The sequence below is a fragment of the Cyprinus carpio genome, unplaced genomic scaffold (genome assembly GCF_018340385.1).
Source record: "Cyprinus carpio isolate SPL01 unplaced genomic scaffold, ASM1834038v1 S000006615, whole genome shotgun sequence".
NCBI lineage: Eukaryota > Metazoa > Chordata > Actinopteri > Cypriniformes > Cyprinidae > Cyprinus > Cyprinus carpio.
In genome coordinates this window covers 239,963-312,051 of record NW_024879254.1, presented here as the reverse complement: position 1 = coordinate 312,051, position 72,089 = coordinate 239,963, and the positions used below count along the sequence as shown (strand labels likewise).

The window sequence follows — 72,089 nt, the reverse complement described above, 5'->3', positions numbered from 1 at the left end:
AGGCCCTTAGGAGATTTTGGCCATCAGTAAGTTACGTACTTCACTGTATATTGGGCAGGTAGCCCCTGCAGCTCTGAAATCATCAGCAGATATGGCCGTGAGGATTGAATTAAGTGCAACCACTTCCATGTCATCCTCCAGCACAGGGTCACTGCTCTGTAATGGCAAGCGAGACAAGCAATCAGCTGTAACATTTTCACGTCCAGGCTTGTACTGGATGTCGTAGTCAAAAGTCATCCACCTAGCTGACCACCGAGCAATCCAAAGTCCTGCTCGCCCTTGTCCCTTCGAAGTGAGCAGTGTTGTGAGTGTGCTGTGGTCTGTACGTAATGTAAAACGTCATCCCCACAGATAAGTTCTCCATTTCTCCGTTGCCCACACACAGCCTAATGCTTCCTTCTCAATTGTGGAGTACTTGCGTTCAGCCTGTGTGAGGGTGCGTGATGCAAAAGCAACAGTCTTTTCAGACCCATCTGGGTGTATTTGGGTGAGAATTCCACCCAGACCGTAATTAGAAGCATCAGTTGTAATGATAGTGTGTAGCTCAGGGTTGAAAAGTGTTAGTGCAGGGCTATTAATTATAAGGTCTTTCACCCGCTCAAAACTTTTCTGTGCCTCAGGCGTCCAGGTGAATGAAGCAGATCCACGAGTCAACGCTCTAAGGGGCTTAACCACTGCGGAATAATCGGGTATGAATTTTGAATACCACAATGTGAGCCAAAGGAAAGAGCATAAGCTGGCAGTATCAATGGGTGGTGGAGCTTGTGAGACTGCATGGACATGAGAAGCATCCGGTTGAAGTCCTTCAGCTGAGATTGTGTGTCCTAAGAACGACAGCTCCATCTGTCTGATGTGGCATTTGTCAAAGTTCAATTTAAGTCCAGCTGTTTCTAGACACTGAAGTGCTGCATTCAAGTTCTTGTCATGTTCCTCAACGGTCTTTCCTGAGACAATGACATCGTCCAAGTAACATTGAACATGTGCAAGTCCTTTAAGTATGGTCGACATCAGTCTCTGAAAACAACTCAGCCCTGACGCCAGTCCATAAAGTACTCGCTTATAGCGAAATAAGCCTTCATGCATGATGAATGAAGTGAGGCTGCGGCTATCCTCATGCAGTAGGACTTGGTGATAGGCGCTTTGAAGATCTAGTGTTGAAAAGACAGTTGATCCCCTAAGCTCTGCAAACATTTCTTCCATGTGAGGAAGTGGAAAACTTTGGTTCTCGCAAATCCACGCAAAGTCGTATGTTTCCATCTTTTTTTAGTGACCACAACAAGTGAGACCCATTCTGATGATTCAATCGGTTCGATCACATCCTGCTGAAGGAGTCGCTGTAATTTCTGTGACACAGCGTCACAGACTGCAAATGGAAGGTGGCGCAGTTTCTGCTGTACTGGTTTCACGTCGGCACGAACTTTGACTAAGTGTGTAAATCCTTGTGCGCAGCCCAGTTTCTCAGGATCTGTACTAACGTCAGCTGAATTTATGGTGCGGCATGACGATGTAATAATAAAGCCATCTAACAGCTGCAGTTCCAAGGCCGTAAACAAGTCTCGTCCCAACACCGCAGTGCCAGTGTTCACAACGAACAGTTCAGCTGTAACGCGCCGCTCGCCATACATGATCTCATCTTCTATGCATCCCATTACAGATATGGTGTGTCCACCATAGTTCACTAAGTTTCACTTTCGCTTTCACAGGGGTAGCATTAGGAAAATACTAAGTACACACTGACATTGGAATAATTGATACTGCTGAGCCCGTATCCAGCATTAACTCCACGTTCTGTGTTGTTTCATATACGGTAATTTGAAAAGTACACATTATCTTGCTTGAGTCGCGATAAGGGCTTTCTACCGTAAGCACAGTCACTTCAGGAAATGAAATCTCACTTACGTTTCTGTGTCCACGGCACAGTTTGGCGAAATGTCCTTTTTTCTTACATGCATTACAGATAGCGTCTTTGGCAGGGCATTTTTGAAAGTTGGCAGTATGCTGTTTTGACCCACACCTGTAACATGTTTTCCCTTGGAATGTAGATGAGTGCATCGCCGTTGCTCCTTGTAATGTCTGTGCATTTTTCCCCGTTTCGCGGCCAGATCTATTGTGCTGATGACGTGACTGTTGAATCACTTGTACTGTGCCATCTGCCGGTTTGCTCATCAAATTTGCCTCCGCCACTGCCATTTCTATTTGGCTGGCAATTGTGACAGCTTTTTTCAAAGTAAGATCCACCTCTAGGAGTAAATGTTCCCGTATGCGATTTGAATTTGTTTTTTTTAACAAGTTGATCCCGGATCATTTCCTCCTCCATGGCTCCGAATTCGCATGTAGCCGCAAGCTCCTTTAACGCCGCAACATATTGATCCATAGTTTCACCATGCCGTTGTCCTCGCTGGCGAAATCTGTACCGTTCAGCTACCACATTCATTTTTGGCTCGAAGAATGTGTGAATAGCTTGCAATGCCGTGTCGTACTTATCATCTGCAACCGGGAGCATGTAAAATAGTCTCTGGCCTTCTGCCCCCAGGCAGTGAATCAATAGAGCGCGTTTTCGGGCGTCCGATAGCTCTTCGTCCATGGCCAAGACATAATTCTCGAAAACACGAATCCATGCCTTAAATGGCATCGGTGGCTCACCCACATTTTGTAGAAATGGTGTAGGCTGACTTAAATTCCATGGCATCCTCGTCGCCAATATGTTATGTCTTGGTAAGAACGCAAACAACACAGAGCTAACTTTTCAACATGCTTTACTCAGACTAACTTATCTTCACTCCTCAATCAAAATTACAAGCATTAACACCACAGTACCTTCGTATAATTTGTTTTTTGATTTAACCCTCTGGAGTCGATTAACGCGTAGAACTTTAACAGAAAACAAATAAACAACTTGAATATTTAATATTGAAATCTAAAAAAAAAAAATAACTCTAAATGACAGAAAAAAAAAAAACAACCCGATCTCTACATGTGGGCGGGAATGAAACCCGCTCATTCTGTACCCGCTCGTATTGCAACATATATAAGTGAGCAGAAAGCAGATACAGCTGCTTAAGCTGCTGAATTAGCTGATGATTATGTGTTAACACACAAGAGTATTGAGTTTCGGATAGGGGACGAATTTTTTGAAGATAAGGGAGATCGTATGTCCAGAAATTCGTCTCTTATCTGTAATTGTAAAGTCACTGCCATGGTAACAGCTGATCTTGCCATTGGAAAAATGTGTGGAAGGATTTCCTAATTGGTTCCTTTGGGGAGTGCCCTGTGCTTAAAGCCAAGAGTAGAGGGGGAAAGGCTCCTCGCGTTAAACCAGCTGCTCTTGTGGCATCTGTGTTAAGTCCTGTTGATTCATTGTGTGAAGGATTTCCTAAATCGGGTAACCTTTTGGGAAATGGTGATTATGCGCCGCTCCAGGAGCAGCAACTTGATTCTTCTCTCCATTAATTGTTTGAGAGGGTGATGTCTTCTGAGGAAATTAGAAATGTTGCTCATGGTTATTTTTTGCAGGATGGAATGTTGGTGAGAAAGTGGATTCCTCATGGTAGTGATTTTGCTGGGGATCCTATCATACAGGTGGTAGTTTCAGAGAAGTATCGCTCATTGGTATTACAGATTTTCCATGATAAAAACTGCTTGAAACTGTTACACATTAAGCACAATAGAGCTGGTGCTTATCATGCTCAAAGCCAGGGGGCTTTGGAGTGTTTCCATCAGACGCTGAAGTCTTTACTGCATTCTTATTGTACAGAGATGGAAGGTGATTGGGAACAAGGATTGCCGTGGTTGATGTTATCAGCACGTGAGGTATGCCAGGAAAGTACTGGGTTTAGTCCCAATGATTTAGTGTTTGGGCACATAGTTCATACCACTGGCTGTACTCAGAGACCAGTGGGTTCAAAGTGCACCACCAAAAAACTTGCTAAGCTATGTGAATGACTTTAAGCGTAGATTATATGAAGCAGGTAAAGTGGCAAAAGAACAATTGCATTCTTCGCAAAAGCGTATGAAGACGATTTTCGATCGATGAACTGAGGAAGGGAAATTCATGACTGGCGATCAGGTGTTGGCTCTGTTACCTGTGGAGGGCTCACCATTTCAAGCTCAGTTTACAGGTCCGTATGTGGTAGAAAAACAAGTTACATATTTAAACTATCTGATGGCCACTCCTGAGAGAAGAAAATCCACCCAGTTGTGTCATGTTAATTTGTTGAAGCCCTATTATTGCCGTTCTCACAAGATGTCAGACGATGAGGTGAAACCTGCATTAGTAGTTGAGAGAATTTCGCTTGTGGGGGAGGGAATAGATGAAGGAGTTTCTTTTCCAGAGGATACAGTACTATTGGGACGTCTAAAAAATTCAGAGACTCTTAAAAATTTGTATAAAATGTTGGCCCATTTGCCTGATGATAAATGTGGTGATTTGACTGATATTATTAATCATCATGTTTCTTTATTTGGTGATGAAATTTCATTTGACATTTCAGTGATTCATGGGAGCACGATATTGATGTTGGGGATTCGTAGCCCATTCGCCAGAATTTTTATCGGGTGTCCCCAAATAAACTCCTGCATCTTAACGCTGAAGTTCAATATATGCTGGATCATGATATTGCACGACCTTTATTTTCCAGTTGGGCATCTCCCTGCTTGCTTGTAAATAAATCTGATGGTACTTATTGGTTTTGCACCAACTATCATAGAATAAATAGAGCAACAAAACCAGACTCATTTCCACTGCCTCGTATTGAGGATTGTGTTGATCGGGTTGGGTCGGGCGAAATTTGTAAGCAAGTTCGATCTGCTTAAAGGCTATTGGCAAGTTCCGTTGACCAAAAGAACTCAAGAGATTTCCACTTTTATTACATCAGAGGGGTTATTCTCCTATAACGTTGAGTTTTGGCCTTAGAAACATGCCTGCAACCTTTCAGCGACTTATGAATAGGGTTGTTTCTGGGTTAGAGGGAGTGACCGTCTATCTAGATGATGTAGTAGTTTTCAGTGATTCATGGGAGCAGCACTTGGAACATGTTGCAGACCTGTTCTCTCAGTTTGAAGAGTCTGGCATGACCGTCAATCTGGCTAAATGCGAGTTTGCCAAGGCCACTGTGACTTACCTAGGTAAGGTAGTTGGACAAGGATGTGTGCGACCAGTTCGGGCCAAGGTTGAGGCCATTGATCAATTTCCTTCTCCTACTACTAAGGAGTTGATGCCGTTTTTGGGGTTAGTGGGTTACTATCGGGGATTTTGCAGGAATTTTTCTACCTTGGTAGCCCCCCTCACTGATCCGTTGAAAGCAAAGGCAGCTTTTGTTTGGACATCTGCCTGTCAGGTTGCTTTTCAGGCAGCTAAATCACTGCTTACTTCCACTCCTGTGTTGGCAGCGCCTCGTTTTGTTCGTTCTTTTCAGGTATGTGTGGATGCTAGCAATGTGGGTGCTGGAGCAGTGTTGTTACAGGCTGATGAGAAAGGAATTCACCGTCCAGTTAGCTACTTCTCAAAAGTTTAATTCTTATCAGTTGAATTATTCTGTGGTTGAAAAGGAGGCATTAGCTTTGATTTGGGCTTTGCAACACTTCTTAGTGTATGTGGGATCCATGTCAGACCCATACGGACCACAACCTGCTTGTCTATTTACATTCTTTTCGGTGCCCAAATCAACGATTGACTCGTTGGTGTCTTTTCTTGCAATCATATGCACTTGACATCCGGCATATCAAGGGGACTGACAATGTGGTAGCTGACGCATTGTCTAGAGCTCCTTATTCCTTTTAACTGATTGACTAACTATGTTTTGTTTTGCTCTACTTGTCTTTCTTAAATTGCTTCCACAGGGCCCGTGGTTGCTGAGGATATTGTAGAGTATTACAGAGTGGTGGGTCATTCCAGTTTGTGAGTTATTGGGTGACGGGTTCATATGTCCACCCTTTTTTTATGGGGGGGGGGGTGTTTCGACCCCAGTGTGGGTCATATTGTGTGGGTTTGGTTGTCCTTTGTTATTTGTTTTGTAGGTTGGAGTTGGAGTGAGTGACGTCATAATGACTGATGGTTTACACCTGTGCTAGAGCTGATGCCAGCAAACTTAAGCAGCTCCCTTCAGTCGTGACGGGGGTGCTCTCCCCTCGTGCCATTTTGTTGTCATCTTAGTTGTTGTCTTGTTCCCGTTTTTGGTTTATTCTCTTACTTTATTACTTTTACTTTAATAAATGTTATTCCTTTTTGCATACCACTTCAACGTGTCATTCCATTCTTTGTCGCGGCTTGCGAGCCGGCTGTGACAATTTCTACTACATTTTATCTCTTTCTCTTCATCAAACAGCCAGGGATGCGTTTCCCAAAAGCTCATAAAAACGATTGTACTACTGATCTTAATATTACGGTGTGTTTCTCAAACGCATCGTAACTTAAGTAGCACTTGAAAGTAATCATAGATCTACGAGTGCTCTGGAGTAATAATAAAGCCCTAAGTGCATCATAAGAACAGATTTATGCGGTCACCTGCAGGACAATTGGCAGATTACACCTTTAACTTTATTCAAGTGCAATGTGATTATAATATATTGATTTGATTGTACTTTACTGTACATGTTATTACTTTTATTATTATTATTATTATTATTATTATTTTCTAAATGAAATAATTAAAAAGGGCAGAAAAAATTAGAAATACATCTAAATTAAATGATTGAACAAAAAAAGTTTTATAAAATAAGCAATGCAGGAAATATGCTTCAAAGACTGGGGGAAAAAAATCTGTCAATGGCTTGCTGACGTGCACGAAAACCAGCCATGTATTGGACCTGGAAATAACGTCTCTCTCTCTCTCTCTATATATATATATATATATTACGTAAAGTATAATATTATAGACTATACCATAATAATATAATATAATTGTTATTATATCCGAGTTGTCTGGAACGTAGCATTATTAGGTTAACATTTCAATAAACGAGTGTGTACTACAATTACAAACCATTCTATAAGGTGACATTACAGCACTTGACAAACGGATAGCGACTTCTAAGTAGCACTTAAAGCACGGCTATGTGCTATTGTGTTAAGTGCATTTTTGGGGAAACGCACATGAAACAATAGCATAACGATCGTAAATTGACTCGTAGAAAACGCTCTGAAGGTATTAGATCAATCGTTATGGAGAAACGCAGCCCAGATTAACGAATGACTTGACACAAACCGTACCGAGGCAGAGCCTACAGAGCTTTCTTTTGTGTAAGCATAAATTTTGCAACCTAACAGTGAAACATTTAGTTTATCTCATAAATAGTCATTTACTTCACACCTGCACTTACAACTACCTACCAGCCTATACATCTTTGGCACACCTTTGTGCACTGCAGCGCGGGGAAAATGTCTTAGACAAGCGCAGACCACTATTAATTTATGTGAACATAGATAGAAAAATATAATAAACTGAGTTTACTTAATTAATATTGGGTATTGGCCAGCTAAATGATAGCATAGAAAATTGTTATTTTCTCTGCCAACTAAACCCACGTCACAGAACCGCTGTGTGACTCACTCACAGTAGATGCATAGAGTGGTGTTCCTTAAAGAATCACAGTCTTTGAAAGACCCATTATTATAGACAACAATTCACTGACCAATTATTATAGACAGCCACTTGATGTTATTCCTGAATTAATGAATGAAGCATTTTGAACGAATAGATTTAATAAAAGGCTTCTTTATTAACACAATGAAATTCCGCCACCTAGTGGTGATATTACTTTCATAATTTAAGTTTCATTTTCATTTATTTTAAAACATTTCATTTTGTTCATATTTCTGTATTAAAAATGTTGTATAAAACAATCTTATTTCATTATACATTTGTAATTGCTATGTAAATGCACGTACAGCCCTCTGATCAGCATTAAACTGTAAATACATCTATAAAAGCATCTTCAGACGCAGGTTCTATATCACTGAATACTGATTTAATTGGTAACAGCCTATTGTCATATTATTCTATTTTTTTGAAGTAAGAATTTAACATTAAAGATGACATACAAAAGGTAAAAGGTAAAATAAAAATAAAAAACAGTAAAAACAAAACAAAACCTGAAAATCAGGTGCCTCTTATGGGAAAGTTAATTTCTGACACTGATCTCTAGTTTATTGTTTGAAGCGTTATTTCAGGGTTTGGATATGTTCTTATAACTCAAATGAGTTTTCCTTCAATTCATGACGTCAAATTCACATTTCACTAAATTCAATCACTGAAACAAGCACTCTAACGAACAAATAACAACACATGATTTCCTAAATTTGTATAAAGTGCTCTATGAATAAAACTCAAAATAGAAAAAAATAATAGATGTGCTAATTTCTTTTCTTATCTGTCATTTTATTTAAGGTCCTCTATAGTCAAAAATGCAGCGTATTGTCTAAAACAAAATTTATGACTACGTTCACATAAATTGATAGCGGTCTGCGCTTCGCTACAACAGGCTGCTACATTCTCCCTGCGCTGCAGTGTGTCGCACAGCTTTGCCAGACAGATTTTGATAGGTAGATATTATAATAAAACCAAAGGACCAAAAGGCTCTGCCTCGGTACGGTTTGTGTCAACCTATTCTTTAATCTGGCTGTTTGATGAAGAGAAAGATATAAAATGTAGTAGAAATAAACACGTTAAGAATCCATAGAAGCGGAGGACTCTTATTATGTTTTGGGACTCTTATTATGTTGTAATGTTTGGTTGACCAATCAGCAGAGAGGGGCGTTTCATTCCCGCCCACTTGTAGAGATCGAATATCGAAGTTGTTTATTCGTTTTCTGTCCCTGAATGTAAAAACGAAAAAATGAAGCCGAATTCTTGATTTTTCGTTTTGTTTGGACAAATGAAAGACAAAAAAATGTGCAGTTTTTTCATTTTTCAGATTTCAATATTAAATCAAAAAACGAATTATACAAAGGTACACGGACCGTCTTTTCTGAATGTGCCCCATGTTCTGGAATATGAATGATTGTCTGTCATCAGATGTATGCTCATAAAAAATCATTCCAAGGATTCCTATTCTTCATAAACTTTGTGATTCATTTTATGAATCTGCATGTTACATATCACATCTTTATTATATCATAACATCTCTCTTATTTTTAAAAAGAGATGAAGCCTCCACCTTTCACTTTCTATGAAGAGCTTTCAACCCAAGTGCCAAGAGTCCCAGTGGAAAGCTTCTGAAATATAGTCTACAAGGCCATATTAACAGTTCATCAAAACATGATTGAAAGGAACAGTTTTCGAAAGATTAAGTTTAAGGTTTCAGTTTATTGATAGAATTGATAAAAAACTCAGCATCCGTCAGCTCCACGAGGTCTCCTCCCGGGTGTCACCATATCATTCAATTTGTTTTATTTTATCTTTTGCACCATTTCTGTTCTTTGAGTTAATTGTGTCAATCCGTTCAGTTGTCTGTCATTAATTAATGATTAATTAATAATAAATCTAGTCTGCATCTTCAATTTCACAACTCCAAATTACCTAAAAACTCAAACATATGAATACAGAGAGTGATTCAAATCATCATTATAAATGGGGCTCTTCAGTTATATCATACATTTGGAGTGAGATTACATCGAGAGGGGGTTCGGCGAAAAATTAGCAGCTGTCTGCAGGAAGTGGCTGCCACTGGCAGCAGACAGTAGCTACCACTAAAACCGGACGGCAGCTGTCACTAAAAACCAGAAATTGAAGGAGGCTGCCAGCGGCAGCAGGACAAACAAATACTTAAAAATAAGTATTACAAATTATTATAAATTTATATAAGTATATATAAGGTCTGTATGTTTATTTATGAATGCATGTGTGTACATCAATGTTTGTGTGAAATAATGAAAGATATGCACACAAACATATATATATTTATGAGAGAGGCACTTATTACTAGGTGACTGTTGTATATTTATTATATAGGCTAAACACACACACACACCTGCCTAAATGACCAAAAAGAGACCAGTCTCATCAATGACCTTGATATAAAATAGCATTATATCTTGCTGAGTAATGATGCTGAAAATGTAGCTTTGATCACTGGAATAAATTACATTTTAAAATATATTCAAATAGAAAGCAGTTATTTTAAATAGTAAAAATATTTCACAATATTAATGCTTCAGCAAATTGACATTTTTCACCTTTTTCCCCCCCTGTAGCTCAGTGCATTCCGACTCATTGTCATGTCACTTTTCTTCAGAAAATAGAGGTAATGTTGCTCTTTTGGTCCTTCCACTTCTTCTTCCTCCCACAGTATACAGAATTAGTCAGAAGGTCTTTCGACCATCCATTGACGAAGCTAGGAAGGCCTTCATTGATCTTCAACCAGTAAGTATAAAATCAAAAAATTGCTAATTAATGTGCATTCATTAATGTCTATTTGCTGCTCTGTAGCCAGTGCATCAATTAAGAATGTTGATTAGACCTGACCGGAACTGCATGTGCATTATTTCCTGCTGGACATGAGACTTAAACCCGCTACCACTGGATTACAAGTCTGACTTCCTAACCATTAGGCCACGACTTATTTCTTTTTGGCCTGTAATTATTTCAATATATATTTAGATTTATATATAATAACCAGATTTGTGTCAAATTAATTTAGAGTTGGCAGAAGTGGTGTCATACAGGCTAGAACTGCCACTGCTGCGAACTGCTGATTTGAGTCGCAGCCTTTGCTTTTATCATCTACACTTCATATCAGTTCACACATACCAAACCGGCATACTCTTTATATGCCGGTTTGGATCAGTCATCACACCGACGGCTACAGTTAGTGCAGAACGCGGCACCTCGACTTTTAATCGGGACCAAAAAACATGAACACATTACACCGGTATTGGCCTCACTTCACTGGCTTCCTGTTTGTTTTAGAATTAAATTTAAAATTGCATTAATTGTTTTTAAAATCTTGAGTGGGTTGTCGCCTTCATATTTGACGGAGCTTCTACATGTCCACACACCTGTCAAAGTACTGAGGTCTTCCGACCAGATGCTCCTCGATGTGCCCAGATCTAGGCTAAAAAACAAAGGTGACAGAGCATTTGCAGTGGCTGCTCCTAATATCTGGAATAGTCTACCAATTTATGTAAGAAAAGCTCAGACTATTGAAACTTTCAAGTCCTTGCTTAAGACGCATTACTATGCTTTGGCTTTCAATTCAAGTTGAGCTTTGATATCTTGACCTGTTGGTTATTTTGTTTGCACTTTGTGTAATATTGTCTGTATAATAATTAGTTTTTTTGTTTTTGTTTCTTTGTTGGATCTTGGGAAGCACTTTGGTCAATTATGATTGTTTTTAAATGTGCCATATAAAATAAAATTGAACTTGAACTTGAACTTGAACACATACAGCCTACATCTCTCGTATATGTTCATGTTACATATTTCCTATGTACATAGAGAAATACATTTGTGTTAAATTACCTGCCATTAGCATATATGCACATCCATATTAATGATGTCTATCATTGGCTTATCCTGCCTAAAAAAATTGCGTATAAATTACAGATATCATCTGAAGTAAAATTTATTTACATACTAAAATATAATACTGTGCGACTGAAACACAGAAAATCAAAAATGTAGATTATTTTAATAGAATACCCAAAATACAAGAGGGATACACAAATGTGTGTACAAAATGAAATGTTACACACTATCAGCTTTCACTATCAAATAATAATAATAACTTAAGTGTGCATAATTTTTGACTATAGAGGACCTTAAAAATAGTGCATAAAATGAGTGTCCAAATACGATTTACACACACACACACACACACACACACACACACACACACACACACACACACACACAGAAAAGAGGAGCCTAACACTGAGAAAAGTACACTTGTGTACTGTATGGAACAAAAATCTGTGCACATAGTTTTATATATATATATATATATATATATATATATATATATATTTATATAAATAATTATTTTTATTTACTTATTTCATTATTTGAATTGAAAAAAATGCAGCTTGATGTAATTCATATTTGTGGTGAACCCTGACAGCTCTTTTCAGCTCAGAAGCAGAACTACTTTTTCTGGGGTGTCCAGCTGTCAGATGCTGCCTAGAACCAGTCTCTCAGTTGTTCTTCTGTAATCTAGCAGCTCCTCTTAACACTGCTGCACGTTTTGAGATTCCTTTAGCATAGTGGTCAAATGAAGAGATGTACTGGTAGTTGTGTTGTTCCAAACCTGCGTGAGTTTCTTAATTCCGCTGAACACAAAAGAAAATCTTTTGAAGAATTCTGGTAATCGAACAGTTTCTGGTAGCCACTGACGTCCATAGTATTTTTCCACACTACAAGTCAATGGCTACCAGCAACTGTTTGGTTACCAATCAACAACCGTTTTAGGGTGAACTATCCTTTTAATGACCCCAAAATGCCAACAACAATAACCCTTAGGAAAAGGTGCTTGGGCCGTAATAATCTTTAGACAGAATTTTGAACATAACTCTAAGCTTTATGGAATGGCCACTATGAACACAGGGCAAGTTAGAGTTTGAGTCCTCTAGAGTAGATGATGTTTGGTGAAATTGTGCAGAGCTGTGAAAAGACCGGTCCAGCTGATTCAAGTCTACTGTTCATATCTTACACAGACAAAATAAAATGTTGCAAGAGTTTCTGTTCAATATGCCACCATTAGAAGGTAAAAGAAAACATTGGAAAAAAGAAATCAGCACTGACCCTGCCTTGATACTGACCCTCATCATCAGCACCTTAGAATGAGCTTGGCTTGGGCAGATTTTGCTGTAAAGGGAAGTCAAGAGAAACTGAAACAGGATCTATATGTTCAAATATCTAAAGAAGGTAGTATTTAATATGAATGAATATGAACATGAATATGAATGAATACATTTTATACATAAATTGCATATTTTTGTTCAATTGTAAAGATTTGTTTTATTTTCATTATTAAGAGGTTTGCACAAGAGTTAACTGTAAACTGTGCAAACATTCAACTTTGCTAAAATTAAATGTCTTGCTTTGGTCTACACTAACTCTAAACTATAATTACTAAAACTAAAACTGAAACTAAAATATATAAAAACTAAATAGAAATGTGTTGTAGCGAATCAGCTTAAAGGAGAAATAATAATAATGAATCGTAACTAGTTATGATTAATTATAAATATTTAGATCCGTTGTAAGTATTTACTTGGTCTCTCAGTGTCAACTGTCTGTCAATTCTAAGAACGTTAATTTCCTGGTTAAGGAAAATAACTTTCTTACTGTACAATACTACTCTGAGTATGTAGCAAAAATCTGCAGGATTAGGGACTTCAGTTCTGAACAAACAATGAACAATCTCAAGTGTGATACAAGTAAGACTTTATTAACTACATAAACACTTAAACTAGTGTAACACACACACACACACACACACACACACACACATACATACAGTTGGCATAGGAAAAAGGGTTAAAGCTAAAGCAGTTAAGAGAAGAGAAATACAGACCTGAAGCTATGGTACAATTTGATATTCAGCAGATCTGCAGCCTGAAGGAAACATCAGTTTCTTAGTTCAAACACACCTTTGTAAAAAGGTACAAATTATACTTATTGTATCAATTAATAAGATGGTTGATGAAAAAGAACCAGTTTGAGTCAGAGGATCTTGAAGTGGAAAGACTAGGCCGAAGCCTGGCCCAAGCTTAGGTTGGGTTCTTGAGGACTCTTAGCTCTGCATCTTGCCCTGGAGTTTCTGCATCTCGTAAAAAAAAACTTCTCTGATCGGGTGATCAGTGATCTATAAAGGGTGACAACTGTCACACGAAAAATAATGACTGAGAAAACTGAGTGAGCCAATTTCTCAATGGTAGCTTTGAGGCAATAGGAAATTTTACTACCCTTTGAATTTATAATTTGCTTTTCAAAGTGTTTTGCAAGGTTATTTTGTTACCAAGGTAAACGAAAACTGAAACTAAGACTAAAGGTCTATCAGGTTAAAAAACATTTATCGTTGTTAAATACTGAAATAAAATGCTCTCGTGAAAAAAAAGTGACCAAAAACTGTGGATATTTTTGAGGCAATGTAGAAATCCCTGGCCCCCAGGACGTGTCCAACTGTACAGCAGAAAAAAAACCACGTTTGGTCACCCTAATTTAATTTTGGTCTAAGATACAATTAGGATGGACTTTATTGTACAAGGGTATAAGAGGAAAAATAATGAGATGAGGAAAACTGGGTACATGTCCCTACATTTCTCAAGTGGTTATATCTAGAGGCAAATAGATACAATTAGGATGGACTTTATTGTACAAGGGTATATTTGTCTGTTTCAAAGTGAATTTAGAGTGAAAAACAATTTTGTCTTGATGTGTGTCTTTGTTACCAAGGTAACCAGAGGCCGATGTTCTACACTTTTGAAACTTGAAAACGTTTAAAAATAAAACCTCTATTAAAAATTGAGGTGTTAGTTGCATTTCTGGGTAAAGGTCCATAGACCCTCATAGTCAGTCCTTTGGTTAGATGAGGGGGCATTAGATATTATTTGTTAAACATACGAGCGGCAACCTCCTGCTCTCTCTCGTGAAGCCAACAAGGAAGTGACTAAATCAATAATTCATCGACTGGCCGCTTGAGGCTGGCTGCAAAAGGGACGCCCAACTTTACAGCAGAAAACATGTTTTATATATATACACCCAACTTACACAGCAGAAAAAAAATATACACGTTTACAGCCTGGTTCAAAAATGATTTTGGTCTATATAGCTAATCTTGCCCTTCATGACAACTGTGAGGGGATGAATTTTTTTTTATAACTCATCCGTTTAAATTATATTAAGCCTTAAAGTTTTGCATAATTAAGGGCTTGGCCACATGAGTGACAGGTGGATTGCCGCTGCTGACAATGCCGTCGTGCTAGGTGGGCGTGGCTTCAGCAACCAGCTCCCGCCTTTTTGCCCATTTTCGATTGTCCAGGAGAGTCGAGCAGCCCGCTCTGCACACTTTGAGCTTCAAAACCACTCTTCAGGAGTCTATGGGTGACGTCACGGACACTATGTCCATGTTTTTATACAGTCTATGGTTAAATATAACAAATAGTTGTGTCTGATTGGTCCAAATGCTACAGTGTTCACAAAATAAAAACTAAAACTTACAAAACCATTAATGAAACTAACTAAAACTAAACTGAAACTATAGGAAATTTGAAAACTATATTAAAATAAAAACTAATTTAAAAATTCAAAACTATAATATCCTTGTCTCACTGTAATCACCACTGATCAGTTCTGCAGAGATTTTGCTAATCTCAAATAAGTGTAATGACCAACCAAAACTGAGAAACACATGAACTGCACAACCAATCAAAAATCAATTCAGGTACTCATGGACAAGGATAACACATGGCAAGAAAATAACCTAAAGCAAGGGGAACACGACAAACAGGAACCATGACGATGAGGATATCAAAATGAAAAACATGAACACATTAACTGAACAAAAACATAAAACACTGAAAAATATGAAAACATTTATTTGATCAGTTTATTAAAAAAAACTGAGTTGTTTCAGAACAGACTTTCAAAAATCAGAATTCCATTTATATATATATATATATATATACATACATACATACATACACACACACACACACACATATACACGTTACTAATACATTTGTGAAGTCAGAGAATTATCTCCAGTGTTCTGTCTGTGCCTTGCTTGATGTTGATCATGTAAAAAGAACCAACATATCCAACCAATATTTTTTGTTCTTAAACATTTTGTAAGAGTATTACATAAGTGGATTAATTTAATGATTACCAACAACAAAGCTGTTTTAGCCTTATGAGAGTTGCCATAGAAACAAATAATTTCCTGTCTGAGAACTTGAAAAATCTTGGGAAACACTTTTTGCCTTTATTATGGAAATTATTCAGGAAATTTAATTTTGCACATTCCTAGAAGCATTCCAGATGTGGCACTGAGCGAACAGTTGAGCCTATTTTTGCCACACAGTTTACGCTGAACAGAACAGCTGTATATGCGGTAGAAAGTTAATATAATCAGGTGATTAGATTAAAAAAAACCAAAAGCAAATTAAAATCATTAAAAATTACCCCACAGTACATTTTAAATTACAGGTCTGTGCAAGCAAACACAAAAGAGAATCTTTAAACTGCAGGAACTATGCCTGCTTATGAATAAGCTGTACAAAATTCACCAATTATGACCAAGTGTTCTGATAAACATGTGACATAATTACATATGTCTGCCTGCTGTTGTTTTTTGAAACATGAAGTACTTGTAGGAACCCAGAGAAAACATTACAGAGATAAGAAGCGAAGTAGGCAATGTGAAATGCAACCATACTGTACATGCCCAGCTCATGTCACACTCACACATCAGTCCCAGAGAATAAACAAATGTACTTATTTACGTACTGATTCAGGTCTTAGTAAATGTTATAGTAAATAAAAGAGTTCAAAGCATCAAAAAATTATTGTATGACATTATATAAAGTTGTCTTCACAAATGCTATCGGGTGTGTAATCATCAGCAAATTGTTTTTTTTTTTTCTCCTTCAAGTGACTGATAATGGTTTGCCTGTATTGTAGTTCACAGTCACCACATTTTTCTCTAAAATAATTTTTAGCAATGTCTTAAAAATGTTAGATAAATATACCTACACACTGTCACTCTTCGTTTGAAAACAATTCAGAATAATTTCCATTCCATTAATGATAACATAATTTAACCAAAAAACACTTTTCACAGCCTCTCCCATTCATTCCCTTGGGAAGTGCGACATAGTTTCTCAAAGAGAGCAATGGAAACCAAGGGTAGCGGAACAGTGAAATTCGGACATAGTGAAAATGCTAGATCAGTAATCCATACATAAAGAAAAGCTTTGTTTTTTCTTTAGAATTTGACTGCATGAGTCTAGTGTTAAAACTAAAAATTTCAACTAAAATACCTTCATCACTCTAAAACTAATTAAAATAAAATAAAAATTACAGAAAAAATTGGTTTATGATGCACATTATAAAATTTGAAATACTTCAAATTTGCCATGACTTCAAGCAAAAATGGAGAAAAACCTTTCTCCATTCCCTTTTATTTCCTGTAACTTCTCCACCATACACTCTACAATAAAGGCAAAAAGGCTTAGTAAAAACATCCAAATCTATTATACCACTGTCTAGAGTGAATTGTTTTCTGTGTTATTCCTTTTCAATGTGACACAGAGATATTGAGGCTCTAGGATAAAGCCTGAATCCAGCATAGAGTGGTTCAGTGAATTTGGTGTTGAATGTGTATAAGTGTGTGAGTGTGTGTGTGTCAGAGATGCTGTAGAAGGACAAAGTGCCAGCTGGCCAATCCAGATACACTCCTACTCTTTTAGGCAGAGATGGGACAGGTACATCAGTGTTCTTATTATTGTGCCAGGCAGTACAAACAATACCTCTGTTAATCCAGATTAGACACCAGGAATGTTCATTGAGACCAAACAGACAATCAATCCCTTCTTTTCTACTGACCTTTTTTTGTATGTAACTGCTACATGACCATTGCCATTGAATTCAGTCTCCCAGTAACAGCGTCCAGTCATACTTTCTTTACACATAACCTGCTCATAGTGCTCAAACCTCTCTGGATGATCAGGATATGATTGCTCGTCTTTCACATGTGTCACCATTCTGTTTTCAGACATTAAGAGGCTAGTGTGTGCTGTGTTTGGATCCAGTGTGAGATCACAAAAATCTGAACACAAAAAGATATTAAAACTTCAGTGAAAAAAATACTAAGTGTAATGAATGAAAGAAAACTAAAAAAAGACTTACATTTTTGTAGTCCTGGTGTGATTCTGAAGACTTCACTATGATCCACACTGAAAATACAAACAGTATTGGAACAGTAACTTTGTATCAGTTTAATATAAATTCTCATAACTTAGCAATTTTAAGATCAAGGAAGTGATTCTCCAAATCCTTTTAAGTTCATACAGGGGCTATACCAAACTTTAACTCAAAATAGAGTTATAAAAAAAATAATACATAAATAAATGTATTAAATAAATTACACTTAAACACATAACACATCTACATGACATACTGGCCATTAATATCAAATTTATCACAAAAGCAAATATTACTCTCAGTTTATTGCAAAGTGAGTATTTCTTTGCACCTGCTTGCTTCTTACAGTCATGTGACATAGGCCAGTAAAATATGTAAAATACGTTTTGTACTACTATAATTTATACTTTTGTACTAGTTAGACATCAACATCAACTTTGTATTCCTCAATCTATTCATTATAAACAATGTAACAAGAAAAAAAATACAATTCTAAAAGAATGTCTGTTTTCAAATTAAGGTACATAATAGTATATGTTTCTTTTGCAACAATTCAAATTCTTATGACTCAATAAATGCAACTTATGTTTATTCCTCAAAGTGGCACTGTTTGATACACGATGATATGATATTTCACTCATAATAATGTCTTGGTTACGTATGTAACCCTTGTTACGTGGGAGTGTAGTATTTTGTGTGGTTCATGGGGAAGATGTGTATTCGTGGTCTGGTTTTCCCTGGCGTGTTTTTCTTTCTTTCTCTTTTGTTACTCTCACTGTAATGACTCACAGGTGGAGCTGCTAACGAGTGACCTGATTGGTGACTGGAGTGATTGGCGCTGTATTTAAGTCTCCTGAACCATGGATCTACGGCTCCCCGCTCTCATGGCATCCTTGATTGAAAGACAGATGTGTTCTTTATGTAGCATGGTGCCCATAGTGTTTGTTAAATGATTGCTGTGAGACCTTTCATGTAAACCACTATCTTTTGCTAAGTTATGATTCTTTTTGTCAAATCCTGATCCTTATCTAATTGGAGCATGGTAGGGAGGTGGGTGCCTTTTTAATTTATTATTCGTTTTCTCTTGGTTATGATAATTAGGGAGGGAAGCTGTTGTACTTTTTTTTTTCATTTATTTTAATTCTAGGTTAGTATCTTTAAAATGAGTTAGCTTTGATTTGTTATTTGTTTTGGCTTTTCCCCCTTCTGAAGCTTATGTTGCTCCTTATGTACTTTTGTTAATAAATGTACTTTTTCACTTTAAAGAGTGTTTTTGGTGTTTTGAAGCCTTGGGAGTGAGAGCGGGGACTCCAGGGAGTCTGTTGATTGGCTCCCTGTTTATTGTTATGAATTTTTTTTTTTTAAATACTCTTTGAGTAGAGATTTGACCTCATTCGTAACACCCTCGTTCCCTGAATGAGGGAATGGAGATGTCATGTCGGTGATTACCGACTAATTGGGATCTCGCCAGAGAGACCTATCCACTTCGAGTGTACCTAAATGAACCAATGGACATTGGCATGCGGATTTCGCATATGGCTGCCAAACCCCACAGCGTGGGTATAAGAGGCAGCAGGTGCACAGCATTCATTCATGCTTTCGCTGAGGAGCAGCGAACCCGGCAGCTCAGTGGTGGTACAGCAACTGTGGCAACAGGATGTGACATCTCCATTCCCTCCTTCAGGGAACGAGGGTTACATACATAACTGAGACGTTCCCTTTCAGCCGGTCACTCTCTACTTAACAATGGTGATGACCGACGAATTGGGATCCCTACCAACATGCCACAGGTACTGCCCCTTCCAGTGCCCTGTGTAGGCCTTCTGATCCTTCCTATAAGGCATAGGACCAGGCTCTACACAGAGAAGGTTGACTACAATTGTTCCTCGCAACTTAACAGTAGGACTTGGATAACACTGGGAAAGCGTGCGCTTCCATTTGGAAGAGGACACACTGCGGAGTCAACTCCTCCCAAAGGGGGTTAAGTGACATTTACTCACGTGACGTAACCCCGTAGGGCCCTACTGCACATGGAAGTCTCTGATAAGATTCATGGCTGCATCATTTAGAGACAGCAGAACGGGGTCTGCCAGGGGAAACACGGCCCTAGTAATTGTACCGTGGAAATACACATATGGGATCCCAACTGGGTCACTCATATTGGCACTAGCCAAACACAAGATTTCAGGAATTCATTGCCTGAAAGGCCTGGCGCCGGATGCTCCGGCATGTCTGGCTGCCAAAGTGCTGGAGGACTTTACAGGGTCTGCTCAGTCAGGGGACTCTCTGGAGAACTAGGCGTCCAGGACGCCGCAAGCCGACTCTGAACTGGGCCTCTCAGTGCCACTACCTGTTTGAGGTGATTACACAGGAGGAAACTGGTTCGACACACTACCTAGAACCTAGTGAACGTGTTAGGAGTCGCCCAACCCGCAGCTCTACAAATGTCTGCTAGTGAGGCACCACAAGCCAGTGCCCAGGACAATGCGACACCCCTAGTGGAGTGAGGACACAGCCTGAGTGGGCAGGGCACAACTTGTGCTTCATAGGCCAAAGTGATGGCATCCACTATCCTGTGGGCCATCCTCTGCTTGGAGACAGCTTTCCCGTTCTGCTGTCCACCGTAACAGACAAAGAGCTGTTCTGAGGTCCTAAAGCTCTGAGTTATTTTGATGTACTGTTGTATAATTAAATGTATAATGCAATATCATTGACGAATAAAAACGAGACTAAATGTGGTTTACAAAATAAAAACTGCTAAAATGTCTCTTCATTTTCGTTGACCAAAATGAGATGAAACGAAATGTTTTAACATTATTTCGTTTCGTTTAGTCGTAATTATTATTTTGCAGTATTTCTGTTTCCTGTGTCTCACTGTGCAGACGCGACCGACGTCACTTCCTCAAGCCCCACTTACGGAATTATTTATTTAGAAGAGGACAACAAACAAAGTTAAGCGGGATTTATACTTTCACCTGGCTCTGCTGACTGCGAGCGCACCTTCCCTCATGGACGAGGCTTTTCTACTTGTCGCGTTCGCCGTTGTACTATTCTTTGAAAGGACAGGGGAGCGACGAGGAGTAATTGTCCTCTAAAACCGTCGGGAATCACCGGTGAGAAGAAGTCATTAGCCAGTACAAGTCTTGTGATGAATGAGTTGATGAATTAATAATTTCTTTATGTCGTACTTAAAACAATCTTAAACTATTGGCTGTATTACACATCAAACACAAGACAACTTTAAGCAAATAGTGTATAATAAATATCTAAATGAATTCTAATTCTGTTTTATACAATAAAAATAAAACGTACTTCAAATAAGAAGCCTTGAACAAACTATGCAAACATTTTTTTCCGTCAAAAAGCACCTGATGGAGTTTGAACTTCACATTAAATCGCTTCTGTTTTACACAAACGCCGACACAGACGTGTTTGTTCTGCTAGAATCGCCCTGAACTCGTGCGTGTTCGGCTAGAATCGCCCTGAACTCATGCATGTTCAGATGCGGAGCTATGCGTAAAGTTACAAAAAATGCCGTGCACTCCGCCATGCGAATAGTTTGCGCACACTCAAAGTGAACTTCCAGCAACACCCCGATGATGTCATATTTTCCGCGCTCACCTAAGCGAAACACGTCGAGTATAAATCAGCCGTTTTTGTGCTGAAGCACGCAGGGGAGCTGGCCACCGCACACTCCTGGTGTGGCTGTCTGCACGAGGATGTTTTTTCTGCTTGTTGTGTGACCATGACCACCGCTGCCATGCCGTAACACCCGCACTCGCTTGTCTCTCTGCAGCACCGAAGTAGAGAGCAGTAGTGATGCACTACCGCTCAGCTCCGAAGCAAAAATATGAATGAATGTGGTGCACCTGCTGCCTCTTATACCCGCGCTGCGGGGTGTGGCAGCCAGATGTGAAATCCGCATGCCAATGTCCATTGGCTCATTTAGTTACACTCGAAGTGGATTGTTCTCTCTGGTGAGATCCCAATTCGTCAGTCATTACCAACTTGATGTTGAGAGTGACCAAATAAAAGGGAACCACAGGCGTAAAACAAAAGAATATCATCAGCAAAAACTGAGCTGGCTTGAATGGCTTTACTGCAGAGCAACTACTGTACACAATGAAATATAAGTGTCACTGTCATTCGATGGTGGATGTGGTGAATAAGGTGCCAGTGATCAAAATGCAGTGTTAATTTTGACAGCAAATTCTGATTGTTTTAGTCATAGTCTTTTGACTAAAATGCCATTTAGTTTTAGTCATATTTTAGTCATCTGAATTGTTTTTAGTTTTAGTGTAGATTTGGTCGACTAAATATCATAAGTCGGCTAAAATCTAATAGGTTTACTTACAGTGTAATGTATTCATTTAGCATTTCTTATTTTTTATTATACTCATATAGGTTTGATATAAAGGTTTTATCATGATAGACACTGATTTAACTGCGGTGACACACAACATTCCTTTTTGTTAAAATTAAATAAAACCACTTCTCATAAAGAACACGGTATTCTTTTTAATGAAATATCAATGGTTATATAGGCTAATTATGGATTCTTTATAGCAACTTGTTAACAATATTCTTCATTCTTTTCAAGCAGACATTTATTTCTATAAATATAATAATATAAGTCAGATGCTGAATGTACTGGGGAAATAAGTTCTAACAATGACAGTGATGGTAAAATCATCTGACCCGAATATGTAAAAATGATTGGCTAAACATTCATGCACTTAAGGGTTGAACTGCCTTTTTTCTGTTCATCATTCAAAGTGATCATATTTGGTGTATTATGCATGGACTACTGTTATGACACTGTGTTTCTGAGACAAACAATATATGTGTAAAAACCAAAACGACCAATAACAAACAATTATACCATGCCAAATTTCAGCCTAACATACCTGAGTTTTTCCAATGTGCAGTTTGGATCACTGAGTCTTTCAGTAAGCAGTTTCACTCCTGATTCTCCTGGGCAATTGTAGCTCAAATCCAGCTCTTTCAGGTGTGAAGTTGACCTCAGAGCTGAAGCCAGATAACAACAGCCAACCTCTGTCACCATACAGCCAGATAATCTACAAAGAGAAAGGAAGTAGATTGAATAATTGAGCACCTGCACTGTATTTTAAGTCTTTAAATAATGAAAATACCTTTTCAAACACATTTGAGCACAAGATTTTAAAAGCTTATACATTTTAGAATTAATTCTGATATTATATCACTCTAAGCATGTTTTTACCGGTAAGCCCAAAACTGTTATATTAAACATTGAAGAATTATAATATTTGAACTGCAAACAATCAAAACATTAACATTCTTTTACCTAAAGAGAACTAATCATTCAAGATACATCAACTCAGAGCTGTCCAAAATCAAATGCATCATTTAATATTTTGTAGTTCTACTCTTACACACCGCAGTATCTCCAGTTTACAGTTTGTACTCTTCAGTGCATCAGAGAGCATCTTCACTCCTGTGTCTTGCAGGTCATTGTTACTCAGGTCCAGCTCTCTGAGTGGAGAGTTTAATGACTGTAGAGCTGAGACCACAATTTCACAGCTGTGACGAGAGAGATTGCAGCCAGCAAGACTAAAAGAAACACAAATACACAGTTTAGTTAATTTTGAGGTGTTACAACCATGTTTTATTTATTTATTTATTTTTTTTTTTTCTGTTGCTTTGGAACTGACTTACTTGCTAGTTATCTAGCAACTATAGGCACTGGGTATATGGTTGCTTAAAGTCTAGGAATGTAGTGGCATTTTGTCTTCCTTACAATAAAAACTTTGTCCAGTGTATTGCCAGAAAATGAACTTTTACTTAATTGGAAAGACAGAACAGATCTTTCAATAAACCAGTGGCTCAAATTATTACTAGTACATTTAAACTTGGAGCAATTAATGGCATTCACACATAATATTGATTCCTTCAAATAAACTTGGTCCCCCTTTTTCAATACCTTAATAGGAGAAATAATTTCTTTTTGTCTTTGTCATAAATCATGAGAAACCTATGAGGAACATTTTGTGTCCTTTTATGTAGTTTACTTATGTAGTTTATATCCTGGCAACTTATGTTGATTACTTTTATCTAAATTTTTAGCTTTTTTATTTCTTCTCAATGTGTATGTGTGTAGCTCATTGAATGCTATCATTTAAGCTTCTTCTCTATCCTTATGGTAATTTTATGCAAATTAAATGACAATATGTTCTCTTTTCTTTTCTACACCTCCTGTCACAGTTATGTTCGTTAGTTTTAGTTCATCTTGTTTGGTTTGCTATTTTAGTTGTGCTTTCACTGCCAGTTTCTATCTGGTCACCATTATCAGTTATGTGTACTACAACCTGTCTGCCTGCTTTTGGAGTTATTATAAAAATTTGAGTGGTCATCAACATGGCTCAGGAGGGCCACAACATTTTGGAGTTTATGAGAGAGTTATTATGGCTTGCCATCACCAGCTCCCTCGACAATGAGACCCTTAAGACCTTATTCCAGATCGGGGTCACCTTTAACAACCACATTGACCTCCCAGACACCACCGGACTAAACTGGAGGGAAACCATCATCCGGTGTCTGGAGAGCGTCGTGCCCCAGTTCGGAAAACAGCCACACCCAGAGCTGAAATCACCACCTATGACTTTGGAATGCTTGTGCATGCCCCCCGCAGCTGGAGAGCTATTAACCACCACGACACGTCAGCCAGTAGCTGAGAAAAAGAAGACAGAGCTGACTCTCGCCCTGGAAGAGGAGCTCCAACGTGAGTCTGACCAGGGGTATGAGACATCAGCATAAAAGGGAGTCATGACTATGGAAACTGAGGACTGGCTGATAGACTTCAATGAGGACTTGTCGCCTCCCACTCTATCCCACCCAGTATCTGAAACTACTTTATTGTTTAACTCCTGAAACATTGGTGTCTCATATTTTAAATATGTACAGGTGCATCTCAATAAATTAGAATTTTGCTGCAAAGTTCATTTATTTCAGTAATTCAACTCAAATTGTGAAACTCGTGTATTAAATATATTCAGTGCACACAGACTGAAGTAGTTTAAGTCTTTGGTTCTTTTAATTGTGATGATTTTGGCTCACATTTAACAAAAACCCTCAAACAAAAATCTCAACAAATTAGAATATTTCATAAGACCAATAAAAAAACATTTTTAGTGAATTGTTGGCCTTCTGGAAAGTATGTTTATTAACTGTACGTGTACTCAATACTTGGTAGGGGCTCCTTTTGCTTTAATTACTGCCTCTAATTACCCGTGGTAACTAGGATTTACACAAGCTCCAGTCTGGATCCAGAACACCTGAATAGAGATGATGCCAACCCCCCAGAGGACCTCAGATGATGTTAACCCTGAAACAACATACAGAACTAGCATATTTTACTACAAGTTTGATTGCATAGTTGCTGTTAATAGTGTTAATCGTCTGTTTGTTTGTAAGCTACTACTAAATATTGTAGAAACTTAATTTTCTGTCAAGATGCTTTGCAATGATTTGTATCGTAAAAAGCGCTATACAAATAAACTTGAATTGAATTGAATCAATTCGGCATGGAATGGAGGTGATCAGTTTGTGGCACTGCTGAGGTGGTATGGAAGCCAAGGTTTCTTTCACAGTGGCTTTCAGCTCATCTGCATTTTTTGGTCTCTTGTTTCTCATTTTCCTCTGGACAATATCCCATAGATTCTCTCTGGGGTTCAGGTCTGGTGAGTTTGCACCATGGTCATTTAACCAACTTTTGGTGCTTTTGACAGTGTGGGCAGGTGCCAAATCCTGCTAGAAAATGAATTCAGCATCTTCAAAAAGCTGGTCAGCAAAAGGAAACATGAAGGGCTCCAAAATTTCTTGGTAAGTGGATGCAGTGACTTTAGTTTTCAAAAAAACACAATGGACCAACACCAGCAGATGACATTGCACACCAAATCATCACAGACTGTGGAAACTTAACACTGGACTTCAAGCAACTTGGGCTATGAGCTTCTCCACCCTTCCTGCAGACTCTAGGACCTTGGTTTCCAAATGAAATACAAAACTTGCTCTCATCTGAAAAGAGGACTTGGATCACTGGGCAACAGTCCAGTTCTTCTTATCCTTAGCCCAGGTAAGACGCCTCTGATGTTGTCTGTGTTTCAGGGGTAGCTTAACAAGAGGAATATGACAACTGGAGCCAAATTCCTTGACACGTCTGTGTGTGGTGGCTCTTGATGCCTCGACCCCAGCCTCAGTCCATTCCTTGTGAAGTTCACTCAAATTCTTGAATCGATTTTGCTTGACAATCCTCATAATGCTGTTTCTCTCGGTTGGTTGTGCATATTTTTCTTCCACACTTTTTCCTTCCACTCAACTTTCTGTTAATATGCTTGGATACAGCACTCTGTGAACAGCCAGCTTCTTTGGCAATGAATGTTTGTGACTTACCCTCCTTGTGAAGGGTGTCAATGATTGTCCCCTGGACAACTGTCAAATCAGCAGTCTTCCCCATGATAGTGTAGCCTAGTGAACCATACTGAGAGACTATTTTGAAGGCTCAGGAAACCTTTGCAGGTGTTTTGAGTTGATAAACTGATTGGCATATCACAATATTCTAATTGGCTGAGATAGTGAATTGGTGGGTTTATGTTTAATGTGAGCCAAAATCATCACAATTAAAAAAAACAAAGACCTAAACTACTTCAGTCTGTGCGCATTGAATTTATTTAATACAAGAGTTTCACAATTTGAGTTGAACAGATTACAGTTACATTTATTTTGTAATTTAATTACCTAATTAAGTTACATGTAGTTACTCCCCAACACTGCTCAGGTCTGATGATAAAGGCCCACGCATGGGTGACTGGATTTTTCAAGTGTTGTAATGGAAATGGCAGATGACGTCAAAAAGAGGACCAAGTGTACGTCCTCTAAACGTCCACCCGCGAACATTATAATGTGGACATACTGCGGACCTAAATGGATGTTCGGAATGTCTGGGGGACCTCCCCCTGTTTGCTGGGGGAAATAGTTCATGCAAATCATAGCACAGTTATTGGATGAGACGAGTCCTTTGTCATGTATAATGTTACATTGCTCATGAATAATGGGAGCTCAACTCAGTGACATAAATGCGTAATGTGAAGCCACGCAGCCAATGAGCACTCAAATGACTCGGGTTTACGTCACATGCCTTGAACTAACTTTTTAAACCGGATGAACGAAATGGTCCCAAAAAGCGCAAAAATGACCAGTTTCGACTTTGTAACATATTTTGTGACAGCTATTACTGCAACGCGTGAATATATCTGTTAAAATCTCAAAAAATTTGTTTTTGGGTTTCATGACCCTTTAAGTAGTCTGGATAGATTTGTTTTAGAATAATGTAATCTATGCAAAATTGTATACTGAGTCAGTGTCTGGAATTTATGGAGCATCTGTTAATTTCTTTCAAACTATTTGCCCATATCTCATTTGAAATCTCTACCCCTAATTCTTCCTCCCATGAACTTTTAATTGAGAGGACTGAAGGGTGTTATATATACAAGAAATCATTCTCCTTTTACCAAAATAGTTTTTAAGACTGGTATCAAGACAAGAAGGATTAACTTTTGCAGACCTCTTGAAATAGGATTGTACATAGTTTGACTTGCAGAAAAAAACCTGAAAAAAAATTACTTCTATGAAGTTTATATTTTTCTTGAGTTTTCTCAAAGGAGGCAAAAATACCATCTGTGTAAATTCCTACATCTTTCCATTGATAAAAAATCTTGATCTAGTATGGAGGGTATAAAACAAGGATTGTCAGCTATGGGAGTTAATAAAGGTAGAGATTCAACCCCAAAATAAATTTTCATAAAAAACACATTCATCCCATTTTAATCTGAGCCAATCCTGTCGTCCAGATTTATCATTTAATATTACTGACATAATTCTGAGGTTCGCTGCCCAGTAATGGCAGCGAAAATTGGGAAAAGCAAGAAAAGCAACATTTCTAGGTTTAGAAAGACGTATTTGCTTAATTCTATGTTTTTTGTAATTCCAGATAAAGGGCAGTATAATTTTATCAAGATGTTTAAAGAAAGACTTGTAAAGAAACAGAGGGATGTTTTAGAACAGATAGTAGTTGCAGGAGAAAAATCATCTTAAAGGCACTTATTCTGCCAATTAATGAAATGGGAAGGGGCTTCCAAAACTGAATGTTTCTTTTAAATTTTTCTAAAAGGGGGGCATAATTAACATCTCTTAATGAATTAATTATCCTAGTTATAACAATCCCTAAATAAGTAAATCTGTCTTTAGCTACTTTAAATCTAATTGGGTAAATTTGTGAGAGGTCTTTAAGGCCAACTGGCATGAGTTCACTCCGATCAGCGCTCCAGCTTGGTTTACACTGTTTACACGGTGTCTGTCTAAGGAGATTATGATTTCAACACATTACTCTTATCAAAACACCGGTCTGCATAGGCAATCGCTTTTACCAGGTCGGTGAAGTACACACCTTCTTAAACCTATCACACATATCACAGAAAACTTTTTGAACTTTGGAAACTTTTGGTTTTGGATTGGATTTTATTCAAATGATCAAAGTATTGTACCAAATCAAAGTTTGTACCAAAATCTATGGTGGTGGTTTGAGTGCTCCTTTTAAGGGTTTTAGGGGTATTAGGCAGGGCTTTGCACTTTCAGGAACGTTATTTTCTTTGGCTATATTTGAAGGTTTGAAAATGTAAGGTTTTTCTTTGCATCATGGTGATATACACCATCCCATTTAGATACAACAATTAAGGTGCCTGGCCTCACTCAGATGTTGTGTGCCTCTATAACTGTAAAGCTGATGCAAGTAGTTGATGTGGCTGGTCCTGAAGTAAGTGATGTTGCAGCATATGCCCTTTTGTTGGGGCAAAAGTCAATTTGCCATACAAAAACAATAGCAGAAATGTGGAGGAAGAAATTAACAGATGATGAAATTACACTACTAATGGACTTTGAAAAATGTTCTCTTTCCCCATACAAAAAATACCCTTCCAAAAAAAATTATTACTTCAGACTTGAAGGGTATGTCAGGTCCCTTGCTAGACCTACATGATTTTTTTTCAAAGATTTAGATTTGAATACAGTAGAGAGGAAAGTGTTGTATCGATGTTGTGTTAAAATTTTTTAATATTGTTTTAAATGGGAGAGTTAATACATTTTGGAAGGAAAAGCTTGGGATGGGTGATGAAACAAAAGCATTATGGAGAGCGTTTTACAAACCACCATTGATTAAGAAATGTGGAGATTTGCATTGATCCATTTATTTCTGTGATCAATCACAGTGTCAATGATCAGTGTGTGTTTTGTGGTCTAAGAAAAACTGATCCATTGTTTTTTAGTGTGTAAGACTTAAACCACTTTTTATTTTGTTGTGTCAATTGTATTTACAACTTTGTGATCAGCCTGTGGTGGGCCTGCCTCGGCTGAAGGTATCTTGTGATAAATGGCCGAAACACAACTGATGATGTGTTGCATTGATGGAAATTAGGGATGCACCGATACCACTTTTTTCAGAACGAGTCGAATACTGATGCTTTCATTTTTGGTATTCGCCGATACCGATACTTGTATTTTCACAGCATTTGTTATTTTTTACAAATATTGAGTATAGAGACAAAATAATAATAATAAGAAGAAGAATCATGTTAGTTGGCTTAAAGGTCCCATAGAATGGAAAAATCACTTTTATAAGGTGTTTGAACACAGTTGTGTGGCCAAAGTGTGTGAAAACAACCAGCCTATAATGGTAAAAATCCACTTAATCATTGTTTTATAATTTCAAAAAATCATAAACACTCTCTCCACACAAGCAGTTCCAGGTTTCTCACTACTATGACGACATAGTCGGTGAAAGTCCCGCCCATTTGTGACGCTCTCTGCCCTATTAGCATATACACAGCATGAGAAGCTGCGGTACACCATTACTGTTCTCTTGCTGTAGCTGCTGGAGGTACAATGTCAGCGCCAAAGAGCCATTAAAAGTGTTGTGTGTTGGGATGCAGTAACGAACATAGAAGTCTCCATAGACTGCTAAAGACACAGTGGTTACATTTAATTTTCAAAGGAAATGTCCCAGAAAAAAAACCCGAAAAGTCCTATACTTTGTGCTAACATTTTACACCAGACTGCCTCACAAACGAGGGACACCAAAGCTCTGTATTCAAACAAAGATTCTCAAATCAAAACCGAAACCAAACCAACTCTTCATTTATTCAACGACATTGTATCTCCAGCAATGGCGGACTGCAGCTTCTCATGCTGTGTTTATGCTAATAGGGCAGAGAGTGTCACAAATGGGCGGGACTTTCACCGACTATGTCGTCATTTTTTAAAATTATAAAACAATGATTAAGTGGATTTTTACCATTATAGGCTGGTTGTTTTCACACACTTTGGCCACACAACTGTGTTCAAACACCTTATAAAAGTGATTTTTCCATTCTATGGGACCTTTAAGCCAACTAACATGATTCTTCTTCTTATTATTATTATTTTGTCTCTATACTCAATATTTGTAAAAAATATAACAAATGCTGTGAAAATACAGGTACCGGTATCAGCGAATACCAAAAATGAAAGCATCATTATCGGACTCGTTCTGAAAAAAGTGGTATCGGTGCATCCCTAATTTCCATCAATGCAACACATCATCAGTTGTGTTTCGGCCCTTTATCACAAGATACCTTCAGCCGAGGCAGGCCCACCACAGGCTTACCAGACCCGGGTGTTTGTCACTTTGTTACATGGTCATTTGGCAGCCCACACTGTGTCCATCCACTTCAGCCACAGCTAGTGGCTGCTTCTTTCAGTGACAGTGGCCAGTTCCCTGACTATCCTCCGCTGGACCTGTCCTCTGATGACCAACTCCTTTAGTAGCCTTATAGTGGAACTAGCCACAAAGCCCCTGCAGCCCACTTCCACCGCGTATACTTTCACCGTCTAGCCCCGCTCCTCTGCCTCAGCTGCCAAGTTGACAATTGACTTCTTCCATTCAAAGGCCTATTTAATGGCCTCTTCCCAAGGGACTGTCAGTTTGACTATTATGACGATCCTACTGGAGTTGGACCAGAGACCCAGGTCTGGGCACAGATTGGTGACTACAATTTCGAATAGGAAAGTGAGTCTGTGGATTAGGTAGACTCACATTTCCCAGTCCCTGGCTTTATTCAGCTGGCATGCATCAGGGGACAGGCACTTAGCGTGCTTTTTCTACCTTTCCCTAACAAAGGACTGCCTTTTCGGTAAGGTATTCTTGGCATTTTGGGGGATGGCGTTAGTTCACTCTCTTGGTCTCTATTGCTGCCGCCAAGCACTTTATTATTTGATTGTGGTGCCATGTGTACAGTCGTGGCCAAAAGTTTTGAGAATTACATAAATATTAGTTTTCAAAAAGTTTGCTGCTAAACTGCTTTTAGATCTTTGTTTCAGTTGTTTCTGTGATGTACTGAAATGTAATTACAAGCACTTCATATGTTTCAAAGGCTTTTATCGACAATTACATGACATTTATGCAAAGAGTCAGTATTTGCAGTGTTGGCCCTTCTTTTTCAGGACCTCTGCAATTCGACTGGGCATGCTCTCAATCAACTTCTGGGCCAAATCCTGACTGATAGCAACCCATTCTTTCATAATAACTTCTTTGAGTTTGTCAGAATTAGTGGGTTTTTGTTTGTCCACCCGCCTCTTGAGGATTGACCACAAGTTCTCAATGGGATTAAGATCTGGGCAGTTTCCAGGCCATGGACCCAAAATTTCAACATTCTGGTCCCCGAGCCACTTAGTTATCACATTTGCTTTATGGCACGGTGCTCCATCGTGCTGGAAAATGCATTGTTCTTCACCAAACTATTGTTGGGTTGTTGGAAGAAGTTGCTGTTGGAGAGTGTTTTGGTACCATTCTTTATTCATGGCTGTGTTTTTGGGCAGAATTGTGAGTGAGCCCACTCCCTTGGATGAGAAGCAACCCCACACATGAATGGTGTCAGGATGCTTTACTGTTGGCATGACACAGGACTGATGGTAGCACTCACCTTTTCTTCTCCGGACAAGCCTTTTTCCAGATGCCCAAAACAATCGGAAAGGGGCTTCATCGGAGAATATGACTTTGCCCCAGTCCTCAGCAGTCCATTCACTATACTTTCTGCAGAAGATCAATCTGTCCCTGATGTTTTTTTTTTTTTAGAGAAGTGGCTTCTTTGCTGCCCTTCTTGACACCAGGCCATCTTCCAAAAGTCTTCGCCTCACTGTGCGTGCAGATGCGCTCACACCTGCCTGCTGCCATTCATGAGCAAGCTCTGCACTGGTGGCACTCCGATCCCGCAGCTGAATCCTCTTTAGGAGACGATCCTGGCACTTGCTGGACTTTCTTGGACGCCCTGAAGCCTTCTTTACAAGAATTGAACCTCTTTCCTTGAAGTTCTTGATGAACCTAAGCTTGTTGATTTAGGTGCAATCTTAGTAGCCACAATATCCATGCCTGTGAAGCCATTTTTATGCAACGCAATGATGGCTGCACGCGTTTCTTTGCAGGTCACCATGGTTAACAATGGAAGAACAATGATTTCAAGCATCACCCTCCTTTTAACATGTCAAGTCTGCCATTCTAACCCAATCAGCCTGACATAATGATCTCCAGCCTTGTGCTCGTCAACATTCTCACCTGAGTTAACAAGATGATTACTGAAATGATCTCAGCAGGTCCTTTAATGACAGCAATGAAATGCAGTGGAAAGGTTTTTTTTTTGGGATTAAGTTAATTTTCATGGCAAAAGAAGGACTATGCAATTCATCTGATCACTCTTCATAACATTCTGAGTATATGCAAATTGCTATTATAAAAACTTAAGCAGCAACTTTTCCAATTTCCAATATTTATGTAATTCTCAAAACTTTTGGCCACGACTGTACCTTCCCTGTGTCAGGCCTGTCTTACAAACTACACACTTACAACACACTAGGATATGTCTGAGGTTTACAGGGGCTGCACACAGGTTTTCTATATTGATCTAACCTATCTGAGCTTGCATGTTTCAGCAAAGAGGAATGAATGTGGAAAAACTCCAATGACCTGATGTGCAATGCAATTTTAACTGTAATGCATTTGTTTCACATTTCTGTTTTTTGTTTTTTGAAGCATCTCTTGGGTGAAAAGTTATATTAATTAAATGCTTAATTCCAGTGTCAACATAATAAGTACAAGTCAATACTTTTATTATTAATTGGTATTATTCTTTTTTAACAAATAGGATACAACAGGTTAAAATTAATTCAGTTCTGTCTGATGTTGCAGTAAGTAGCACAGGTGCCCCGCAAGGGTGTGTAAGTTCACCATTTCTGTTTACTCTTTATACTAACGACTGCATCAGTCAGCAGTAAAGTCGATTCATTCTGAAATTCTCTGATGATACGGTACTGCTGCATCTGCTGACAAGACACTGTAAAATGAATGACTACAAAGCCGCTGTAGGAGGGTTTGTAGCCTGGTGTGAAGACCACCTTCTGCAGATTAATGTTAAGGAGACAGAAGAAGTCATTATAGACCCCAGATAAGTGGGAGATAGAAGCTCTGTTGTGGTTCATGGTCAAGATATTAAACAGGTTGATTCCTACAAATATTACCACATTGATAGTGAACTTAAATGGCACTCACATGTGTCAAGTATTTGTACAAGAATTCATCAGCATTTACATTTTTTTACGAAGATTACAGTTATTCAGCGTGAGCAGCAATGTTATGCTAACGTTTTATAAAGCAATGATTGTCACACGTATAAAGCAAAGTGCACAATGAAGGAGATATCAAAAGTTATTTTAATAATCCACAGAAGAAAAGGGCACAACCAAACACAAATCCAAATGATCAAACATCAATAGCGGACAAAGTAATAATGGAGAACACAGACTTTTTAAATACTGGGAACGTAATCAGGGAGAAACAGAAACAGGTGTGGGGCTAATTAGTTAACTAAACAAGAAAAGGAACATGACCAAATAAGGAAACTCAGTAAGAACAGGAGAACAGAGGTCCATAACTGTGACAGTTCACCCCCTCCCGGAACGGTGCGTCCCCGCACCGACAGAAATAGTCCAGAGGAGGGAGGGTGGGGGTTCAGGAGGCGGGCGTAGGGCAGGCAATGGAGAGGGAGCATAGAACATAGTGCCAGGGTGGAGTGGATGGAGGGAGGAGCCCGGAGCCAGATGGAACTCCAGAGGCCAGCCAGGATGGTGGCCTAAGGTGGAGTTGATGGTGGGAGGAGCCATGGTGGAGAAAGAGCCAGGGTGACACGGAGGATCCAGAAGGCCAAGGCGGCGCTGAAGGCACAGGCAACCAAGGTGGAGGGGGGGCTCCGGGAGACTGCTGCGGAGCAACTGAGGATGGAGGTGGAGCCAGAGGGAAGGAGAAGACTGACAGAGCCGGAGGGATGTAGTGACGAGGCCAAGCCAGAGAAGTGGAGTCCTGAGGCGGCGGACGGTCGACGACTGACCAAGGCGGAGCCAGAGGGACGAGGGAGTCCAGTGGAGCTGGTGGGATGATGGGCCACGGTGGAGACAAGGGAGCTAAGTGCCAAGGCAGAGCCGATGGGTTAAAGGACCGAGGTGGAGTCCAGGGCTCAGAGGCTGGAGGCGGAGACAGGGGATCCTCACACCAAGGCGGAGCTGGAGACTGGAAGTCCCGAGGCGGATAAGAGCGCCCAGATGGTGCTGACTGAGGGTGAGCTGAGGGCCTGAGGCTGGGAGGGAACACAGTATGGCTTGGGCTGGGCAGAACCAATGGAGATGCAGGAGATTCAGGACTGGGCGGAACCAGCGGAGATACAGGAAAATCAGGACTGGGCGGAAACAGCGGTGACACAGGAGAATTGGGTAATGCCTACCCATACCAATCTATTAAATCTATCTGGAAAAGGTCCATAAGTTCCTCATAGTATGGTTCAGTGACCAGTTGCAGCTCACCCTCAGTGGCGGGAGTGTGGGCGGGACTTCCCTCCAAGCCCTCGATCTCCACCAAAACTCCCTCGGAAATGGACGATGTTGCCTGCTCACGCACTTGGTCAGTCAATGCTTGAGGCTCAGGCTTCAGGGCGATGATCAGCTCAGTCGCGGCGGGCTCAGGCTCTCCGTCTGCAGTGGGCTCAGGCAGTAATTCCGTGCAGCAGGATGACGGCTGGCTGGTCTCTGGTTCGGGAGTGGGGCTGGAGATATCCTCCTCAGCGGGGCAGACGGTGAACGGTGATCCGTTATTCTCCAGCACCCACTCCACGAAAGCGGCAGAATCCTCTTTGGGACCATTCGCTGCTAGGCGTGCCTTACAGAAAAACGCCACTAAACTTACTCACTTTTCAGTCCGCTATTCTGTCACACGTGTTTGTGTATAAAGCAAAGCACACGACAAAGGAGATATCAAAATAGGTATTTTAATAATCCACAGGAGAGAATGCGCACAACCAAACACAAATCCAAACGAAGAAACATCAATGGCGGACAAAGGAATAATGGAGAACACAGACTTTTTAAATACTGGGAACGTAATCAGGGAGAAACAGAAACAGGTGTGGGGCTAATTAATTAACTAAACAAGAAAAGGAACATGACCAAATAAGGAAACTCAGTAAGAACAGAAGAACAGAAGTCCATAACTGTGACAACGATAGAGTCTGTTTTAAGATATGAAATAATCGTATGGTTTTGAACTTAATCGTATGAGAGACCAATTAAATTATTTGTTGAGAGTGGCAGGGAAAATTATGCGGATACAGACACAAAAGTCAATTCATTCTGAAATGAACTGCAAATTTGCAGAAATTTGTTACAAAACATTTCCGAGTTGTGTATGATCCAGCAGGCCAATAAGATTTTATTGGACTCTTTGCATGTGTTGCACCCTGAGTATGTGCTGATGAATTCTGGAAGAAGATACAGGGTTCCATTATGCAGGCAAAATCGGTATAAACACTCATTTGTTCCACTGTCTGTTAAATTAATTAATGAACAATTGTGACAGGACGTTTAAAAGGGAAAGAAGGAAAATTGCATCAGTTGGTATGAGATAACAGAGTGGTGTTGTCTCTTTTTAAGTAATATATTATTTCAATGGCATTGTTTTTGTAATGAGGAATTATAGGAATGGAAGGATAATTTATTTATGCTGTATGTCTTTTTATGTGTTGATGTGCAGAGGTTCTCTCTAATCCAAAACAATTTTCTCCCAAGGGAGACAATAAACACTACCTTGATCTTGATAAGAATAAAGTTACTTACAGAACTTTTCTGCAGTTGCTCACAGCTGGTATCAGTCGTCTTCTGACCTCCTCTGATGTGTTGTATTTCTTGAGGTCCAGCTCATCCAGCACCTCCTCTGACATCTGAAGCATGTAGGTGATTGATGAACACTGAGCAGGAGTGAGTTTCTCTGATTTTCTCTGTTTGTCTGATTTCAGAAAAACCTGAATCTCTTTGTACAGTGTCTGATCTTTCATTTCCAGCAGACAGAGGAACAAATTGATGGATCTTTCAGTGGGGAGATTTTTGTCAGTCTTTATTCTCTCTTTAATGTACTGTGAGGTTTTATTGATGCTCTCTGAACTGTTCACTGTGTGTGTGAGTAGATCCTTTAAGAGTTTCTGATTGGACTCCAGTGAGATACCCAGCAGAAACCGCAGGAACAGATCCAGGTGTCCATTCTCACTCTCAAGGGCTTTATTTACTGTGTCCCTATGGAGATTATGTACTTGATCTAAATACTGCAATGTGTTGTCATTTTTTATGATATAATAGTAAAATACATAGAAAGCAGCCAGAAACTCCTGAACGCTCAGATGAATGAAGCAGTAGACTTTCCTCTGATGAATCACAGATTCCTCCTTAAAGATCTCAGTGCAAATCTCAGTGCAAATCCAGAATACACTGAGGCGTCAGTGATGTCTATGCCGCTCTCAGTCAGGTCCTTCTCATAGAACATCACATTGCCCTTCATCAGCTGTTTGAAAGCCACTTCAGCAAGTTTCACAATCACTTCTCTGTTGGACTGCAGGAGTTTCTCTGGATCTCTCTCTTCATACTTCTGGTTCCTCATGTTGATCTGAATCAGCAGGAAGTGGATGTACATTTCTGTCAGCGTTTGAGGGATTTCTGCACTCAGATCTTCTTTCAGGAGCATCTGAAGCACAGTGGATGAGATCCAGCAGAAGATGGGGATGTGGCACATGATGTGGAGGGTTCTTGCTCTTCTGATGTGTGAAATGATTCTGCTGGCTTGATGCTGGTCACTGATTCTCTTCCTGAAATATTCCTCCTTCTGAGGTTCATTGAAACCCTGAATTTCTGTCAGAACGGTTGATGTATTTAGAGGGGATCTGATTGGCTGCTGCTGGTCTGGAGGTGATCCAGATGAGAGCAGAGGGAAGCAGTTCTCCTTTCATGAGCTTTGACATCAACACAGCCACTGATGAAGTCTCAGTCACACCACAAACTTTCTGATCATCTGAAAACATCAGTGTGATTCTGCTTTCATCCAGACCATCAAAGATGAACACAACTTTACACTTCTCATAAATCCAGTCCAGATCGTGAAGTTCAGGATGAAAGTCCAGCAGAAGTCTGTGAAGACTGTACTGATGATCTCGGATCAAGTTCAGCTCTCGAAATGGAAGCACAAACATGAAATCTACATCCTGATTGGCTTTTCCCTCTGCCCAGTCCAGAATGAACTTATGCACAGAGATGGTTTTTCCGATTCCAGCGATGCCTTTAGTAAGAACAGTCTTGATCTGGTCTTTCTCCTCACATCCTGCTTCAGCTGAGGCTTTAAAGATGTCATTGTAGCAGATTGGAGTGTCTTGTGAGTATTGTGTTCTGGCTGTTTTCTCCATCTGTAAAACCTCATGTTCTTCATTCACTCCTTCTCTCTCTCCCTCTATGATGTAGAGCTGTGTGTAGATCCTGCTCAGGAGGCTTTTATTCTCCTGGGGTTTCAGTCCCTCAAATAATCTCTCATACTTGTTCTTCATGCTGGTTTTGAGCTGGTCTTTGACTCTCTGTAGTTCATCATTCACTGGTTGATCATGTTTATTCAAAGACACCGTAACGCTCGTGTTGTTCAGACAGAAGACAGAGGTGCCTTCTCGAGACATGCTTCGCTCTCGATCTGCTCTGCTGAAATATCACAAGAACAGATAAAAAATATCTAAACATAAAGGATGTGTAAATTAACATCTAAATCAATAAAGATGTCAGTCTTGTCGTTTCAGGAGCACAAATGCCAATAAAACAAGTCCCTTACAGAGTCTTAAATGTCTTAAAGTGGAAGTGACGCTGTCATTCAAGATTACGTTATTTAGAAGACTGATTTTCACTAATTAAAAATATATAACAAACAGTTAATGTAACAATTTTAAAGGAAAAAGTGATGTTTTGTTATAGCTTTTGGAGCAAGGATGCCACCTTCTTGCAATACCACAGCGTGTGACGTCATGGGGTTGGTTCCCTCCATTGGCAAGTCATATGTATTATATATAATATAATATAATATAATATATGGACATGTATGAGCAGATGTGCTCCTTGTGTCAAGTCCTGAGTGTTTTTAAATCCGGTAAATCAGTTCAATCATCACTACACGTTTATCCTCACCTGGGGTCAAAGGTCACTGCTTCATCACTCAATTCAGGAGGAAGATTCACAGATGCATCACTCTTCAGAGACACACAGCTGGGATCTGCAGGTGAAGATCACAAAAAAATTGGAGACAATTTTACTGCGCGTTTATGAAATTGAAGAAATCATTCTCGATTATGAAAGCTGTTTGCATAGCTTCTCAGTGAGCTACAGCTCTGTGTAGTAAATGCTGCTCCATCTGAAAGCATGTGAAAATACCACACTGAATAACATATTTTTACTCCAAACTCACTTCATAACGTCAGTTGAGTGTTTGAAATAAATCCTTCTGTGAGATGATGTGGCTTCTCACACAGAATAAGGCACGCAACATATTTCATAATATTCTAAGCAGTAATAAAGGCATTGCATTATAAATATACTTTAATTAAATGAAATTTAGAATAATAACAACTCAGATAAACCATGTATTGTCATAAGCGTGTGTTTATTAGTCACGCTGAATAATAAAAGCAGTTAAATCCTCTGATTATCCAGCTATCGCTATAGGCATTTCCTAGATTTCTTCTTCGGGGCGTATTTGGAGTTTCAGCGAGAGAGTTCCCTCTGGCCTTCAGATGGAGATTTACTGCTGATTACAGAACCGTGCTTCACTGAAAGATACACATGAGAATCACAGCTTCTGTCGAATTGCGATCTCGATTGCATTTCGATTTATCGTGCAGCCCTAATATACACTCTCGTTTAGATCATCAGAAGACGAATTCATAGATACTGAACATGGTAAGATTACATAAACGAGTGGTTCTATCATAAGCATACATAATACAGTCAAATTCATCAGACAATATACAAGAACAGCAACTATATACACAATAACCTGAAGGATGTGTGTGTTCATTCAAAGAAAGGTTTTTTTTATGAATTTATTAGAGAAGAGTCCCTTTTTATGGGCATTATGTGTCTGTTTTAGAGAGACTTGAGTTAAAGATTTAGAATAGATCTCAACAACATCACACACTGTGCTTAGATTTTTCTCCTTAGCTAGAGAATCTGGTGGTCTCACATTTGTCTCTTTCAAAGCTTGTGATGTTTGTTGAACATGTATTTTAATAATTCACAGTGACCACAGATTAATGTGACTATCTGTTTTACTGAACCTTCTTATTCTTTTGTCCAACAGGTTATATCCACAACACATTTCTAGACAGAGCGCCATCAACAGGTAAGGAGTAAAAACACAAATACCATACATTACAAAGCTTTAGAAGAGCTCTCAACAACGTCACACACTGTGCTCAGATATCTCTCCTTAGCTAAAGACTCTGGTGGTCTCACATTTGCCTCCTCAAAAGTTTAGATTAGAGATTTCAACAAAATCACACACTGTGCTTAGGATTTTTTCGTTAGCTAAATTATCTGGGTGTCTCATATTTGTCTCCTGTAATGCTTTAGAAGAGATCCCAACAACTTTACAAAGTGTGCATCAAGTCAAGTACTCGAAAGGCACTAAATAAATGGGGGAAATCATTAATTCAGAGTCAAAGGCTATATTAACAGAGAAATTATGCAGAAATAAGGGTAATGTTACTTTTTATAGTGAATTTCTCTGAGACTGTACATGCCTCAGTTTTAAGTCTGGATGTCCTGTACTGTGATATATCAAAACAGATACAAGACTCAGCACCCCAAGGACGACCTTCTGGAAAACAGCCACGGAAGCCAGGACAACATATCACAGTCACTGGAAACACCAGAGACACAGCCCCTCTCACCGGACACATTATCCCTCTCTCCAGCATCTCCACTTCTGTGCTTCTCACAGAAAATGAAGGAATTGGTGTATGCTGGGACTAAACTCTCTCACTCATTCGCTGCAAGCCCGCAAATATCACCAAAAAAACGGCGGGCCCCCCAACCACTAAAGCCTGTGGGCCCTGCTCCTGTGAGAGCTCTCCGACCGCTGCCACAATGCCAGGGCCCAAACCCTCCATCTGCTGAAGGTGAACCAAAAACAACTGATAGCAGCTCTCAGTGATATGTGTGTCGGGTCCCCGCTATAATAGCAGCAACATTCACAAATGTTTACAGAACAAGCGGGAACCCAGCGTGCCTGTAGCTTTCTCTATTTCAGTTTTATCACGTGATAGAAAGTCTAAGGTCTTTTCAAGCTCAAGGGCAAACTCATCTAATCTGCGACCTATAATGCATCAAACTAAGATTGATGTAAAGACACAAAGTACTGCCATCAAGTTGGCATTTTTAAACATTCGCTCACTAAAAAATAAATCATTTCTAATCAATGACTTTATAACCACAAACAATCTGGATTTTATGTTTCTAAATGAAACATGGCTAGAAGACAGCTGCAGTGCAACAGTCCTCAATGAAGCAGCCCCTCCTAACTTTACTTTCATGAGTGTCTGCAGGACTGTTAGGAGAGGTGGAGGTGTAGCTGCTCTATTTAAAGATGTCTATCAATGCAAGCAAATGTCATTTGGTCAGTACGTGTCTTTTGAATATCTAGGGATTGTGCTGAAAGGTGCTCCACGCATTCTGTTTATCATTATTTACAGGCCTCCAAAATACTCTCCAGCCTTTGTTGAAGAGGTCACAGAAATGCTATCAATGATTTCAAAGATTTTGACTGGTTTGCTATTGCAGGGGATTTTAATATTCATATAGATAATGCAGAAAACAAAATTAAAAAAGAAATGATAACGGTTCTAAACACTTTTGACCTGATTCAGCATGTGTATGTACCCACACACAAAGGTGGACACACTCTAGATTTAATCATCAGTAGGGGTCTAAACATTTCATCCATTGTTATTAAGGACGTAGCACTATCTGATCACTTCTGTATTTCCTTTGATATATTGATCTCTGCTACCACTGAATCTAGATCTGTGTCTTTCAGAAGGAGATGCATTAACGAGAACACTAGTGTGCGGTTTATGGAGGCTATATCTCTAACACCAAGCATTTCTGCAGACTCTGTTGATATTCTCCTTGATTCCTTTAACTCAAACGTTAAGAATGTTATTGATGATATTGCTCCAATAATAGTCAGTAAGAAAACAAACAGACAGAAATCAGTTTGGAGAAGATCAACAGCAGTTCAGACTATGAAAAGACAATGCAGAAAAGCCGAGCGGATGTGGCGGAAGACGAAACTTGAAATTCACTATAGCATATATAAAGACAGCCTTCACGCTTTTAATGTGAAACTAGCCACAGCTAGACAGAATTTCTTCTCAAACCTTATAAACAGTAACTTAAACAACACTCGTACTCTTTTTGCCACTGTTGAGAGACTGACAAACCCCCCAAGTCAGATTCCCAGTGAAATGCTCTCAGTTAGCAAATGCAATGAGTTTGCTTCCTTCTTTTCTGAGAAGATCATTAATATCAGGAAGGCGATTAGCACATCCTCAAGTAATGCAGAGGTCAGACAGATCTGAACGCAATATCAAAAAGATACTATGTCTATTTTTGAAGCAATTGATAGCAAAATTTTGGAAGAAATAGTGCAGCACCTAAAATCGTCAACCTGCGATCTTGACACACTTCCCACATCTTTTTTCAAAAGTGTGTTAAACTGTTTAGAAGCAGATCTCTTAGAAGAAGTGAACGCCTCACTTATTTCTGGGACTTTTCCAAACTCCCTGAAAACTGCAGTTGTTAAGCCCCTCCTGAAAAGAGCAATCTTGATAACACCCATTTTGAGCAATTATAGACCAATATCTAATCTTCCTTTTATAGGCAAAATTATAGAAAAGGTAGTTTTTAATCAGCTGAACAAATACTTAAACTCAAATGGATACCTGGACAATTTTCAATCTGGTTTTCGACTGCATCACAGCACAGAGACAGCGCTCATTAAGATAATAAATGATATTCGCTTAAATTCTGACTCTGGCAAAATATCAGTGCTGGTATTGCTAGATCTCAGTGCTGCGTTTGACACTGTCGATCATAACATACTACTAGAGAGACTGGAAAACTGGGTCGGGCTTTCTGGGATGGTACTCAAATGGTTCAGGTCATACTTAGAAGGGAGAGGTTATTATGTGAGTCTAGGAGAGCATAAGTCTAAGTGGACGTCCATGACATGCGGAGTCCCACAAGGCTCAATTCTGGCACCGCTCTTGTTTAGCCTGTATATGCTCCCACTAAGTCAGATAATGAGAAAGAACCAAATTGCCTATCACAGCTATGCTGATGATACCCAGATTTACCTAGCCTTATCGCCAAATGACTACAGCCCCATTGACTCCCTCTGCCAATGTATTGATGAAATTAATAGTTGGATGTGCCAGAACTTTCTTCAGTTAAACAATGAAAAAACTGAAGTTATTGCATTTGGAAACAAAGATGAAGTTTTCAAGGTGAATGCATACCTTGACTCAAGGGGACAAACAACTAAAAATCAAGTCAGGAATCTTGGTGTGATTCTGGAGACAGAGCTTAGTTTCAGTAGTCATGTTAAAGCAGTAACTAAATCAGCATACTATCATCTAAAAAACATTGCAAGAATCAGATGTTTTGTTTCCAGTCAAGACTTGGAGAAACGTGTTCATGCCTTTATCACCAGCAGGGGTGGACTACTGTAATGGTCTCCTCACCGGCCTTCCCAAAAAACCATTAGACAGCTGCAGCTCATCCAGAACGCTGCTGCCAGGATTCTGACTAGAACCAGAAAAATCTGAGCATATCACACCAGTCCTCAGGTCCTTACACTGGCTTCCAGTTACATTTAGGATTGATTTTAAAGTACTTTTACTCGTTTATAAATCACTCAATGACCTAGGACCAAAATATATTGCAGATATGTTCACTGAATATAAACCTAACAGACCACTCAAATCATTAGGATCGAGTCAGTTAGAAATACCAAGTGTTCACACAAAACAAGGGGAGTCCGCCTTTAGTTACTATGCCGCCCGCAGTTGGAATCAGCTTCCAGAAGAGATCAGATGTGCTAAAACATTAGTCACATTTAAATCTAGACTCAAAACTCATCTGTTTAGCTGTGCATTTGTTGAATGAGCAATGTGCGATGTCCGAATTGATTGCACTGTATTTTACATATTCACTATATTCTATGTAAAATCATTTTCATTTTTTAACTGTTTTAAATTAAATTTAAATACGTCAATTTTTAAATCATTTCCAATGTTTTAAAATTGCCTGTTTTATGTTTTTAAAATTGCTTATTTAAATCACTTTGAATTACCATTGTGTACGAAATGTGCTATATAAATAAACTTGCTATACGAGCGTATGTGACGCTCAGTGGGTTCAGGTGCATTCCAGCCTTGCCTTGCCTTACAGAACACATTCAGGGCTTTTCAGAGATACCAAATGATTGGATGTTTCTGCATGAACACTCCCTCTCCTTGGTCATCAAAAATGTCTGATATTAATTTAGTGACACTCTTATGGAAATATGATAATATTTTGTAATTATCCTTTAAATCTGACTAATTTTTAAACTGTGTGTCATAAATCAACATCTCAGGAAAATGTTATGGGGTTTCAAATCAAAATACGACTTTCTGTTATGAAACAGGACGTTGATTTCATACATGTCCTCATATGAGGACACCGGGACTAAAATCATGTTTATTAGAGACATAACAAATGAATAGGGAAAGAAATTACATTTCAATATTCCTATGAAATATTATATATTATTATGAAAATCTTGTCAATTATTACTCCCATTATTACACTTCTTTCTTTCATTACATGTTGCTCCAAAAACACATTAATATGCAAATTAGATTTAGTTTATAGATATATTATATTTAATGAGAAAACTGGTTTATGGTCATTTTACACATATTTTGCAGAAAGAAAAATGGTATATTGAATCATTCTGTTATAACATATTTGAGAATTATCTTTATACAAAGTTTGGTAAAAAAAAAAAAAAAACCTCTGAAAACTAAAAATGTATTGGTGATTTAAAAAAATTGTTTTTGCCTATTTATGTTCATTCATGTCTTTTTATTTAAGAAATTGAGTCCCGATGCCTACCGAGGACATAGCATAACTTATGAATGAAATATCATTTTAACATTTTTTTTTTCTTAAATGCTCTAAACAATGAAATGACATGAAAAAATAAAAATAAAAAAAATCCTAAAATGTTTTGCCAGGTCTTAAGGGGTTAAAAGAGACAAATGTGAGAGATCCAGAGTCTCTAGCTAAGGAGAAATATCTGAGCAAAGTGTAAAGTTGTTAAGATCTCTTCTAAAGCTTTAAAGGGGTCATATGATGTTGCTAAAAATAGTATTTTGAGTATTTGGTGTAATGAAATGTGTTTATGTGGTTTAAGGTTAAAAAAACACATTATTTTCCACAAAATGAACATTATTGTTTCTCCTCTATGCCCCGCCTTCTGAAACGAGTCGATTTTTACAAGTGGAAATGTTACTCCCCTTACAATACTATGAAGCCGTCTACCAGCACGACCAGACAAAAACATTAAAACCCATTACAAACAAGGCATTTGTTGCATCCAGTGGGGACATAATTACTGATTATAATGACTTTATATACTGTCTTTTTACGCATTGCATAACGCGCCACGTAATGTCTGCATTTGTGATCGTTGAAACAACAAACAACAAGCCTACTCTACAATCCTTAAAATTTGCATTTGAATCATCAGTTGCAAATTATTTAAATATGTAAATGTACATGCCGGGGCATTGTAGTCTACTCTCCCAGGATCAGGAAACAGTCCTCCATAAAATGCGTTGCACAAATCTGAACATTTGGGTCGAACTGTTCTGGAACAGTGTTGTAAATACAACAATCACTGATTTGTAGTTGTGTCCTCTTTTGGAAGTCCAAACAAAAAGTCCTGGTGATCCACAGCGCCAAGTTGATGCATTTCCTCAGCGACCAGCACGGATCAGCTCTAGGCATGACCAGGCGGATATCATCTTCTTTTGGAAGGCCAAACAAAGTAGTTTTGCTTTCACAATGAAACACAGCTTCTCCACAACATGGCAGCAGTGGCAACAGCGAGAGTAAAAGTTACGCCTTCTTTCTTTGCATGAACATTTGGGCAGCGTTATGCAAATCTTCCCACATAGTGACGTAGACATGTGGGGGCGTGTTAGAATGAGCCGTTTTAAGGGGGTGTGGTTGACTCTTAACTTTTATAAAGAATATCTCTTTGGATTTGAGACTTTAGTCTTTGCAACTTTACAGATCTTCTATATGCACAAAGAGCTTGTAACAATCCAAAAATTTAAATTGCATCATATGACCCATTTAAAGAAGACCATTGTGAGATTGTTAGAGTTTTTGTCTCAGGAGACAAGTTTGAGAAGCAGGAGACTCAAGCTAAAGTTTTCATTAAATCTTAAAAATATTGAGAGAGAAAAATATTGAGAAATATTTGAAATGGTAAAGAGATCTCTTTTTTATGTAATTTTTCTTCCCTCTGGTTAGCTTCAATGTCATTTATCTACACCATTTCAATCAAAGACAATACATGCATTGTCATATTTGAAGTTGTTTTATGTAGACAGTGTTTTATTGCACAGTGATTTAACAGAGGAAACCATAACCTATATTTACATACATGCAAAAATGGGCTGTACAATTTTATACTAAAAAAAAAAAAAACTTTGGGACACTAGTGTTACATTTGTTTAAAAAAAGGTATTGCTCTTATACTAAACATCTTGCACTTGTAAGTCATTTCTAGTGTGTTTGGAAAATGTGGTGAATATACAATGCTGGACATTGAAGATAAATTTAAACATTTCAACTAGTAACCCTTTATATTTAGTGCTATTTTAAATGAGTTTTAGTATTTACAATATTAGTAAAAGTTTAATGTTTCTCCTAAAAAAAAAACTGAAGACAAAGCTGATATCTCAATGAGACAAATAAGAGAATCAGCCCTTAGTATCCTGAGCATAGAGTAATAGAGTCTTAATCTAGAAGATTACAGCAAGACAATAAAGAGATCTCCCATGTTTCTCTCTCATTGTCATTTTGGATTCCTTTCTTTCAGAACTTTCTCATGTCTCAGTTGTGTCTACTTTTATTTCTCCTAAGGATTTTTAGGAGAAACATCTGAGACACTTTAGAGACTAAAATGAGAAATACATGAGAATCACAACTAAGTCTCCTGAGGTTAGAAAGAGCAACCACTGAGCAATAAAATATTCCTATAATGGAGCCTTGATAGAGATCGCAACTAGACAATAAAGAGATATTCTGTTTCTTCCAACACATTCTCAGTTTTGACTCTTTTTTTCCCTCAAATATTTCTTATGTCTCATTTGTGTCTACTTCCATTTCTTCTAAGGAATTTCAGGAGAAACATCTGAAATGCTGTTGATATTAAAAATAGAGATAGATGAGAATCTCATCTAAGTCTCCTGAGATTAGGAAAAGCAACCACTGAGCAATACATTTTTCCTATGGGTAATAATGCGTTATGGACGTGACCATTATCGATGCTTCATATTAAATCATATGCATACCAGCACACGTGTTTACTACATTGCTGATGACTGATAAAGGTCTACTGCTGTGATCTGTTTCATGCTTTCTGTATTATAATATTTAAGAAATGACTTAATTCTAATTTTAGAAATTGAACTCTTAACAAGATTTATCCTGCATTTGCTGTGGGTAAGAACAGGCGGACTGTAGGACAAATCACCAAAACTATTTTTAAATGTTTTAAATTATCTTATTTAAACCTTTTATGTTTCAAATAACTCTTGTTGCTATCTGTGGTGCATGCAAAGCCTACAAAGAGCAAGATTTTGCGTGTTCAGCACACATGGGTGAGACATGCAAGAGATGTGCTGCATCATTCATTCTTATTTTTGGTTTTATTTTGAATCATTGTATGATTAAAATAATTCACTTTGTTATGCAGTCTTATTCGCAGTCTATCACTTTATATTTCTACGATATTATATTTTGCATATTTTACTTAACCTGTTTTGTATATTAATTATTTAATGCATAAGCGAGTCATTAAAACAAGTTTTTTTTTTTTTTTTTTTTAATGACAGCGAAATCCGTTTAATCTTGATCAACAACAACTAATGATCAATGAATCAGAGAGGCATTAATCCATTAGATCATTTTAAAAAATGTCTACAGTTATGGTCAAAAGTTTTGGCAGTGACATAAATTTTGTATTTTGCAAAGTTTGCTGCTTCAGTATTTGTTGATTTATTTTTCCACGTTTCTACGGTATACTGAAAAACAATGATAAGCATATCATAAGTTTTAAAAGCTTTTACTGGCAAAAAATATATATATATAATGAGTCAATATTTACAGTGTTGAACCTTGTTCTTCATAACCTCTGCATTTCACTCTGGCATGCTGGATATTAGCTTCTGGACCAAATCCTGACTGATGGTGATCCATTCTTGCCTTATTAGTTGATCACAATTTGTGGGCTTCTGCTTGTCCACTTGCCTTTTGAGAACTGTCCACAGGTTCTCTATGGGATTGAGATCCGGGGAGTTGCCTGGCCACAGATCCAGAATTTCAATGTAATGATCTTCGAGCCACTTCTTTATCACTCTTGCTTTGTGAACATGGTGCTCCATCATGCTGGAAAATGCATTGATCACCACCATACTGCTCATGGATCATTGGAAGAAGTTGCTCTTGCAGGGCGTTTTGATACCATTCTTTATTCATGGCAGTGGTTTTGGGCAGAATTATGAGAGAGCCCACACATGGATGTCTCAGGATGCTTCACTGTTGGCACGTCACAGGACTCATGGTAGCGTTCACCTTTTCTTCTCTGGACAATCGATTTTCCAGATTTCCCAAACAGTCAGAAGGGAGCTTCATCAGAGAAAATAACTTTGCACAAGTCTTCTGTTGTCCAATCCTTGTACTTCCTGCAGAATTTTAGTCTGTCCTTGATGTTCTTAAGTGGCTTCTTTGCTGACACTCCACACAACAGTACATTTTCCTGCAGCAGGTGAACAATAAATCATGTAGATGCTCTCACACCAACCTGGTGCCATTCCTGAGCAAGCTCTGCACTGCTGTAGACTCGATTCTGTAGCTGACTCCTCAGGAGGAGACGTCCTGGCACTTGCTGGACACTCTGGGATGTCCTGAAGACTTCTTCACTGCATTCAATCTAATTAGCATGATACTGATTTGACCTGACTAATATTTATTCACACTTTCACATGTGCTGCTGATATGATGAGTCAGTTTATGTTAGCTGGTCATTTTGTGTCAGGATCAAAAACAGTGATTTTTTTTTTTTTTTTGTGAAAAGTTATTTTTTGGCCAATGAAGCTTTTAGCAATTATTTAAAATGCATCTGATCACTCTACACAATAAACACAAAATTTATGTCACTGCCAAAACTTCTGGCCATGACTGTAGGATGTAGACTGCATGGTGAGGATTTATTTTAATGTGGACCCCACACTCTTGCCTTAAACAGTGAGGTTCTGCTGTGAGTTCCTGTGTTTGAGATCATTTTTAGAAGTCTGTGAGTTTGTGCAGCTTGAGTCTGGAATGAAAGGAGGCAGTCAGTCCTATTTTTCCAACTTCACACTTCATGAATCTACATTTAAAACCAAACTTTATACATTTATGGGCACTTTATTTTTGCAATGGGAGTTTCAACATTGAGAGTTCTTTATATTTCTTTAATTCTGTTGTTCAACACCTACAGTGAACTGTAAAACAGTTTTATTGAAAAAGAAATGCTGCTCATTGTATTAAATTAGTATGTTATAGAGCTCATCGTATAGAACTGTCTGCAGACGCATGATGTTGAGTGATAGTTTCTGTCTCAGAGTAAAGAGTGCATGAAGAGAAATACTGAAATCACAGACTCACTAACAAACAGTAAACTGAGAAACAGTGATTTCACACGATGTGACAACAGTATCAGAATGAGCAGCTCTCCATGATTCACTGACAAAGACACACTTGATCATCTGTTTGATCATGACATCAAGAGTTTAAATAAAACCATCAAAATGACTTCAGCACAGCATTAAAGTTTGAGAAGCTCAGTGACCAATGATACATCATAAGACGACATTCCTACATGAAAATAACTAAAGAAAGATCAAACACTCACCTCAAACATTATTTCTAGATATTTCCATTTCCTCCTCTGAAACGTTGAGTTGAACAGCAGCTCTGAAATTTCTTTCACTTCTGTAAAACAACTGAAACCTGCTTCCTGTTTTCTTTCAGGAAGAGACATGAGAATCAGAAGAATTAAACTGGTTCCTTATAAAGATCACACACACACACACACACACTCTCTCTCACTCACACTCACACACACACACACACACATGAAAAGAGCACTGCAACTTTACAATTGTTCTATTAAAATAAACGTATTTTGCTTCATACAAACGTTGTCTTTGATTAGCCTAAAAGTAAAATAAAATGACATTCAGAGGACTTAAAGCGAAAGTCCCCTAAACTTCCTGAATGGCCGCTGCACCTCCTGTGAACGTCCCCGTGAATGTCCGGAGGATATCTGCGAGAACGTCCGCTCGACATAAAGGGGACCTTACATGCTGACGTCCGAGGGATGTTCGCTGAGGCCATTTAGGGGACGTCCTGGGGACCTTTTTTTGTTAGCACATTTTCTTGTATTCTGAACAAATGCAGATTAATATGGAGGGATTATTGGGTCAGATTATAAACTAAAAGTCTAAAACTAAAAGTCTTAAACCAAAACTAAAAATCTAAATTTGAAACTTAAAGTCCAAGTCAAAAATTAATCTGGTATTTAGGATTGGGCATTTTGTATTTAGGATTGGGCATTTTCTATTTAGGGTTGGGCATTTGGTCATTTAGCCATTTAGGATTTAGGATTGGGCATTTGGGGATTTAGGATTGGGCATTTAATCATTTAGCCATTTAGGATTGAGGATTGGGCATTTGAGGATTGAGGAGTGTATGCAAATTAGGAGGCGTGGCCCAAATACTGGAGGCTGGGTTTGAAATGGCTTGTGCGCAGAGGCACCTTATGGACAGCAGAGGGAGCTCCCAGTGCTAAGGAGCACACTGTAATGAAACCAAACGGAGCGAGTGAGCGGCTTGAGCGAGGATTGTGTGATAACTTCAACTTAATGACAGCTTTGTAACATTTGTGCCCTCAAACACAAAGCCACCAGTGAAAGGAGTGCTATCGGTCTGACGACGAGAAAGCAGAAGACAGTGCAGCAGGTAAGATGCTAACATTAGCTACTAGTTATATAAGCTGATATTGCTAACATGCTTTAGTAGGGTATTATTATATTGGGACATGCTGTTTTGTTTTTTAAACTTTTTGCTATATATCATATATATATATATATATATATATTATAAAGTTTGTGAGAGAAAATAAATTAGGCTTGTTCGACTTGAACCGACGCTGCACACTCCAAGGCCGATCGGTTTTATGACATCAAAGTACTGCGAGAGCAATTCAAAAGCATAAGGAGCGTCTACTCTCTTTGATGTCATATGTCGTGTGTGTGTATATATATATATATATATATATATATATATAAAAACGCATATATAATACGCATATATATAAAAAAAAAACAAAGCATAAAAAAAAAACAAGGTAAGAAAACAGTAAGGCAGCATGAAGGCCAGTGACGATGTAACAGCAGGGTTTTTTGTGCAGTGTAAAAACGACCGCAATATATTGCTATATTATGCTCTGACATCGTCTTAACGTGTTTGTGTGGTGACTTTGCTGCTTCCAGCTGATATTCTGCTAGTCACTTGCAGTCTGCGCCATTGGGTCACTAACATAGTCTTGTGTGTAAAGGTTTAACCATCACAGCTAACACTGTAGTTCAGTGTTGTGCTACTCACCTGAAGTCAAACAGAACCAAAGAACTAGAGGGGACTGTTGAACCGTTAAGGCCATGTTTCAGTAACTTTTCTTATAACAATATATAACCCACCCACTGACTTATCCTTCTTGCAGATAGATGTTTCACCTGGACATGAAGGACCACTTGGTGTCACAGCTTTGGGTCAGAGATTTGCTGCAGTGTTTCCAGAAGTGCTCACAGCCAAGCTACGGCTCATTCTGTAAAAACGGGATCAATAGACACCACTAGACTCCAGACTTTTTCACTCACTCAGACACATTGGCACTTTATTCTCAAGTATTGTAGTTTATTTTCTCCTCTTAGTTCTTTATATATATATATATATATATAAAGAATATATATATTTGTTTGTTATATCTTTAAATATATATATATATATATATATATAATATGACCTATAATTACATGATTTTATTTTGTTTGTTATATCTTTAAATTACCTTCTGTACTTTTCTGTTCTCCCTGTAATTGTTGTTGTGGTGCCTGAATTCCCCCATAAAAATCTTGTCTTGACACTTTATTATCTTTCTTTTTTGTTGCATAATACAAGTAGTGTAGTAAAGCAAAATAAAGGCTAAATTGTTACAGTAAATTAATCTCAATTAAGGACTTCCCTTTTTATCAATAATGGTCTGTGTCTTGTCCTCTGTGAGTATATATGCATTTTGTCAGGAGAGGACTACAAGGAGAAGGGTAGTTTGTCAAAGACAAAGTCTTCCGGGCTGTTAGGGGGGCTGAATTACTGTAGTTGTGCTGTATCTTGGACATACCCTGGTTCTCCTTACAATAATCTAGACAATACTTCCACAGTTTCACAATAAAGTTGAACACCGTAGTCACGTTGCTCTGTGCTTGGTTGAGGTAAAAGGGCAAAGTCTGCTTCAGTAAGCTGCCATGGAAGCTCAATCTCTGGAATGTCAAGATGAGTGTCCACCCCTGCTGCACTTGGTCCACTCCAGTCAGTCCCATATTGTTCACTGACCTGTTGAAGAGCAAAATGGCTATTTTAAAAAGTAAACAGTACAAAATCCAAATAAAAGCCAAGAATCAGAGCGTAAATGCAAGCAACTTAAGAATCATTGAACTACTACACGAACATTCTTTAATGTAATATTTTTTTCAACAGGGACAACATTATTGTTGACATTGTTAGCGAGATTGCAGACATTTCAGAGCAACCGCAGCTAATGTTGTGTTGTGGCCAAAAAAAATAAAAAATCATCACATTAAACATCATCACTGCGTAAGAGACAGTCAAATTTATAAAAAGAGAAGTATTTATTCTTGCAAGAATAGGCCCAGTCGCCACACAGCAGTTACCCTGTGGAGTGAGTGCATGTGTAGCAGAGGCTTTTCCCTGTTAAAATCACTACCTGCATGAGATCTTCACTGTTCCTGAATACATGCCACATTTGCAGGGAAGACATATTCCTGGCAGTTCTGATGCTGTGGTTGTTCCATCCCTGGACAAAGAAGTCGAGATGGGACTGGATCACAGGTATGAAGACCCAGTGGAGAGCATACAGGTGGAGCTCGTTGTCTGGATGTAGCAAACCCATGCTTTCCAAACATGAGAAGATGGAATGGAAAACATCCAACACACAGATGTAAACATCTCGCCACAGCCTCTCAATTCTGTTGGAAGAAAAAGCTGTTAAAGCAACACTAAGTAGGATTTTTTACCTTCAAATAATGTTTCCAAAATCGTTTCAGTGGTTCATCAAGTCGTGACAGGGTGTGAATGGCACTTCTGGATTCGTTTTGCGGCCCTTTATCAGCCCTATCCACACTATACAAGTTTGCCAGATCGGGTCACGTTCCTACAGTCTTAAACATACAACTCCACTAACAACATCTAACCAGACAACACAACCTTAGTGTTACTTTAACTGTCCACAATTAATTGTAGAGTAATTTATAACAAGGACACATTGTCATAAATTCAAAGCAGCAGTCCTTATTTACATCTATATTCTACACATGTTTTTGCAAAACGGATTAAAATCCGATCCTCATTTACCGCGCTATATTCAGATATAAAAGAGTGCACGTCACAGAAAGCAACAGATTGCCTATGAGCTGCATTTTATTGACCATCAGCTAAAATGTCTAAATCAAAGACTTCAGTAAGAGAGAGCGGCAACAGCCCTGGTAAGATCATCTCGTTTCTTTACTTTTAATGAAGATGATTGTGTGTTAAGCGTCTGCTACTTACTTTCACTTTGATTTGCAATAGTTTTGCGCTAGGCTTTATGAATAGACCTAGATGCTCAGCTGCTAAACACAGGCATGTTGAAGCCTGTAGTAATGTTTTTCATAGATGTTATGGCTATTGTTTCTGCTTATTGTTTTTCGAGAATGTTGCAATCCTGTTTGTCATTGTATCAGAAATATCAGTGTCTCAAGCGCCCTTTTTACTAATTTTTTTTCTAATGCCTGTTAGTTGTCCAAGGTTTTGCCTATATTTGGCGTTGAAAACAGAAACGTCTTTAGATATGTAAAATAATCTCAAAAAGCTACATTTTTTTCACAAAAGTGACCGCCAGTGGTTGGCATGTGTGTCGCTCTACACAAAATCAATTCTTGGCTTTTTACATACCTTTGGTTATGGACACTGCGTCCCGCAATGTGAGAGTTTCGATTGGTTCCTCTATGGTGCACCATGAAAGTAGCAACATCTCTGTTTTCACCTCCTTTGTCACTCCGCACACGAGATGGAATTCCGTAGTTTCTGACAGCATGTTTGAACAGATTTAAGACAGTCTCAGCCCTGTTGTTTGTGGATGCACCAAGATAACCAAGTCTGCTGAAGCCATCAATGCCACCATGGATAACTATGCGCCACCTACACAAATAATAAAACATTTTAAAAAATAAATTTGTAAGAGACAAACACTGAATACATGGTTTGTCCAACAGTCTTTCGCATATACAAAAAAAAATTACATGATTTTGCACAATGTAGTCATGAATTGTAAGAGATGCCAATACAATGTCAGAGACTGTTATTGATCTCGAAATAAGCAGTTTGTGCAAAAATTACTCACTAGTGTAACTCACTGTGGTTAACAAAAATAACCATAGACACTTAAACATTCTTTTTACCAGGTCACATTATTAGGCTTTCAGTCTACTTAATGATGGTTAAAGTAAATATTTTGATAATCATTGTTTCACAAAATGAGGGCTTTCTGATGAACATTTTCACCAGCCCCAAATACAAATGGTTGTGTTAATGTGCATTTTTATTAGTGGTGGGTAGAGATCGACCGATATGTGTTTTTCTATAGCCAATGCCGATGTTTAGAGGTCAGGGTCAGCCGATGGCCGATATGTGCTGCCGATTTTTAGGGCTGATATCTTGAAGTTTTCCCCTTCATTTGCATGCTAAAATGTCACACTAATAATAAGTGGATGCACAACATTTATAAACAAGTCAATAATTTACATAAAAGTTTTAGAGCATTTATCAAGCAGAATTTTTCAAGTTTGTTGGAACATAAATGTAAACTTAAATATAAATGTAAATAAAAGAAATAAAATTTTATAAATAAAAATCAATTAAAACTGAAAAATATAAAAAATAAAATATATAAAAAATAAATAATAGTAGTGCTGCAAACACACTAGCAACCAGCAACATTTGTGTTTGGTATAAATGACACAGAACATCTAAAGTGCATTCTAACTTCAAACTTACACCGCAGTCTGTTCATTATTAAGATTAAGTACAGTAACCAAACATATAAAAGGTTACACTGGTCAGTTTAAATAGACCGTAATATACCGGTCCACTCTGCTGTTATGCCAAGGACGTTTTTGCTCATGTGAAGAGGATGATCTTTTCCGTCTAGTTTACATTAAAAAAATTAAAAATATTATAGTTTAACATTCAAATACATTGCGAATATGGAAACATTTGGATATGTGCAGAACGAGACGTGAGCAATAACCTCCAAATACATCTAGCCAAACCCGCGCTCGCTCGTCCTCGTCTGCACGCACACACCCACTGTCACGATCTAATGCACTGTAAATGCAGGATTTTTAAAAACAAATAGGCCTACCGGAATGCAAAAAATTCAAAATCGAACATTTTGCAGAACAGGATCAAATAAAGTACTGGTCATAATACTCGCATAAAATGTTTGATGTGAAAAAAGCGGTTCACTGACTGCACAGCCACAAGCGCCACAGTTACGTTTGGGATCATTTTATTTTTAATACTATAGTGTTATTTGAAAACATTGCAATTGCGTTTTAAAATACAACAACGAGCACCACGAAACCATTTAAAGAGGCGCGTTCAGCGGTCTCCTTGACGAGAAACAGTCAACAAAGTAAAATGATCTCAAACGTACGGCACGCTCTCTTCATTTTATCAAATGATCATAATCACATATTCATTTTACAGTCCTGCTACTAGCATTTTATTCAGACTAAAACCCCTTTAATTCGGGTGAGAAAGCTTTTTTTCCGAGTGGCTTTTGCACATAATAATAATACCGCTGCAGACGCATTTTGCAGCATTAAGCTTATTCATTGATTGTTAATTTAAACGACGATAGATCATGGAAATGATCAAATATTGACATCCCTAAATGCAAATGAGTTGGATGGAAACCCGGCTATTGTCTGCATCAAACCATGCTTCCGAACAAATGTCATTCAACGTTCTGTGCTGCTCCAGGACAGCTGTCTCTCCGAACACGGTGCGGTCACGTAGCCCTCAATCACGCTGCAGTGTTTGTGAGAGCTGCCACCTACTCCACCTCATTTACAGAGTGAAATTCTCTGACTACCTTTATCTCCCAGGACTATTGTTGAATCTTCCAAAAGTTTTGGCTTGGGGTCCTTCACATGCGGCAGCAGCACTTTCCACTGCACCAATAACACGGGGCTGCCCGCCGACGTGCCTGAACTTAAATCGGCTCTACTAAACACGGATATCGGCCGATGCCGATATATTAAAAAATGACAAATATCGGCCCGATATATCGGCCGACCTCTAGTGGTGGGCATAGATTTTTTTTTTAATCTAAATTAACCTCACTGTAATCTTGGAATTAATCTAGATCAATCTAGATTAAAATGGCTCATTTGAATTCTACCGAAGGCATTCAGAATATGTGTGCTACCCAAATAATGACTAAAAGTAAGTCTTTGAGAACGGGTTTCTGAAGCCAGGTGGCACATTAGACCAGGGGCTCATCTCCTGTTTACAAAATGCATTACAAACTGCTTGAGAAAGCAAAGTACTATTATAATTGGTGATGAAAATAAATCATGTTCAATAAGATTGTTGTAAATTTGCTCCCTTTAAGTATTAAGTAAGCCACGTGTGTGACGTTTATGTGTACCGTACGCAAATAACGTAGTACAGCATTCTCAGCATGTACGGCATGTAATTGCCTATTCACGAAGCTACGTCAGTTGAGTGATTATATCACGTGCACGCATTCACGTGCAGTGTTTAAGTGCAAGAGAAAGTTTGTGACAAAGTAAGTTTTCCTTTTAGGTATATTGTTCATGACACAGATAGTCAATGTATCCCAACTGCGCTAAGTTAGACCATTTTGTGAGGTTGTTCATGTTGAAAAGAGCGAAAATAGGAGTGGCCCCTTTAAGAGCTGCGCTCTGTTGAACTCTCTGCAAGTCTATATTTTAGCTGCGCGTCGAGCACCTGCATGTATGCGAGGTTTTCAGTTTATGTTATTTTCATCTTAATCTATTTTTGTTCATTAAGTGACGCTGTGGAAAGTGAACCGTCAGGCAGACAGTTGCACGATTTTGATTTTGGCAATAAAGAGCGAGTGAATCGCCTCTGTGAGTCTGTCAATTCCAGCTGCGAGCTATCCTTAATTTTTTTGTTTCCCTTAACACACCGCGTTACAATGTCTAGTGACCTTTCTAAGTGTAATTTGATTCTGCTTTGCGGCTAGTATTGTTCACGTTTACTAGTTATCTTGAAGTGCATTTCTCCGTGAGATATGGCTAGATATACATCCACGCTAAAATATCAAGGTGAAAGTCATCATAGCTTGTGTAGTATAGAGCCAGCTCCCAACCCAACTTTGAGAATAGATTAACGGCGATATTTTTTTTTTATCGCCCGATAAGAGTCTCACGTTAACGCCGATAACGGCCCACCACTAATTTTTAGACATGTTGTTGCAAAAGTAGCATTGCCTTCTGATTATACAAAAAAGTGACCTACCCTAACTGTCTTTAAAAACAGTTGAGAAAAAACAAGCATGGGTCCAAAGTGTATGAATGAGTTATTTTCCATTTCTGGTGTCCAGTTGGCACTTTACACTGCTCATTGGTGTAAGAATATGTGTGAATATGAACTTTTCGAAAAAAAAAAAACTAGTAAGGCGCTATACAAATACAGACCATTTACCATACAGCTTTTCATATTACACAACACTTGCCTGATTAATTTATGATTCCCATCTATGTGCCACAAGCTGTTTGGAGCAGGCACTCTGTAGCATCTTCTTCTCACTGTGTGAAGACTCAATGAGCGCTCCATTACTCCTTGAGGATCGTTTCTCCTCATGGATCGTTGAACTCGTAGTGCTGAAAGGCAAGTGCAATACCTTAAACCTACCTTTTAATTTTATTTGAGACTTTAAACAGTGATTTTGGCCTGTAAATAAACCTGAATTTGTTGAAATGCCCACTCCATAACAGCTATTGGAAAGATGAACAACATTTTTCCTTCCAGATTTCTTAAATTAAAAGCTGGCAAAAGTATTTTCTTGCCCCTTCAAACACAAAAATAGGTTCTTACTTTGAATCCTCAGGCATAGTCCATTTAGATGTCCTTTAACCATTTTGTAGCCACAGTTGGGGAACATGTGTTGAATGTCACAAATAATCTTATCAAGTTCTGCATCAGTCATGTCAACATAGAAATCTGAAATTCTGCAATATTAAGGAATAGACTTAGTAACACATAAAGACCAGTTGATTATGTTAGCAACACTGTGAGAAGTAATGTAACTTTGTAACATAAAAACTAGGACCCTATGTAACAAAACATATTGATATTTGGTCTCTGACCAAGATGGAATTGATGATAATTTTCTAAAACTAAATAAATGTAAGGTTCCTAACTTTATCAAGTGTGAGTGATAAACTTAACTTTTGACCTTATTTTGAGACTGTGCTCATGTTGGTTGCCACTGAATGGCCATATTGGAAAAGGCCTTGCAACCATATCCTGTGTTCTGTAATCTTATGAGATGATCAAGTCAGCTATACCATGCTCAACATATCTGACCTTTCAGCCTTAAAAATGAGTGACGTCTTTAAATGTGCTTTAGGTTCTTATATTTTAGCACAGATGTTCCTTTATGTGTGACTGGTGTATAAAACACCAGTAAAATACAGCCTACAGCTTACATCTAGTGGGCAGTTACTTGGCAAATCTTGTCCTGGCTGGCCCTTCTGCAGTTGTTACAATAAACTTAGAAAACACCCCTCCCCAGCATAACATTTCATTAACTGCATATCATTTTGCACCACTAATCCAGCATCTACCTAATTTATATATTTCAATTTTGATATAGCTTACTATGATGTTCTACAACGCAAGTGACTCATGCCCTCCAAAGCTATTGCACACGTACCATGACAATGGGTCTCTTTGATCGTGCTTGTTTGTCTTAGTTATGACTTTATGTCCAAACTAGTGAACTTCTGACCCAATAACTTTTATCGTGGTGCAACCAATTTAAGTATCTAGTAACGTTATTTAAGAAGCTGCTGTAATGAATATACTTAGTTAAACATAACGTTACTAGGTGCAACCCATGGCAGGGATATTAACATCATTAATAACTGTTCCTGAAGCATATTGTGAAAGTTATACAAACGTTAGAGTTACAACAATTTACTTTAAACTAAATAAAATTCAGACAGTTAAACTTTAAATTACAAACCTTATGTCGTGGTCTCGCATTCTTCTCCAAATTGTTTTTTCAGACACCCTTAAAGCAAGGGCTATCTTAGTAACAGGGATGTGCAGCTCAAGATACTTGCATATGACATTAATAGATATTGGTATTGCAGGGCGTCCTGGTCCTGTATGTACGTCCCGTGTCTGACTTCGATACGCGGTTCCACCTTCAGCTGCCATGGACATTTCAAGTTGGATAGCCTGTCGAACTGATTCCAACGCAGAAACAAACTCTTGAGGAAACGCTGAGTTTGTGAGAGCTGAGACCTGCCCTATCCTTTCCAAAAGCCAGTCAACCCGGTATAATATAAAGTCCGTACTAATGATGGCTTGCTCAGTTTGTTCTGTCAGTTCCAGCAGTTGTTGTCTAATATAGTCCACCATTTGAATGTGGTCCATTATCAGACTCAGAGCATTTGGATTAGCATCCACTCCCGCCCAAACATTGGATCATGCTCGAGCGGCAACCTCCCGCTCTCTCTCGTGAAGCCAATAAGGAAGTGACTAAAACTGTAATTCATCAACTGGCCGCTTGAGGCTGGCTGCAAAAGGGAGTCAATCCCATAGACTCCCCATGTTAAAATGTCCAACTTTACAGCAATAAAAAACATGTTTACAGCCTGGTACAAAAAATTATTTTAGTCTATATTGCTGATTTTGCCCTTCATGACAACTGTGAGGGGGTGAATTTTTTTTATAACTCATCCGTTTAAATTATATTAAGCCTCCCGCCTTTTTGCCCATTTTGGATTATCCGAGAGAGTCGCGCGGTGACGTGCTGCCAAGATGGCGACGGCCCACTCTGCACACTTTGAGCTTCAAAACCGCTCTTGAGGAGTCTATGGGTGACGTCATGGGCACTACGTCCATGTTTTTATACAGTCTATATGATTATGGAGAAATTTTTGATACTGTAATGTCCTCATTGTGTTCACTAAATTTATATATATATTGAATGTCTAATTAGGAAAAAGGAGCAAATATGTGGTTTTTTTTGTTGTTGTTATGACTTGTCAATTTGTCTAAAGGTGTGATATTTGTCTTGTGAAACATTGCAGCTGCATGTTGAGTTGCTGGAATTATTTTTTTTTTAGTCATTTATGTAAATAAATAAAAAAAAATACAGCTCCTGCCTGTACGACCCGCCTAACTCTACCTCTGATTGGTTTATACTGACGATGACGTTTCTCACGTAGCCCTAAGTTCTGCAGTCTTTGTCAAATAAGCTAACAATTATTGTTCAACCACAATCACTTTTTATAAATGTAGTCGACTTGCACTTGTTCAGACAGTTTTTGGTCCCATTGACTATTTATATATATATATATATATATATATATATATATTATATATATATATATATATATATATATATATATATATATATATATATATATTTACACACACACACATACACAACTATTTATTTTATATATATCATTTATTTTCTATTATATATATATATATATATATATATATATATATATATATATATATATAAATAGTCAATGGGACCAAAAACTGTCTGGTTACAGACATTCTTCTAAAGACCCGGAGATCGGCTGAACGGATTCGAAAATGGTAAAACTGTTTAACTCTGGGGGAGTTGTAAAATGAGCCTATTTCAATTAACTATCTACAGGATGCGCTTGGAATGTTAACCTGCAGACACTCGGAACTCCATGGCACTTGACCCTGAAATAACTTTTAAATTCAAAGGGATAGTTCACCCAAAAATTAAAATTATGTCATTAATGACTCACCCTCATGTCGTTCTAAACCCGTAAGACCTCCGTTCATCTTCGGAACACAGTATAAGATATTTTAGATTTAGTCCAAGAGCTTTCTGTTCCTCCATTGAGAATGTATGTACGGTATACTGTCCACGTCCAGAAAGGTAATAAAAACATCTTCAAAGTAGTCCATGTGACATCAGAGGGTCCGTTAGAATATTTTTAAGTATCGAAAATACATTTTGGTCCAAAAATATCAAAAACTTCGACTTTATTCAGCATTGACTTCTCTCCCGGGTCTGTTATGAGCGCGTTAACAACACTGCAGTTTAGTGATATCCGGTTCGCGAACGAATCACTCGATGTAACCGGATCTTCTTGAACCAGTTCACCAAATCGAACTGAATCGTTTGAAACGGTTCGCGTCAACAATAAGCATTAATCCACAAATGACTTAAGCCGTTAACTTTTTTAACATGGCTGACACTCCCTCTGAGTTCAAATAAACCAATATCCCGGAGTAATTCATTTACTCAAACAGTACACTGACTGAACTGCTGTGAAGAGAGAAGTGAAGATGAACGCCGAGCCAGATAACGAACGAAACATTGACTCGTTCCCGAGTCAAGAACCGTTTCTGTCGGACGCGTCCGGTTCGAGAACCGAGGAGCTAATGATACTGCGCATGCGTGATTCAGCGTGAAGCAGACTGACACACAGCGCGTCTGAACCGAGCTGGTTCTTTTGGTGATTGATTATGAACTGATTCTGTGCTAATGTTATGAGCGCGGGTAAACCGAAGGCTTGAATCAAGGGCAATCATCGCCAATGAAGTCATTACGTTGAGCGCAAAAGAACTGGTGAACCGTTTTTCGGCAACCGGTTTATTGAATCAAGCTGTCCGAAAGAACCGGTTCGCGGAAAAGAACAGAACTTCCCAATGCAACCGGTTCTTGACTCGAGAACGAGTCAATGTTTCGTTCATTATCTGGCTCGGTCAGCAGTTCAGTCAGTGTACTGTTTGAGTAAATGAATTACTCCGGGATATTGGTTTATTTGAACTCAGAAGGAGTGTCAGCCATGTTAAAAAAGTTAACAGCTTAAGTCATTTGTGGATTAATGCTTATTGTTGACGCGAACCGTTTCAAACGATTCAGTTCGATTTGGTGAACTGGTTCAAGAAGATCCGGTTACATCGAGTGATTCGTTCGCGAACCGGATATCACTAAACTGCAGTGCTGTGATCGCGCTGATAACAGACCCGGGAGAGAAGTCAATGCTGAATAAAGTTGTAGTTTTTGATATTTTTGTACCAAAATGTATTTTTGATGCTTCAAAAAATTCTAACGGACCCTCTGATGTCACATGGACTACTTTGAAGATGTTTTTATTACCTTTCTGGACGTGGACCGTATACCGTACATACATTCTCAATGGAGGAACAGAAAGCTCTCGGACTAAATCTAAAATATCTTATGCTGTGTTCCGAAGATGAACAGAGGTCTCACGGGTTTGGAACGACATGAGGGTGAGTCATTAATGACATAATTTTCATTTTTGGGTGAACTATCCCTTTAACCTGCAGACACTCGGAACTCCATGGCACTTGACCCTGATATAACTTTTGTATTCTTAGAACATTTCTATGTTTACATAAGTGCATTGGGTTACAATGAACATGCCAATATGTAACACTGCTACATAAAAAGGATAAACAACTGTCCCTTGAGTAGCTAGATAAACCCAAATCCAGTGTATGCTGTACGAACAGCTCCTTCAAGAGCTTCTTTAAAGTTACTGTAGCCTGTATGATCTCCCGGAATTTGCAAGGTCTCATAGCAGGTCTTGGACTTTGGCAGCAGACCAGAGGTAACCTTAATGTAGAGGTGTTGTGGAAAGATCACCCAGCCAACCCAAAACTTCCGGAGGTCTTTCAAACTTTTTGAACTGGCTATGGAAAAATTACATGAAAACAACATTTAAAAATCCATTATGGTCTGTTTTCTGTATGAAACTTCATTGTTTTAATCTCACAACCAATACACAATTTACAGACAATAGATAAATAAAAGTACTGACATTGACAGTTATAATAATCCACCTAACTCATTATCTCCACAAAGGATGTTTACAATGCGTGTCTGTCTGTTTGTCAGCTGCACTGTGGAAAAGCTACCAGGCCTATTTCCCCCAAACTGGTGTAGCACAGGTAAAGGGAGGAACTATTAAATTTAGGAGTGGATCCGGACCAAGAATTGCCAAAATTACACCATATATCATCTATATCAATCTATAAAAATATTAATTAAATTAATTGTTATTGGATTTTTCAATCTCTGTCAGTCCTTGAAAAGGCTTACCCGAGGAACTAAAAACAAATTTAAGTGGACTATTAGGCTTTGGTGGAAGTTTGAACTCTGAGTGACCTTGGAGTTGTAATTTTTTGAGAAATGTTTTACAAATAGCAAAGGATTCTGATACTTCTTTCAGAATTGTTCATATGGTTTTTTGTGTGCTTTAAACACAACAAACAAAATAGCTACACATTGTGTACCATTGGCTAACAATGGTACAGTATTGAACTGATGGAAGACATTAAATGGCAGATTTATTTAACCTCACAACAAAACTAACAAAATGTAACAGGTCTTTGAGACCTGCTGGCCAGTATTATGTCATTAATATTAGCTATAATAGGTTGAATAGGTAGCTATGGAAATAAACAACATAGGCCAATTAACTCACAGAAGTCAAAATTCGGCTATAGGAGCTGGTGGTCAGTAACATAGAAACATAATTTTAAATTTGGTGTAGGTACCATGTATTAAAGTGATTAAACAAAATATTTACAATCAAAAATAATAAAAAAAAAAACATAGGAGAAACACAAAATATTTACAGACTGCAGTTGAACCGATTATAATCAAGTGCACTTTGAAGTTATTGTTCAAGTAAGCATACAACAACAGAAATTACAGCAAATACCACCCACAAGAGCAAAAAGGAAAAGAGAAAAAAAAAACTGTCCCAGCGATGTTTGGTTTCTTGAAGACTAACACGACAACCCACAAGAGTTTATGAGAATTTATATTAATAAGTCCATTGGTTATTGTCCAGGGAAAGGATGTGCATGTGGGACTGAAGCGCTAGTCTATGGGAGACGTGTGTTGGGGACAAGCTGCAGACAACCTTCCTACCAGACCAATAGGATGGCTGTTCAGTAGATGCTGCTCAGATGTTAGGCTCCTAGCCATAGTAATTCAGCTCGCCATCATTCATCTCTAGAGAGAGAGAACCTGGCCTGTGGTGCAACAACAGGACCAGTAATAACAAGGCTAATTTGGAACTAAGTTTGCATTAAACTTTAGCTAATTCCACACTCAAATATCATTTCCATGTGTACACAATTCTAAAATCATTACAAAATCATTAAATGTACAAGCTACAAATAATAAACATTAAGTGCCTGACAACATAGTCAAAAATACAATATTAAAGTTCTATTGCCTGCACAAAGTTCAAATAATTAATCCAACAGTACTGTAATCTAATTTTCATAATACATGTAAACACACTTAGTGCAAACAAATATATTTATAAAGCAACAACAGTGGCAGACTTCACAACAGCATAAAAGGAATCAACTAGAGCAGACAAAGTTAAAGCTAACACTAATGCTAATGGTTCAGCTCTGCTAACTTAATATGTTAGCCTCTAGCATGTAGTTCATTCATTCATTCAGATTACTCACCAGTTCCTCTATGTAACATAACCTGATGGCGATGACGAATTCCCTGCAGCCAGTTAAGTTGTTCTAAAAGTTACAATAATATGCTTAACTTAAAAACATGAATTGAGCACCAGAGTGAATAGTTTGTATGACACAAATCACATCCACAACCTCCCCCCAACTTCTTCTTCTTCTTCTTTTTAATGTTTAACGGCGGTTGGCATCCAGCATAATTGGTGCATTACCGCCACCCTCTGCTCCGGAGTGTGGATCAGACAACAGGTTCACCAATTAATTCACCCCATTACCTGCTACTCCCATATAAATCCCATATCAATCCACACCCTTCACCATTATTCTACTCTATTATAATAATAATAATAAAAAAAAAATTAAAAAAACACTTGATATATATATATATATAATTACAATCATAACATTTATACCCTTCCTCACAACTCCTATGACTCTTCACACTCTATTATAAACCCCTGTGTCCCTTAAGAAACCCATAAGAATTCTAGTCTGAGCCCTATGTTGCGTGCTCAATAGCCCTTTTAATGTCATGTCCTGAACCTCGATCTCTCTCAACTTATTCCTCATCAGCTCTCTCTGAACATCATACCTGCTGCACCTAAAGACCACATGCTCCACTGACTCCTCTTCCTTGCACACCTCACACAATCCTGTGTCATGTTTTCCTATTAACTTGAGTGTTTTGTTTAATAAACAATGTCCCAATCTTAACCTAGAGATAACTGTTTCCTCTCTGCTATTTCCACTTCCATCACTGTACACTTAACATCCCTCTGGATTTGATATAATTGCCTTCCTTTTCCCTCTCTATCCCACCTCACTTGCCACATTTGATTTACTGTCTTCCATATCACACTTTTAACCTCTGCTTTGCTGATACTGACTTGCATTTCTATATTTCCTTTTGATAATGCTGTCTTGGCTAATTTATCTGCCAGTTCATTTCCCCTTATCCCTACATGTCCTGGTACCCTACAAATTGTATCTGCCTTCCTTGATTAAATATTCTTGTAACTGACTGTAGAACTTCATACAGTATGTCTTGCCGACTTTTTGAATAAAATGACCTTATACTTGCTAACACTGAAGATGAATCTGAACAAACTAATACTTTATGCTGCCCTGACTTTTTCCACCCCACCGTACAGTGATTAATATTGCCAGCATTTCCACTGTATAAACCCCTAACATATTAGAGGTTCTTCTATTAAATTCCAATTCCTTTACTTGGAACCACCACACTCAATCCTGTTGACTTCAGTCTCTGGTTCCTTAGCGCCATCTGTATAAACCTGGCGTGTAATCATTATACTTTTCTGCTATCCGATTGTTGAACACCATTTTTAGATTTATACCTCCTTTGCCCTCCTTTTTTCCTCCAACACATACCCAATCTACCTCAGGCCAAACTAACTTCCAGGGAGCCATCTCTGGATAAACAACTGTGCAACTTAACCTAAAATTAAAAACTCCTCATTCTTTTAGCTGTGTCATTTCCAATCCTACCAAAGTTTTCCTTTTTCCTTTTTCCCATATTCCCAGCTCTCCTGTAACATTGCCTTAGTAGGATGAGAATCATTATGCCCCCTGTAATCCTGCCCAATAATTTGCCATCAACTGCTTCCTTCTTAGCTCTAAAGGACATTCTCCAATTTCTACCTGTAATGCTGATACTGGGGTAGTTTTTAAAAGCTCCACAACACAGCCTCAAGGCCTGTGCCTGGATAACATCAAGCTTTTTTAACAGAGATTGAGCTGCAGAACCAAAAACCACACATCCATAATCTAACACTGATCGTACCTTGCTAATCTACTTGCACCCCATTCTTTTCCCCTCAAACACCTCATTAAGTTGGCTTGAGAAAGCCAACTTACTGATCTACTATTTAAACTTATTAGTGGTGCTTGCCGAAGTCAAAAAGTTGGCTTGAGAAAGCCAACTTACTGATCTACTATTTAAACTTATTATTAAGTTGGCTTGAGAAAGCCAACTTACTGATCTACTATTTAAACTTATTATTATTATTATTATTCTTTTTCTGAGACTAAAATTTCTGACTCTAACTCCTCCTAGAGCTTTAACTCTACAGACTTCAAACTCAGCCCAGCTCTTCAGACTGATCTCGCCGGGTGTGCTATATCTTTTCTAACTGATCAGACTTATGGTTTTCATAAAAATGAAGATTAAAAATCATAAAAATCCCATAGACTTTTATTGACGGAATGTTCAGATGAGCCAAGCTCCAACTGTCAAAATTCAAAACTAAACAAACTAAACCCCATTAGACTCCATCAAGCTTCGCTTCTATGTACTATTTCTAATCCATTTAAAACTCATTCAAACTCATCTATCTAATATTTCTAATCTATCTATCTATCTATCTATCTATCTATCTATCTATCTATCTATCTATCTATCTATCTATCATCTGACTCTATCTATCTATCTATCTATCTATCTATCTATCTATCTATCTATCTATCTATCTATCATCTGACTCTATCTATCTATCTATCTATCTATCTACAGACTGTTTCTTTCTATCTATCTATCTATCATCTGACTCTATCTATCTATCTATCTATCTATCTATCTATCTATCTATCTATCTATCCTAGCAACATGCTAATAATGTTAGAAACATGCTAGTCACTCGCTAATCATGCTAAAAAACATGCTAGCGACATGCTAGTCACTCGCTAATCATACTAAAAACATGCTAGCGACATGCTAGTAACTCGCTAATCATGCTAGAAACATGCTAGCGACATGCTAGTAACTCGCTAATCATGCTAGAAACATGCTAGCGACATGCTAGTCCTCGCTAATCATGCTAAAAACATGCTAGCGACATGCTAGTCACTCGCTAATCATGCTAGAAACATGCTAACGACATGCTAGTAAACTCGCTAATCATGCTAGAAACATGCTAGCGACATGCTAGTCCTCGCTAATCATGCTAAAAAACATGCTAGCGACATGCTAGTCACCCGCTAATCATGCTAAAAACATGCTAGCGACATGCTAGTAACTCGCTAATCATGCTAGAAACATGCTAGCGACATGCTAGTCACTCGCTAATCATGCTAGAAACATGCTAGCGACATGCTAGTCACTCGCTAATCATGTTAAAAAAAAATGCTAGCGACATGCTAGTCACTCGCTAATCATGCTAGAAACCATGCTAACGGCATGCTAGTCACTTGCTAATCATGCTAGAAACATGCTAGCGACATGCTAGTCACCGGCTAATCATGCTAAAAACATGGTAGCGACATGCTAGTCACTTGCTAATCATGCTAAAAACATGCTAGCGACATGCTAGTCATTTGCTAATCATGCTAGAAACATGCTAGCGACATGCTAGTCACTCGCTAATCATGCTAAAAACATGCTAGTGAAATGCTAGTGACATGCTAGTCACATGCTAATCATGCTAGAAAAATGCTAGTGACATGCTAGTAACTTGCTAATCATGCTACTGACATGCTAGTCACTTGCTAATCATGCTAGAAACATGCTAGTGACATGCTAGTAACTTGCTTATCATGCTAGTGACATGCTAGTCACTTGCTAATCATGCTAGAAAAATGCTAACGACATGCTAGTCACTCGCTAATCATGCTAAAAACATATTAGTGACATGCTAGTCACTTGCTAATCATGCTAAAAACATGCTAGCAACATGCTAGTCATTTGCTAATCATGCTAGAAACATGCTAGCGACATGCTAGTCACTCGCTAATCATGCTAAAAACATGCTAGTGACATGCTAGTCACTTGCTAATCATGCTAGAAACATGCTAGCGCCACATGCTAGTAACTTGCTAATCATGCTAAAAACATTCTAGCAACATGCTAGTCACTCGCTAATCATGCTAAAAACATGCTAACGACATGCTAGTCATTTGCTAATCATGCTAGAAACATGCTAGCGACATGCTAGTCACTCGCTAATCATGCTAAAAAACATGCTAGTGAAATGCTAGTAACATGCTAGTCACATGCTAATCATGCTAGAAAAATGCTAGTGGACATGCTAGTAACTTGCTAATCATGCTACTGACATGCTAGTCACTTGCTAATCATGCTAGAAACATGCTAGCGACATGCTAGTAACTTGCTTATCATGCTAGTGACATGCTAGTCACTTGCTAATCATGCTAGAAAAAATGCTAACGACATGCTAGTCACTCGCTAATCATGCTAAAAACATATTAGTGACATGCTAGTCACTTGCTAATCATGCTAAAAACATGCTAGCAACATGCTAGTCATTTGCTAATCATGCTAGAAACATGCTAGCGACATGCTAGTCACTCGCTAATCATGCTAAAAACATGCTAGTGACATGCTAGTCACTTGCTAATCATGCTAGAAAAACATGCTAGCTACATGCTACTGACATGCTAGTCACTTGGCTAATCATGCTAGTTCATGTAGAAACATGCTAGCGACATGCTAGTCACTCGCTAATCATGCTAAAACATGCTAGTGACTGCTAGTCACTTGCTAATCATGCTAGAAACATGCTAGCGACATGCTAGTAACATGCTAATCATGCTTAGCAACATGCTAGTAACTAGCTTATCATGCTAGAAACATGCTAGTAACTTTGCTAATCATGCTAATGACATGCTAGTCACTTGCTTAATTAAACTTCTTAAACTATTTCAAACTTCAAACTTCAAACTTTTTTTCAAACTTTTCGAACTTTCCAAAATATTAAAACTTTCTGTTCAGGCTTTCTCAAGCCACATTAAAGTTTGTCTTGACGAACTTTTTTATCTAGGTTATTATTATTCTTCTGAGACTAAATTTATCAACTCTAACTCCTCCTAGAGCTTTAACTCTACAGACTTCAAACTCAGCCCAGCTCTTCAGACTGATCTCGCCGGGTGTGCTATATCTTTTCTAACTGATCAGACTTATGGTTTTCATAAAAATGAAGATTAAAAATCATAAAAATCCCATAGACTTTCATTGACGGAATGTTCAGATGAGCCAAGCTCCAACTGTCAAAATTCAAATCTAAACAAACTGAAGCCCATTAGACTCAATCAAGCTTCGCCTCTATGTACTATTTCTAATCCATTTAAACTCATTCAAACTCATCTATCTAATATTTCTAATCTATCTATCTATCTATCTATCTATCTATCTATCTATCATCTGACTATTTCTATCTATCTATCTATCTATCTATCTATCTATCTATCTATCTATCTATCTATCTATCTATCTATCTATCTATCTATCATCTGACTATTTATATCTATCTATCTATCTATCTATCTATCTATCTATCTATCTATCTATCTATCTATTATCTGACTGTTTCTATCTATCTATCTATCTATCTATCTATCTATCTATCTATCTATCCTAGCAACATGCTAATAATGTTAGAAACATGCTAGTCAAATGCTAATCATGCTAGAAACATGCTAGTAACTTGCTAATCATGCTAGTGACATGCTAGTCACTTGCTAATCATGCTAAAAACATGCTAGCAACATGCTAGTCACTTGCTAATCATGCTAGAAACATGCTAGCGACATGCTAGTCACTCGCTAATCATGCTAAAATCATGCTAGCAACATGCTAGTCACTTGCTAATCATGCTAGAAACATGCTAATAGCATGGTAATCATGCTAGAAACATGCTAGCGGCATACTAGTAGCATGCTAATCATGCTAGTGACATGCTAGTAACTTGTTAATCATGCTAAATACATGCTAGCGACATGCTAGTCACTAATCATGCTAATCATGCTAAAAAGTCACTGCTAGCGACATGCTAGTCACTCGCTAATCATGCTAAAAACATGCTAGCGACATGCTAGTCACTCGCTAATCATGTTAAAAACATGCTAGCGACATGCTAGTCATGCTAGAAACATGCTAGCGACATGCTAGTCACTTGCTAATCATGCTAGAAACATGCTAGTAACATGCTAGTCACTTGCTAATAATGTAAGAAACATGCTAGTGACATGCTAGTCAATCGCTAATCATGCTAGTGACATGCTAGTCACTTGCTAATCATGCTAGAAACATGCTAGCGACATGCTAGTCACTTGCTAATCATGCTAAAACTTGCTAGCGACATGCTAGTCACTCGCTAATCATGCTTTAAAAAACATGCTAACGAAATGCTAGTCACTCGCTAATCATGCTAAAAACAAGCTAGTGACACGCTAGTCACTCGCTAATCATGCTAAAAACATGGTAGTGACATGCTAGCAACTCGCTAATCATGCTAAAAACATGCTAGCGACATGCTAGTCACTCGCTAATCATGCTAAAAAAACATGCTAGTCACTTGCTAATCATGCTAGAAACATGCTAGCGACATGCTAGTCACTCGCTAATCATGCTGAAAACATGCTAGCGACATGCTAGTCACTTGCTAATCATGCTAGAAACATGCTAGCAACATGCTAGTAACTTGCTAATCATGCTAGAAACATGCTAATGACATGCTAGTCACTCGCTAATCATGCTAAAAACATGCTAGTGACATGCTAGTCAATCGCTAATCATGCTAGTGACATGCTAGTCACTTGCTAATCATGCTATAAACATGCTATGCTAGCGACATGCTAGTCACTTGCTAATCATGCTAAAACTTGCTAGCGACATGCTAGTAGTCACTCGCTAATCATGCTAAAAACATGCTAGCGACATGCTAGTCACTCGCTAATCATGGCTAAAAAGCTAAAACATGCTAGTCACTTGCTAATCATGCTAGAAACATGCTAGCGACATGCTAGTCACTTGCTAATCATGCTAGAAACATGCTAGTAACATGCTAGTAACTTGCTAATCATGCTAGAAACATGCTAACGACATGCTAGTCACTCGCTAATCATGCTAGTGACATGCTAGTCACTTGCTAATCATGCTAGAAACATGCTAGCGAGACATGCTAGTCACTTGCTAATCATGCTTAAAACTTGCTAGCGACATGCTAGTCACTCGCTAATCATGCTAGCTAAACATGCTAGCGACATGCTAGTCACTCGCTAATCATGCTAAAAACATGCTAGTGACATGCTAGTCACCCGCTAATCATGCTAAAAACATGCTAGCCACATGCTAGTCACTCGCTAATCATGCTAAAAACATGCTAGCGACATGCTAGTCACTCGCTAATCATGCTAAAAACATGCTAGTCACTTGCTAATCATGCTAGAAACATGCTAGCGACATGCTAGTCACTCGCTAATCAT

The 72,089-nt window shown here is 38.4% G+C and overlaps 2 protein-coding genes and 1 long non-coding RNA gene across 3 annotated transcripts; all 3 read right to left on the bottom strand.

Moving 5' to 3' along the window:
• Positions 1-22,706: 22,706 nt before the first annotated feature.
• On the bottom strand, positions 22,707-36,950 carry LOC122144210 (NACHT, LRR and PYD domains-containing protein 12-like). Its single transcript, XM_042754936.1, has 3 exons — positions 36,135-36,950; positions 23,277-23,450; positions 22,707-22,936 (listed from the first exon to the last, which is right to left on the bottom strand). The coding sequence occupies exons 1-3, from the start codon at positions 36,350-36,352 to the stop codon at positions 22,735-22,737; spliced, it is 594 nt and encodes a 197-aa protein (XP_042610870.1). The 5' UTR covers positions 36,353-36,950; the 3' UTR covers positions 22,707-22,734.
• Positions 36,951-37,702: 752 nt separating this feature from the next.
• Positions 37,703-49,741, bottom strand: LOC122144201. The gene is made up of 3 exons (XR_006159602.1): positions 49,612-49,741; positions 38,505-38,589; positions 37,703-38,027 (listed from the first exon to the last, which is right to left on the bottom strand). It is a non-coding gene; the product is annotated as an uncharacterized LOC122144201 (long non-coding RNA).
• Positions 49,742-51,758: 2,017 nt separating this feature from the next.
• LOC122144200 lies at positions 51,759-54,643 on the bottom strand. The gene is made up of 3 exons (XM_042754921.1): positions 53,988-54,643; positions 52,762-53,023; positions 51,759-52,370 (listed from the first exon to the last, which is right to left on the bottom strand). Exons 1-3 carry the CDS (start codon positions 54,251-54,253, stop codon positions 52,170-52,172), a joined length of 729 nt encoding a protein of 242 aa, XP_042610855.1. The 5' UTR covers positions 54,254-54,643; the 3' UTR covers positions 51,759-52,169.
• Between the last annotated feature and the right edge of the window lie 17,446 nt (positions 54,644-72,089).

Coding starts and splice junctions, on each gene's coding strand:
- LOC122144210 (XM_042754936.1), bottom strand. CDS start 36,352: ATGAAAGATCAGACACTGTACAAAGAGATTCAGGTTTTTCTGAAATCA. Junction 23,451..36,134: donor AGCAACTGCAGAAAAGTTCT/GTAAGTAACTTT, acceptor TGTTTCTTTTAG/TCTTGCTGGCTGCAATCTCT. Junction 22,937..23,276: donor TGTAAACTGGAGATACTGCG/GTGTGTAAGAGT, acceptor TTCTCTTTGTAG/ATTATCTGGCTGTATGGTGA.
- LOC122144200 (XM_042754921.1), bottom strand. CDS start 54,253: ATGTTTTATTATTTGTGTAGGTGGCGCATAGTTATCCATGGTGGCATT. Junction 53,024..53,987: donor CGCAGTGTCCATAACCAAAG/GTATGTAAAAAG, acceptor TTCTTCCAACAG/AATTGAGAGGCTGTGGCGAG. Junction 52,371..52,761: donor ACAGTGAAGATCTCATGCAG/GTAGTGATTTTA, acceptor GCTCTTCAACAG/GTCAGTGAACAATATGGGAC.